The sequence below is a fragment of the Anthonomus grandis genome, chromosome 11 (assembly GCF_022605725.1).
Source record: "Anthonomus grandis grandis chromosome 11, icAntGran1.3, whole genome shotgun sequence".
Lineage (NCBI taxonomy): Eukaryota > Metazoa > Arthropoda > Insecta > Coleoptera > Curculionidae > Anthonomus > Anthonomus grandis.
The window spans coordinates 898,073-970,161 of record NC_065556.1 but is presented as its reverse complement, the minus strand read 5'-3'; the positions used below and the strand labels follow the sequence as shown (position 1 = coordinate 970,161).

Sequence of the window (72,089 nt, the reverse complement as noted above, 5' to 3'; positions counted from 1 at the left end):
TTTTAATTCGATTTACGCAGTGTTTCACAATTTTCGGAAATCCCGAAAAGATACTTTTTTTGTTTTAAGTTAGGAGAATTTCCAGCAAAAATTTTTTTAATTGTCGGTAAAAGCCAAATATTTTGTATTCACTTATTATAGTGAACGTCAAAATTATAAAAATTTGAAATTTCGTTTTTTTCGGTAGAGATATTATGCTCACTTTCTTCTACAGTTATAAAAAAAATAGAGAACAATCATCTATCAAAAAATAGTTTTGGAGAATGGTGTCCATGTTCTGGGATGTATTTTTATAGGTATTTGCCAGCAAACACAGTAGAAAATAAAGGTCTTATTTCACCAGAAATTCCTTTTATTATGATGACCGGTTTCGCGATTACAATATCATCGCATCATCAGATCGAGGACTAAAAGTAAAAGACACAATTTACATAAATCTAAATAATCTTGAATTTCAGACTCTTAATATTCAGAATAACATTCCTGAAACTAATTTAATTAATATTTTATTTGAATAACTCTTCCCTCCCTTTCCGGTTAATTTATTTTAATAAAAACCCCGTTGTTTTCTTAATATAAACTGGTAGAGACATCTGTTTAACAGTTTTAAAATATTTTAAAGTTACTGTGGGTACCGCTATCTACTACCCATTCGGTTATATGATATAAAATATAGATTTCTTTGTAACGTTCTTTCTTAATTATGAAAACTAGATATAGATGACTCTGTTGGTCAGCTTATTTTGAATGGCGGTTATCATAGTTTTTTTAGATCGTTTTGTCTATTGTGTTGTAACGGTGCTTTTTAGATGTTATTGTTTTAAACCTAAGTGTATTATTTGTTATCTTATGATAAGATTTACTCGTTTAATTTTAACTGTACCGTTCTATATTGTAAAATGACCAGCTGGGTGGAAAAAACCACCAGATGTAGGCCGCACTATCAGTCCCTAGAGAGCACCGATAAGGAATAAGGACGACAGTCTTTACCTGCTTGGTGAACCGAGAACACATCTACGGGTCGGGCAATATTTAAAACTAACTAGTCTGTTACAAATTTTATATTTAATAAATGACAGCTTATTCTCTATTCGGTGAGATTGGCCTATGTGCCTAGTACTTTTACGGATATTTGTGTTGTGTAAAAGTGCAAGGGTCGAGTTTTATGACTGTATATCAAAACAGGGGAATTCAAGTGTTTACCTACTGATTTAGTTTTGGCTGAAATATTTTTGTTATAATATTTTAACGTATTTTAATTTAAGGATATTTGTAGTTAAAAACATTTATTGATATACGCTAATAATAATTAAGTGTGAGTAAAATGGGTCGTCGTAGATCTAAGTCTTCAAGTTCCAGCTCTAGTTCAAGCTCAGATGACTACGACTATAAAAGAAACACTTGTAAAAAAGATAACAGACGAATAAAAACACAAACAAAATCAAAAAGATTGATACCACCACCACGTGAAAATTCGACTCAAATTATAAGAGTAGTGTCTTCTCCTAGTGAGGCGTCTACTTCAAATGCTGACTCCAGAATTGAAAGGCTTGAGGCTTTAGTTGAAAAATTAATTGAGAGCAACTCAAATAGAAATATGCCATCTTCTTCAAGGACTATGGCTAGAGCAGAATGTATTCCAGAATATTCTCCCGGAAATCCGAATTTAAGTTGTGCTGAATGGATTGAAAAAATAGAGCAACTTGCTTTGGCAAATCAGTGGGATGACCATGTAATTATTTTCAATATGCAAAGTCGATTGACCGGATTGGCTAGAAAATGCTATGATAATTTATCAAGTTATGCTTACACTTGGGATGAGTGGAAAACGCTGTTAAATAAAAGTTTTCCTGAACACCGAGATTTTGGGTCTCTTTTGGAACGACTTGTACTTCGAATTAAAATATCATTAGAAAGTTGGGAGCAGTATTATTTTGCAAAAATGCATCTCTTAAATGCATGTGAAATTCCCGGTAAAAAGGCCGTATCCTGTATCATTCATGGTATTTCGGATCCCACAATACAGGCAGGTGCACGTGCTGGACGATATAATAATCCTGAAGAATTGTACGCAGAATACCTGTCTAGTTTGGCTACAGAGGTAATAAAATCCAAAGACTTAGATAGCCAAAAATACGATTCGAGAGGTTCAAAACGCTTCCACAAAGGATCGGAATTTCCAGTAAAGAAATTTAAAGGGCCTCAAATACAGAGTCAGTTTAAACCAGTTGCAAAATGTTATAACTGTAAGGGCAAAGGACATTTTGCAAATTCATGCACAAAACCCAAAATAGAATGCGAAATTTGCAAGCGTTTAGGTCATTTAGCCGAGGATTACCGTAGGAAGCTGTAATGGACCGTTTGGAAATAATGCACTGGAGCACTTTTTATATATTTATTAAAGTTAAAACTATAAACAAGATTTAAACTGTTACGGAGTTCTCACTGTAAGTGTTTTGCTCTTCCTTCTGTCGTACAATATATTCTCGTTTTATCAATAGGTACTAATAATTATAACAATAATATCTTAATTGATCATCCAAAATCCAACTTCTATTATGAGAAAGTAAATAACTTTCTTAGAATGACAAAACAACTTAATTACCTCTCATCTTCTTACAAATTAATATTTAACTATTATACAAAGAATGGTTTTATTGAGTCGAAGATAACATTACGATGGGAAAAATACATAATAAAGTAATTAGCTAATCTATAAGAACGAAACAAATATATTAAGTTTTATCCTTAATACAAAACAAGATAAAGTATTTACTAATCTATGTGAATGGGAAAATAGGGAAATACAGGGATGTTCAAATAATATGTATGATATATAGGTCGGCACATTACACCTCCCTCCTTAAAATGAAAGTTGGAGTTTTAACGAGAACTTTCTACTTATCTTATAATGATTAACATTATATATTTCTAAGTTAAATAACTAATAAATAAAATTATACACAATAATCGAACTAAATTTAGGAATACAATAATTATAATATTAAGTTTTATCCTTAATACAAAACAAGATAAAGTATTTACTAATCTATGTGAATGGGAAAATAGGGAAATACAGGGATGTTCAAATAATATGTATGATATGTAGGTCGGCACATTACAAAGCCATTGAAGAGTCAAGTAGTAGAATCGGTAATTCCAGAGGCCGATTATAATAAAAACTATTATTTTGATGGTTACATTAACGGAAAATGTATTAAAACATTCATAGATTCAGGATATGGAGCTGTTTTAATAAGAAAAACAGATGCAGACAAACTAGATCTACGATATACCCCGAGTTCAATGATCGTATCAGGGTATGGTGGTGCAATTATCAATGTGATAGGTGAAACAAAAGTGTCGGTCAAAATCGATTTGGCCGAAGGAAATGTTGACGCCTTGATTGTGCCAGATACTTCCCAAGACGTACCCGTTATGATTGGCTAGACTTTCCTTAACCAACCTGGATTTCTTACGATAGTGTCTGGGAAAAAAGTTAGGATTGTGCCAGCTAATATGGACTTGCAAAAAGTTCTTGGTCTCCCTGCTAGGAAGATACCTTTATGGGCCAAGAACGAAACAGTGGTGCCGTGGTGCCATCTACGATGATGTGTATATTCGAGGTGGCTTAAGACCAGTACCAGGCCAAGAGCACTATGTAAATGAATGTGTAACAAAGGGGGAAGATGGTTACGTGACCGTGGAAAATCTGTCAGGAAAAGATCTCCTGGTAAGTACAAAAACCATTATTGCTCGATATGTTTATAGTTTTGAAGACAAAAGTATTCACAAAAATAATTCATTTGTCTTAAGTGTGAAGCCACATACTTCAAGAGTTTTTTCTGACAAAGATATAACTTTTAATCCAAATTTAACAAAAAGTGAAACAAAAAAATTGGTTGATTTGATTAATGAATTTAAAACTTGTTTTTACGAATGTAATAATCGTTTGGGGAAAACTGATGTCTTAAAAATGTCTATTCATTTGACCGATGAAAATCCTGTAGTGTATAGACCATACCGCTTATCTTACAATGAACGAAAAGTTGTAAGAGGTATTGTAGAAAATTTAATTACTGATGAAATAGTGCGGGAATCTGATTCCCCATATTCGAGCCCAATCCGTCTTGTGAAAAAGAAAAACGGTGAAATGCGCATGTGCGTCGATTACCGAGCATTAAATGCAAAAACTGTTAAGGATAAATCTCCATTGCCCCGTGTGGATGATTTTATGGAACATCTAAAGGACTGTAAGTTCTTTGCAAGTCTGGATCTTGCCAGTGGCTATCATCAAATACCAATGGAAGAATCATCGATTCCAAAAACTGCATTTACGACTCCAGATGGTCACTATGAGTTTATGAGGGTGCCGTTTGGGCTATGTAATGCACCGGCAATATTTCAAAGAACGGTCAATAAAGTTTTAGGGAATCTACGATATGGCAAGGCTCTAGCGTATATGGATGACGTATTATAGGTAGAAAAGTTTATAAAGAACCGGCTGCTCAATATGCGCACAAAACCATTTTTCAACACAAAATCGATAGAAAATCCGGTGGCAGCGAGAAAAGACGACCGCAATATATTTTCTCTCGCTTCTTATTAAAGAAACCGCAAGAACAAAGCAGCCGCCGTACTTCGTTTCTTTGTACCTGCCGGGGATCTAAAGCCTATGACGTAGCCTGAAGGCCTACTCAGTGTCGTCTCGTACGGGAAGTGAGTTAATCGTGTTATAAGGCATTTAAAACTTGTTGTGTGTGTGTTTTTTTTTAAAGTATAATAGTGAAAGAGACTATAGTTTTTTTAGTTAGACTATCCAATTTTTATTGTAAAAGGTAAGTAAAATTGGTTTCAATTATTCAATTGTCTAATAATTTTAAAAAATAAATGAAATTTAATTACTGTTAAAAATTATATTATTTAAAATATACTTTGATTTTAAGTGACAAAATAATAGGTATTTAACTTGTAGGTATATATGTACAGCCTAAAGTCTGCATGTGTATATAAATTTTTTTTAGTTTCTAATTTTTTTTTTAGATGTCACCTAAGAAAGTAGGCAAACAAGGACAAATAATTCACAGCCAAGGGAGAGAGATTATTTCTAACGTGGCAGCTTTTATGAAAAAAGAAGCAGAGCAAGGAATTACTATTCCTTTGAAAAATGTTAGGTAAGTGAACAATATAAATTCATATTTTATTGTAGGATGTTTTCAAATTTTAATTTTTATTGTATTGATAACTTACAATAATAGTATATAATTATTTTAGACAACGTACGTTAGCTGCCACTCGAGTATCCCAGTCAACTTACAGAAGAGTGGTCCAAGAGTAAGAAGAATTTCAAATTTTTTATGGGCACATCACAATGCTAAAAAATATAATTTTAATTTATCTACATTTTTTTAAACGAATCTCGGATTAAATTCAATTAAATTCAAATATATGCATTCTTAGTTGGTATTTCAACTAAATCAAACGCACTTATAATATCGCTAGCTATATACCTACTAAAAATCTAGGGCTATTTAAACTTTAGTACAAATAAATATTAATAATTTCAACAAGTGTGCCGCTTCCACTGTCTTCAGACCTCGACATAGTCATCTGACCCGATCGATAGAATAACGAAATGCGCGGATTTTGCCGCCTGTTGATGTCACCGGTTCTTTATAAACTTTTCTAACTATACTTGCTTCCAAAGATTTTCAAATAGGTATTAACAACTTAAGAGACGTTCTGACAAATTTGCAAGACGCTGGGCTCACTTTACGTCTACCCAAATGTTGTTTTTTTATGGAAAAAGTTGAATATCTTGGACATGAAATATGTCGAGATGGTGTTCAACCAGGAATTAAGAAAATTAAAGCTGTACGCTTCTTTCCAACTCCGACCGATCTTCATTCTGTAAGGCAGTTCTTAGGGTTATCAAGCTATTTCCGAAAATATATTAAGGACTTTGCTACGATCGCAAAACCTTTGACTTTACTCACAAAAAAGTAGAGCTTTCGATTCCCTTAAAGAAAAGCTAGTTTCTAGGCCCCTACTGTCTTTATACGATCCCTTACTAAAGACCGAGGTACACACGGACGCTTCAAAATGGCGCATAGCAGGAATTTTGATGCAGCAGCAACAAGATAATTCTATTAAGCCGGTCCTTTATTATTCTCGACAAACCAGTAAACAGGAACAAATCTACCACTCATATGAGTTAGAAACAATGGCCGTTGTCGACTCATTAAAACATTTTCGAATATATCTAATTGGAGTAGAGTTTAAAGTTGTGACAGATTGCAATGCCATCAGGTCAACGTTAAGTAAGAGGGATTTAATCCCAAGAATTGGCAGATGGTGGTTAAGTATCCAAGAATTTACATTTACCGTTGAATATAGACCCGGGACAAAAATGGGACATGCAGATGCTTTGAGTAGAAATCCAGTCGAATCTATGTGTTCAACTTCAGCAAATATTAATGTTTCAGCAGTAAACGTTAACGATAACGATTGGATATTACATGCACAGTTGACCGACGAACGGTGTAAATTTATATTTGACGTGCTTAATAGAACACCAAATGATAAGGAAGACCAGGATATTCATAAGAATTACTGTATTAAAAATAATCGAATTTACAAAATAACATTAAAAAGAGAAAAATTGTTTGTTCTTAAAGCTGCAAGAAGACAAATACTTCTACATTTTCATGACGGTAATGGACATTTAGCGGAAAACAAAACACTATTAGCTGTGGCCAAACTTTATTGGTTTCCTGGCATGAGACGATATGTAAAAAAGTTTATTTCTTGTTGCTTACCTTGTTTATATAACAAACAACCTGGAGGTAAACAAGCTGGATTTCTTCATCCAATAGAAAAAATCCAGGAAGCGTTCGATACCCTTCATATCGATCATTTGGGGCCATTTGTAAAATCAAAAAAGAAAAATATGTATTTAATTGTTCTAATTGAAGCATTTACCAAGTTTGTCTTCATGAAAGCAGTTCCTTCAACTAGAGTGCGCCCACTTATAAATTTTGTTGGTAGTGTTATAGAAAATTTTGGCGTGCCAAGAAGAATTATAACCGATCGAGGTTCTTGTTTCACGAGCAAAGAATTTAACGGTTTTTGTAAAGAGCTTAATATAAAGCATATTCTAAATGCAACAGCAAAACCAAGGGCGAATGGTCAAGTCGAACGGTATAATCGCACTATACTATCTTGTCTCGCAGCATCCACGACTGATGAAGAAAGATGGGATGAGATGGTATCTAAAGGTCGTTGGGGCTTGAATTCGACAACGAATTCAACCACAACAAAATCGCCATATGAATTGCTTTTTGGATATTCTTCGAGAGCCAATTCGTTTCTGGCTAATGAAGTATCCTTAGAGTCCACGCATGATAATGAGTTAACGAAAACTCGAGAAAAGGTAAAAATCGCTATTACCGACAAACAAAAGAAATGCAAAGAAAAATATAATGCACGACGCTGTGCAGGAAAGAAGTATAATGTTGATCAACAAGTATTAGTACGTACCAATATTGTGGCTAATGAAGGCAAAAGTCGTAAATTGCTTCCAAAATATAGCGGACCGTATAAAGTAGTAAAAATCTTAGACCACGATCGTTATGTGGTTGAAGATGTAAAATGTTCTTCTCGTTCGCAGAGGAGGTACAAGGGAATCGTATCCCTTGACAAAATTAAGGCCTATAACGTTGAAGTTAGTTCGGACTCGAATACCGAACTTGATGACAACAACGAATAGTTTGTCATCGTCAGGTAAAGGTATTGTTTTTATAAAAAAAAAAAAAAGATGCCTTAGTGTCAAAGTCATTATCCAAAAGTATAGTTGCAAATTGATTAATTTAAATGTTACATTCGGAAAATGACCTGATGTACTTATTGCAAGTTGTATAAGAATAATAAATATTTTGTTTGTCAAATATTTTTAAAAGATTCCAATAGGTTAGATCGAAGATACCAGTTCCTGGGAAGCTGATGTCAAATATTAATATTTATTTAAATTTATTGCCTAAACAAATTGTTTCTTTGTGACATCTAATTAAAAAAAAATGCCCTTGTAAAATTTATAATGTGAGAAATTTTTTGATTATAGGATATTCCGACTTCCACGAGGACGTGGAGCTAGGTAGCGCAGCCGACTGTAAAATGACCAGCTGGATGGAAAAAACCACCAGATGTAGGCTGCACTATCAGTCCCTAGAGAGAACCGATAAGGAATAAGGACGACAGTCTTTACCTGTTTGGTGAACCTAGAACACATCTACGGGTCGGGCAATATTTAAAACTAACTAGTCTGTTACAAATTTTATATTTAATAAATGACAGCTTATTCTCTATTCGGTAGTTTGGACATTTTAGCCTATCGTTTATGATATGTGCTTTTGTTTTGTTTTGACAAATCTCGTTTTTAACAATGTAAGTACGCTTTAAAATTCGTTTTTATTCAGCATTTTTCCAACTTTTGATAAGCGTAGTATCTATGTAAATTGTGTCTTTTACTTTTAGTCCTCGACCTGATGATGCGATGATATTGTAATCGCAAAACCGGTCGTCATAATAAAAGGAATTTCTGGTGAAATAAGACCTTTATTTTCTACTGTGTTTGCTGGCAAATACCTATATCAAAAAATCAATGGTCAATAATTCGTTCAGAGTTTAACAAGCTTTTAGAAGTTCAAAAGAAGGATGATTTTTTTTTCAAATATTAATAAATGAACTTTTTACTTTCTCCTCATCCAAAAGAACTATTTCTTCTTTTTTAAAAATCATACTTACTATATGTAATAAGTGTGGGGACCCAGAGTATCTGAAGCATTATTAGCACTGTGAAAATTAAAATTATTTAAGGTCATCTCCAGGGCATTGCTACAAAGCAAGACTCTACCACTGACTTTAATAATAAGTTTACGAAATTTCAGACAAATCTAAAAATTTAGGGAAAGGATGCACCATAAGGTTCTTTAAATGTTTCACTCTCTTTTTATGTTACAAAATGGTGGCATCCCTCATAAGCAAACTGTCTGTATCTCTCCCTCTATTGGCAGCAGAGGTAAATTATTGATATATAACAGAAAAAAAGACTCTAGGACCAGAGGAAACTAGTTTCTTATCAGAGCTACCCTTTCTGAATACCATCCGACAAGCAAGACTCTAATCAATCCAAGAAAGGTACTCTTGATTTCCATAGAAGTATTCTGTGATCCATAGATATAGTCAAAATCTTTAAAGATATCATAGATCACTACTACGATCAGGTCACCAGAGTCGAGTTGAAAGAATCTGCAAAAAAATAAAAAATGTCATCTCTTGTATTTTTGGATTTCTAGAAAACCAATTGCTTAAGACTAAAAAGTGTGAATAATTTTTTTATCCAACCTCTTCATGAGGTTTGATAAATTAGACAGAATAGTTATAGGATTGTTATATCACAGCATTATCTAATAGAATCAGCATTTAATTAAAATTCTATTGAGAGGGTAAAATTCTTTCCCATGAGTTCATTTACAAGCCGCCAAAACTCTCCTGACTTATCAGAAAAGCCCATTTTTAACATGACTTTTCAATTAACATATTGTAGGTTTTTTATTCGTGTCTAGGTCCATTCTTAGCAGTACAGATGAAATAAAACGACCCGATTAATATGTAAGCACTGATTTAATTAACAAATAAACTCGGCGGTAAATATTGTACAAAACCTTGAACTGGACAGTTCTGTTTACAACTTAATTTAGGTGCAAAACGGCGCGAACAAACTAATTTTAAGAGCAACCCCGTCTGGATTCACTTAAAATACTCTTTAAGAAAACAAACCCCGTCTGGATTCGCGTTTTCACGTCTTTTCCGGCTTTTCGTCGTTTTTTACGTCGTGTCGTCGTACTCGTTCCTTGAACGATTCTTTATCGACCGGCCCCAGATTCGAGACTAATGCCACTTCCTCTTTTCTCTTTTCTTTCGGCCGCGCCTGTCTAATCGCGCCCATGAGCCTTTTCGTCAGAAGTGTGGCGCTGTTGATTTAACAGTGTTGTCGCGTTGTAAAAGATTAAGTCAAATATACCAAACCAAATTATTATTGCACTTAAAACTAAAAGAAACATTTTAACTAAAAATAAATGATACCCACGTTCGGCCATATCTGACCACTAATCCGACTCGGATTCGCTCGCATAATCAACCCACGGTTTCATAAACTCAGCACATGTAGAAGTCTTCATAGGTGCCTCATGATATCCCACTTTGGCAACGTCAAACCTTTTGTTAGCTTTCACTTTCACAATTTCATAGGGGCCTAAGTACTTCCTATGCAGCTTTAGTCCAGGACCAAACTGTGTCCTCTTAATAGCGACTAAGTCTCCGTTTTTGTATTTCCTGGGTTGCTCTTCGCCTCAAATTGTAGCGTTTACGGTTTTCTTGTTGAACCTTTTGAATTTGAGCTTTGCTTTGTAGCCTCAGTTCGTCCCGTTGCTCATTAAAAGAATCGACAGCTTCCTTTTCCAAAAGCTCCTTAACACGTAGGTCCTCTTTATTTCTTATCTTAACTCCCGTCAAGACTTCGAATGGGGTAGCATTGATGCTCCTCTGGACTGTACAATTCAAAGTTCGTTGCACTACATCTAAATGTTTATACCACTTTTGCGGATCATCGAAACTTAGCTTAGTTAGTACAGGAATTATAATCCTGTTTATTCTTTCTACTTGTCCATTACTTCTGGGCACACCAGCCGTGATTTTAACATGCTGAATTTCCTCTTCTTTGCAATATTCTGCAAATTCTGTAGCAGTGAAGGTAGTTCCCCTATCAGTGATAATTCGTACTGGGTTCCCAAAAGTTTTTTGTTGTATTTTAAACTTTTCAATCGTCTCCCTGGACGTCGTTGATTTGGTGGCATATAGCCAAACAAATTTTGAAAAATCATCAATAATTACCAAGATGTGTTGGTAGCTCTTGTTCGTCGAAGGCAATGGACCCAAATGGTCTGCATGGTAAGTATGTAAGGGTAAGTCACTTTTATTTATAGAGTGTAGGAGACCCTCCTTTTTCCCTTCCTTTTTGTTCCCTAGAATACATGCAACACAGCTTATTATGCAGCTTTGGATCTTCTCCTTTAATTTTGGGATGTAAAACTCCCTTTTTACAATTTCTTCTGTTTTAGGGATCCCAAAATGTCCAACTTCGTGCGCCCTTCGTATAATCTCCGACTCCATTAATTTAGGAATAACAACCAACTCTAAACCATTGTAATATTTATACAAAATGTCATTTTTTAGAAAGTAATCCTTATACTCCTCCTTACTAACTATCTGCTTAATAGCTTCAATAAACTCATCCTTGTTCTGAGCTACCTTGAGACGCGGCACCAGTCCGTCTTCGTTACTAAAACTTGTGTGAATCACCATGGCAACTGGGTAGCGACTCAGCGCATCCACATGAGCCATCTGCGTCCCTTTTCGATGAACAATTTCGTATGAGTACTCTTCTAACAATAACGCCCATCTGGCCACCCGTGTGGTTAAATCCTTTTTGTCCATCGTCTTTTGGAAAGCAGAGCAGTCCGTCAAAATTTTAAATTTATTTCCAAGTAAATACACGCGGAACTTTTTTACGGCTTGAATAATAGCTAATACTTCTAACTCATAGCTACTATAATTCTGTTCAGCTGGGGACGTTTTTCGGCTCATATAATACACCGGATGAAATTTATTATCTTCATTTGATCTCTGCATCAGGCATGCCCCATACCCATGTTTCGATGCATCGGTGTGCAGTTCGGTCTCAGCACCTTGTTTGTATAAAGTTAACACTGGCTCACTAGTTAAGAGTTCTTTTAACTTATCGAACGCATGCTTCTCTTTTTCGCCAAATTGAAATTTCTGTTCCTTTCTTAGCAGGTAACTTAAGGGCTTAGCAATCAATGAGTAAGAGGGTATGAACTTTCGGAAAAATCCAGTTAACCCGAAAAAAGACTGAATCTGCTTATACGTGGTAGGCTGTGGAAACTTCCTTATTGCCAGAGTTTTTTCAATGGATGGTCGTACCTTTCCATTTTCTATAATGAATCCCAAGAAATTGACCTTCGTCCTAAGAATCTGGCATTTTTCTTTCTTGATATCCAGTCCATAGTCCCTGGCCAAGTCTAATACCTTCTCCAGCCTAGTAATGCCCTCTTCCTCCATCGAACTCAGCACAATCAAGTCATCCATATAGTATATTCCTATGTTTTCTTTAGTCAATTCTCTAAAAATGTGACTAATGAATCTTTGGCAGACAGCTGGACTAATACACAATCCAAAAGGACATCTCAAAAATTCAAATTGGCCACTCGGCGTCACGAATGAGGTGTACTTGACACTTTTTTCTTCTATAGGCACATGGAAAAATCCATTTCTTAGGTCAATGGTACTAAAATACTTTGCACCCTGAAGGCAATCTAATACGTCTTCAATAAGAGGGAGCGGAAACCTATCCTTAACAACAACCTTATTTAATTTTCGATAGTCACAACAAATTCTAGTCTTTCCATCTTTTTTGGTAACCAACACAATCGGGCTGGCATAGTCAGAAGAACTAGGCCTAATAATGCCCTCACATAGCCACTCTTGAATTTGTTTATCGACAATTTCTTTCTCAGGCGCAGACAGTCTTCTGGGTCTTTGATAAATAGGTTCTGCTTCTTTCACGATAATACTCATTTTTATGTCTTTGTTTCCTTACACTTAGCCGGCTGATAGTTTTCTAATAATTCTTCTACTTTTTCTCGTTGGCTTACATTCTCAATATGTTTCAGATCGATGGCTCTTTCTTCATCCAGAGTGATCTGCATTAAAAAATTCTCCTTATCTTTCTTGTAAATTATTAATTATCTCATTATTTACAAAACTTATGTTAACCAGAGACAAAATATTATTTCCTATAATTGCCCTGAAATTAGAGGCTTCTGTGGGAATAATGTGAAATTTTAATTCAACTTCTTCGTCATTAACCATAACGCTTTGACAAAAAGATCCCAGAGTCATCACTTCGTTCAAACCCAGTCCTTTAAGAGGGATAAATTCCTTGTCTAACTGGACATCTGAAAAGTAGTTTTGATAAAAGTCATATCGTAAGGCACTAATATCACTTCCTGTGTCTAATAACGCGATTAATTGTACATTGTTTATCACTAGTCGCACTCCATTACTAGGTACTGTCTCGATAATGTTCATCCTCCTCGTCGGTTCCTGATTTCTGTCCTCTCTATTACCAGTAGTTGGTTTCGAACAGTTAGTGGAGATATGTCCATAACCGTTACATTTGAAGCACTTCATACCTTTACTTTTCTCTGGACATGAAACAGACCTATGGCCTAGTTGGCCGCAATTGAAACAATTCATGTTATTCCCCTTCTTTATCGCTCCTTTACTTTCTTGCCTTTTGTTCTCTTGCTTAACTTCCCTAAAGTTTTCTTTTTTAATAAAACTTCCTTTTATGGGCCCTTTATTGTCTGACACTGGTGCAATTTTTTTCTGTCTTACTTGGTCATACAATTTTATTTTTTCTTTAAACTCGATAAAATTTTTGGCTCCATAAAGTACAATTTTATTAGCCGAGTCATCATTGATTCCGTCGATAATATATTGAATGACCACTTCCGCTTCAATATTGGCGCGGCTTCCAATTTTCCGCATAACCAGTACATACTCCTGCACAGATTGTGCGTAGTTCTTTTTCCTACTCATCAACATCTTGTGAACTTGAGCACTACTGACTCTTACTTCAAACTCCTCTTGTAATTTTCTTTTTAGTGTCATCCAAGACATTATTCCTTTTTCTGACTGAACATATAACTTAGCAAGTCCAGTAAGGGATTTTTTCGCAAATATGAGTTTTTGCAAATCATTCCACCCAGTAAGATGGGCGATTTCTTCGAAATCTTGTATCCATTTATTAACTGGATAATCATCTTTCCCATCAAAAGGGCGTATGCTGTCCTCAACGTCCCTGAAAGTTAAAACGAATGAATTTCGTTGCTTTGGCTGTTCCAACATTCGTTGTATCACTTGAGCTGGTGGTTCGTCGTCATCATCTATTTCTTCTTCATCTTCATCTTCACTATCTTGATTCTCACCTTCATCTTCATCTTCGTCATTTTTACTTACCACTGACAAGTCATTAAGAAACGAACATACCCGATTCACAACTTCGTCATGACTTCCTGTATATTCCAGATTTAATATATTACACACCGAAACAAGATCATTTAGCTCTACCCTATCTTTCACATCTCTCACTTTACTTACAAATTCATCAGACTGTTTACCGAAACCAAAACCCGTGAATTTTCGTAAATCTTTTCTAACTTGACGCGGTTGACCTTCATCGCCACAAATAACAGTATGTAATACTTTAACCATCTTTAACTATGCGTTGGTTATATTTTGCTCAACCTTCTCAATTTCCCCCAACGTCGACATTTTATACTCTTTTTATTTATAATAATTAAATATTAAACAAAACCTCACTGACAGTTTTGACGAAACAGGCTCTTTTTTTTTAGATAAAAATTATTTGAAATAATTGTCGTCGCGAATCCAAAAAGGTATACCAAAAATATACACTTAAGTTACACCTAAAATTGAAACTTTAAGTTCAACGTCGCATTCCATTGAAACTCCAAACCCTACTCCCCAGCTCCGTCAGGCAACCAAAATCCCATCAGCCTCTCACACTCAAAGAAAATTCGGGCACAACGGAATTTCTCTGGTCTTTAACATATCAACTTGGCAACAGCGAATAACCATCCAAGAATCGTGGAGTTCGGTGAATTACGGAAAATTGTTTATCGGCTTTTAACACAAGATAAGATTCGAATTTCTGAGTAACCTCGCACTATGATGATGTCTTTACCAAACAAGTGCTTATTGTCTATCAAATAAATCAATCAGTACTTACAGTTTTTAGCGAGCCACACACTAATAAACTGATTACTTAACTGCACATAGTAACCCATTGTTTATCGAACTTTAATCGTTTTATTGCCGATTCCCCTTCGATCGTTATCACAGACCGATATCACTAAGAGCGATCACTATCCGTTATCTTTTGTCCGTTATCCCGGACGAGCCCCCAAAAATGTAGGTTTTTATTCGTGTCTAGGTCCATTCTTAGCATTACAGATGAAATAAAACGACCCGATTAATATGTAAGCACTGATTTAATTAACAAATAAACTCGGCGGTAAATATTGTACAAAACCTTGAACTGGACAGTTCTGTTTACAACTTAATTTAGGTGCAAAACGGCGCGAACAAACTAATTTTAAGAGCAACCCCGTCTGGATTCACTTAAAATACTCTTTAAGAAAACAAACCCCGTCTGGATTCGCGTTTTTACGTCTTTTCCGGCTTTTCGTCGTTTTTTACGTCGTGTCGTCGTACTCGTTCCTTGAACGATTCTTTATCGACCGGCCGGAAAACAGGCAAATAACACAATGGACATTCGACACACTCCCGAAGCTTCCCCCGAAGCGACTCGGCGAGCGCCCGAACAGGGTGACCTCGACACATAACACACCGCTCGGAAATACGCGATTATGTTGAGACGAGAGAGACAACAAATCGGAAATCATTTACCAGAATACGTACCGAAAAAACCTTTCGAGACACTGAATTATCGGGGTTGCCAGCGCTATTATTTTACAGGTAATATACTATTTTTTTAGGTGATCGAATAGTCATACCATTCGATAAATCGTTAAAAAAAAATAATTAAAAAACAAAACTAATTTCAATAGCTGTCTTATTATTCTTTTTAGTATATGTTTCCTATTTAAATTGCAGTTTTCAATTGGCGCTAAGACCGATGCTTCTAAGTCTTCACAACCCTGAAAACCCGCTTTCTGTAATATCCATCGAGTGATTCCCTGAAACCAAAACTTCAGCTTTGCTTTTTTGCTTGGCTTGCGATATTATTGCGATTTTTGCAAATCACTATTGAATTGGTATTTCGAAAATAAACTACATTATTATTGTTTAGTGTTGTGTACCATTTGTTTTTTAAGCGTTTGTAGTGCCAAAATACTTTAGAAGTCTCCATTATATTCAAGATTCAAGAATACCTCGACCGCCTAGGTACTTTCAACTTGTTTATGTTTATTTTATTGGTAGATATAGGTGTAATTTCAGGGTAATAATGGACCATAGGAGATATCAGAGATCAGGAGGAATTTACCACGATGGGTTTTTGTACATAACAAGATCCACGAAGCACAACATCAGGTAGGTATCGATTATGAAATTGTGTGTTAGACAAATATTAATTTTAAACTAGGAGTAGAACTGTGTCTATAATAGCAACTACAAATAATAAATAAATTTGAAAAGGATTATTCAGTTCGCATTGGACTAGTCGTTAGTGTTCAGCTGTATGAATATATATGTATATGTATCTAATTTTTAGGTATTTAATCTGTAGCAAGTACCGACGATTGGGTTGTATTGCATCAGGGAAAATCCACTTAGAAGAGGGAAATGTCTTCATTCCTATAAAGGTTGAACATAATCATCCTAGAGACGACAACAGAGTTGAAGCAATGGATTTTAGAATTCAGCTACGGGAGGCCTGTGTTCGAGAAAGAGGAACCCTTAAAAATATTTATGAGCGCGTTGCCGCAAGGTAAAGTGGCTATTATATATACTACAGGACTATATAGGACTCCACAGGACAATACAGTATTATACAGGACTTCTACAGTACACTACAGTAATGTACACTAATAAATTTCTGTTTAAAAAGTGTTTTATAGAGACTTTTTTTGCTGCCATTAAAGAACTACTTTTTCGTAGCTAAATAAAACACTTTTTAAACAAATTTTTTGTTACAAAAAAAACTGTTACCCTTACAATTTGCTTTTTAAAAAAAGACATACAGCTAAACGCTTTTTTAATTTTAAAAAGTACATTTTAACTTTAAAAAAAGATTTTCTTATAACTAAAAACAAAAATATTAATAGTAGCATTTTTAACCATAAAAAAGTAATTTTTAAGATTTAAAAAAAAAACTTGTTAAGGTAAATAAATATTTTTTAAGGGCTAAAAATCATTTTATAGGAAAGAGTAAAATTTAAAACTCGTTTTTCTATCTATTAAAATCTATAGGTGCTTAATTTCAATTATTCTTCATTTAGAAACGTGGATGGTGCTGTTGAAGTTCCATTTAATGTGATTCGCCGTTCAATGTTGAGATGGAGCCACGCAACGAGGCCTAATGTCCCGGCAACTTTAACGGAACTGGCAGACATATTTCGAACAGGTAATTGGCCAAGATATACGGATTGTACCAGTGGACGTTTTTTTTCAGGTGTGGTCGTAGCCAATGGACTTACTGCGGTGGTTTTTGGCAATAGAGAATTTATAGGAAACTTCATTGACTCCCAACACACATTCATTGATGGAACCTTCAAGGCAGTACCGAGAAGACCTAACTTTTGTCAAATCTTGACCATATTTGCCACTTGCATGGATCATGTAAGTATAACAGCTATAGGATTTAAAAATTCATAGACAATTAATTTAATTGAATAATTAGGAAGTATTATATTTACTATTTATAAGCTATCCTTTTATAAAAATATTCACCCTCTTTGCTAAAATAAAAATAAGTTTATGCCATCCTCTAAACATTAATATTTAGAATATGATAGAAAAAATCACTATTATAAACTTTTATTGTTTATACAGTATTCAGTTAATTTTAAGTTATATACTTTTGCAGGCTTTTCCAGTTGCACATATTTTCATGGAGAGAAGAACGAAAATCTTGTATGATGCTGCTTTTGCCTACCTGCGTTAGAACTTCCCACAATTTGTGAATATTAACGTTGTGACGGACTATGAGGTGGCTTTGGTGGAATCACTGAGGAACAACTTTCCCAATGCCTCATTGCATGTTTGTTTTTTCCATTATTGTCAGGTGTGTATTTGTATGTATATTTACATGCACTTCAACAATAAAGGTGAAAATATGAAATAAGTTGTTAATATTTTCAAATTTTTATTTTCCTGTATATGTAGATATTTAAGGAAAGTTTAAGCACCATGCACTTAAATTATATGTTATAAAAGAGCAGTTTAAAATGGTGCTTACACGCATTTTAATCAAAATGCATAATATGAGATTTTATATGAAAAAAAACTTTTTTAGGCGGTATTACGAAAAGCCAGGACTTTAGGGATTACACGGCAGATCGAGGGACGACCTAATGGAAGAGTCTTATTGAAGAAATACTATTGTTTGGCGCTTCTACCTGCGGAGATGATTGAACCGACATTAGTTTCCTTGCAGGTTTTTTTTTGTTATCAATCGCATTTTTTATTCGTGACCATTTTTTCTATTATAAGCACGATTTGGACTTTGGCGCTGTATTTAGAGAACTCAATGAGTATATCAGGAGGCAATGGATAGAACGCGTTACAGCTCAGCATTTCAGTGTATTCAGGCAACGACATAGGACCAACAATGTGATGGAATCATACCACAGAAGACTGAACAGTAAATTGAGTAGACATCCTGGCGTGTGGGATTTGATAGGTAATCTACAAATTTAAAACTCTAAGCTAAAATTTTCACCAAGTTCATGAGAGTGTTGTACTACACCAATTTACATGATATATTTTTTTTATTGTTTTATTGCCCTTTTTTTTAAATAACTAAATGTTTTTCGTCAATAAAATTTTTTGGACCGTATGGTGAATGCGCTAATATTCTATTATCTAGTAAATTATATTTCAAGCAAATATTATAAAACTATATGCTTTAAGTGTAATTTAAATTCAATTGCTGCTGATAAAGGTCTTTTACGGGTCCAGCATATAAAAACGGTGCTTTTTCTTTATTAATTAACCAATATACTTTTTCTTTAACTTAAGAAAGCAACGTTACCTTCTATTCAATTATATTTCAGAGACGCTTATTGATATCCAGAACACTGCTTCCATCGAGCTGACTCAGCTGGAACAACACCCCAATGTTTACAGGATTGCAAGAAAGAATGTGGTATTTGATGCTCGACTGAATCAAGCTTGGGACAAGTTATCGGATGGTCGCTTCACCGTGGGAGATTTCCTAAGGCAAGCAGTCCATTTTGTGGATGGCATAGATGGACAACTACATCAGTGGAACCAGGAAGTACCGACCGAAGAAGAAGAAGAAGCTGTCGTCGTTCCACTAGACCATCTTCATCGTTTATTAATGCCAGCTCCTATTGCTCAACCACCAAGAAATGTTCCTATTTTACTCCATTAGCAACGTCCTCTTCTTCTGGAACCTCCTCCGCTCATTCCACTTCCTCGTGCACGCATGCCTTTACCTCCATTAGTTCCTATTTCCATTTTGCCACTTGTCCGTCCATTGTCACTTCCTCCCCTTGTCCCAATCCTTCAGAATTTGCCGCCGCCGCCCCAAATCTTAGAACTACAACCCCCGAGATCTCCTTCTCCTGATTCACCTTCTCCCGGTTTTTCTGATTCACCTCCTCCTCCTGGTTTGCCTGCTTCTCCTCCTCCTGGTTTTCCTGCTTCTCCTCCTCCTCCTGAACCCATGTTCAATGTCCCACCCATCCCTGAAGGAATCTTAGGATTGTTCGGCCAGCTAGAAAACGATGAAGAGTTACCAGTTAGAGCTCCAGTTAACCGTAAGTTCATTTCAAATGGTTTTTTTTTGGCTAATTTTTGTGCTATTTTTTTTTAAGGCTGGGAATCGAAAATTCAAATAGTGCCATTTAACGAGGACACCATGCCACCCATGCTGAACTGTAATGTCTGCCTTCTAAACGTGGTACAGTATGTAATGCCGGACTGTGGTCATCTGTTTTGTTCCACATGCTCATCCATTATATACAACACTGAGGCAGCTCGGTATGCAATATGTCGAGCGGAACTAAACCGATCACCTATTCCTTTTTTTTTTAATTGAAAGTAATTTGATATTTTTCAGGTTTTATAATATTTTTCTAGTATTAGTAGTATTTCTATTTTGCAGCATTTTCTATATTCCTTTTCTATACACCTTTATTTTAATTAATTTTTGATTTCCTAGTTTACCTTTCCTTTCCCCGGCAAAAATCCATATTTTTGTTTCACTTCTTCATCAATATTGCAGGGGTAAAACAAAGTATGGAAAGTTTACACCTTCTCGTTGGTTTTGCTGAACTATAAAATGTTTTGTATTTGTTACCAAACAACATATTTTATTGACTAAGTAGACTTCCTTTTATTTTTACAAATTACATTAGTAATTAACAGTTCCGAAATGCAAGTTTTAGTTTAAGTGGAATATATTCAAATACTTGTATACATAACAATAATGTTTAGTAGCAGAAGTCTGATAGGTACACTGCAATAGTTTCTTTCTTATGTTACTTCAAACAATTTTGAATAGCTACATAACTAGCTAAGATTGTAGTTTATATAAATTTAGTATAAGCAATTAACATTTTATATTAACAGTCCTTATTTAATAGCCGTTTTTATATCTTGTTTGTTTGCATAATAATTATTATGATACTGATGGTTTTTAGTTCAATTCAAAGCATACTTAAAAAAAAATTGGGTATGACTGAATTATTATATTATATCAAAATCTTAGTAGGGATATATATACTATACAGGGTGCGTCACCAGGAACTGCATCGACCGATTGTGGGCAAACTATAAGACTCGGAAAATTTGGTACTGCACCGAGGTTATTGGGGGCAACTATAGGCTAGAAAATATTCTCAAGATGGCGGCAGTTCTGGTCTGTGAGGGAATAATACTGTGTAAACTATTCAAATTTATATTTTCTTCACCTTACATTTGACATTATTATCATTTTTAATTATTTAAGACGATTAAAGATGAAAATATTATAAAAATTCCCCCAAAATGTTATTTTTATTTTTTTCCCACCATCTTTGAATTTTTCGCCATCCTGTCCAGAAAATGATGGAAATAATATTTTGTTTTTAGAGAAAAAAAAGCAATAAAACAATTTAAAAAAAATGTTTATTTACAAACTGCGGGTATTAGTTATTAAGTATCTTTCAGGATTTTCATAACCTATCAATTTGGGTAATTTTTTACTATCCTATAGATTGTCTATTATATAATAGTGTATTTCATAAATATATTCATCATAAATTCATTGTCGGAGACCAAAAATTTCAATTTATTTGGGCTGGGTTGGGTGGGATTGGGTTAGGTATGGTTGGGTTGAGTTGCATTGGGCTGGGTTAAGTTGGTTGGGGCTGAGCTGGTTGGTAGTGATTTTCTTTTATATAAAAAGGCGCTGGGTGCAAAAAGGACCTGTTGGGTGAATAATCATTTTTCATAAGAAAAACTGATTGCGCAAAAAAAAAACGAACAGGAGTAAAATTTTAATATTTTTTATTTTCTTTTTTTCAAATGATTGAGTCTTCCGACATCGAATTTATGATGAATACGACATTCACTATCCTATGTACCTGTCTTTTTTTTTTAATCTTGAAAATGGGTAGTCGATAAGATAGCAAACCGTTACCGTAATTTGTATACATTCCAGCCCTGACAAAACTCAACAATATAAATGAAAACTTGGCTCAATCTGAATAAGGCTGTAATATATGATATTCTCTAAGAACCTGTTTCTTTTCCTACTTATAAATATTATTAACTAATAGCTCATTGCACTTTTTTATGACACCAATTCAGAAATAATATTAGTTACAAATTACTTCATAGCAATAAGTGTGTGTATAAGTAAATTAAAAACTGTATAGTCTATTACAGTCCTTTTGGTTATTCAGTATGTTATATTTAAGGTGACACACTATAGTTTATAATCCAAATATCCTCGGAGGCATATGACTTCATCAAAATCATCCAGTTTCTCCAGCATATTATCCTAAATTGCACTTTTTCAAGTTTATTAGTCAAAAGTAGTAAATATAAACACTATCACCACACCTATGCAAGTCCAATGGAACATTGTTTGCCACAATTTTTAATGAAAAACATGCTTCCACAAGATCAAAAACTTGCACTTTCCCAAGTGATGGTCCGTTTTTTTGGCGTCAAATTCCTCTTCACTTCGCAATAAGTATAATGAAGGTATTTAATGTTCTAAGAAGACGAATCACAGGATAGGAGGCCAAGTAAGTACTAAATTACACAAAGTTAGTTATAGTGTTTCTTAATCAGTATCAGGAAGTATCATCCCAGGTTCTTTGTAGTTATATCTTAAAGCTTCAAATATACTGAAGAACTCACAAATTAATAACTTTTGGCAAACTATCGATAAATATGAACTAATTATTGTAAGCACGACTTGAATGTAAACAAAATAATATACCTATACCTAACCCTATTTTGTGTTAGATGACAATACTACAGCTATTATATAAAATTGGCTGACGTGTAAAAGACCCAACCGATCATACTCGAACGTTTAAAATATTTCGCGGGTATTGTGTCGAATGTCCATTATGTCAAATGACGATTGTGTTGAATGCACCCGTCTCGACCGGCCCCAGATTCGAGACTAATTCAACTTCCTCTTTTCTCTTTTCTTTCGGCCGCGCCCGTCTAATCGCGCACATGAGCCTTTTCGTCAGAACTGTGCCGCTGTTGATTTAACAGTGTTGTCGCGTTGTAAAAGATTAAGTCAAATATACGAAACCAAATTAATATTGCACTTAAAACTAAAAGAAACATTTAAACTAAAAATAAATGATACCCACAATATAGTGTGGTGTTTTTGGGGATTATATTATGGCACTGTTTGATTTCCAAGGCAATAATAATAATAATAATATTAATAATAATAATAATAATAATAATAATAATAATAATAATAATAATAATAATAATAATAATAATAATAATAATAATAATAATAATAATAATAATAATAATAATAATAATAATAATAATAATAATAATAATAATAATATTAATAATAATAATAATAATAATAATAATAATAATAATAATAAGGGTCTTTTTGTTTAGGAAAAAAAATACAATTACAAAGTTAATAGTTTAAAGGCGAGGTTCAGCGCACAAGGATTCAGATATATAAATGCCTGTTCTTCCATCTAACCTAATTATCTATACTATACTAAGTTTTAAAATAGGAATAATAAAAACGCTACAAATTATAAAGAGTATATCAACCAGCAACAAAAAAGAGAATATCTGACAGCATATACGCCTACACAAGGAAAAAGAAACAAATTCAACCCCACAAACAAAACACATCACAAAGCAAAAGATACCGTCTGTTATATGTATATCATAATATATTGTCTATTCCTATTGCATTAATTGTTCTTGTTATCATCATCGGAATAGAGAAAAGAAAGTTTAAAAAAAACGAAACACCCACTAAATTATGCTTTATTATTCCTGCAGTAATGTCTTAAAAATGTATTTTTTTAAAGAATATAAGCTAAAAATGTTTTCGTTATTAGTTTGGCAGCTATTTATAATTTTTGAAATTTGATAAGAAAATTATCTTTTATAAGTTTCGGTTGAGTGAAGTGGAGGTATTAGCCTTCCCTTATACCGGGTATTAATATTGTGAACATCTGTGCGAAATTTTATTTTATTATCTAAGTAAGGTGGAGATCTTAAATTAATTATTTTAAAAAACATTGAAAATGCGTGAAAAATCCTTCTGTTGTGCATAGTCAACCACCTGGTTTTCTTAAGCTTGTGTTTTATGGGGTTGCGCCATTTCTTATGCCATATATTAATCTAAGGCACGCATTTTGGAGTTTCTGAATTTCACTCTCTTCAGCAGTTCTCAAGCATGGACCATACACTGCATCGCAATGATTAAGCTGTGATAGAACCAGCGAATCCAGTAGAGTTTTTGTTTTTCTATTTAAAACGTAACGATGTGGATAAATATTTTTAAGGTTTAAAAATCCTTTTTGAATACATGAATTTACGTGCTGCGTGAATCGCAGGTCACTATCCAGAATCAAACCTAAGCTCTTGCAGTGCTCGACGTATTTTATAGGCTCGTTATTGATATGAATTAAGTCCCTATAATACTGTAAAAAATTCTTACGGCTATCTTTGCCCCCAAACAGCATAAATGCTGATTTCATAGAAATTAATTGTAAGCAATGATTTTTAGAAAACTCGTAAACGTTAGCAAGGTCATAATTAATGGTAGCCACTGCTTGGGAACTTTCACCTGGTTCAAATGAGAGATATATTTGAGTATCATCAGCATAATAGTGCTGCTTAGATGATATAAATTTTTTGCCATGTTTGATATATAAATTGAGAAAAGGATTGACCCAAGGATGGAGCCCTGGGGCACGCCAGAAGAAATCTGTAAAAAACCAGAATCTACCCCATTATAAGAAACAGCTTGATACCTATCTCTAAGATAATAAGCAATCAACGTGCATGCCCCTCTCCTAAACCAACAAATGACAAAATATTTATTAAAAGATCATGGCTGAGAGTATCAAAGGCCTTGTTATAGTCAAGCATTACCAGTAATGTTAGTTTATTGGAATCAAATGCTGATAAAATCTCATCAGCTATAGAGGCCAATGCCGTACAACAGCTGTAGTTTGATCTAAACTCTTGTGTCACTGATAAAATTGAGTTGTCTTTAACATATTTCTGAAGCTGTATTTCCATTATTTTTTCTAATTTTTTTGATAACGTTGGAAGAATGCTTAGGGTAGAGTTGGGACAGATGTCGCACCTTTTTTGTTGCGTGATAAAGTTTATAGTTCTAACATTGGGAGACAGTAAATAAAAACCACATTTAAATGTTTAAGTTTATATGTGAAAAATGTATTATTTGGATTCAATAAATCAAGTTTTCCTGTCAATAACATTTTTTATCCTTATTATGTATTTGTCAATCTCACCCATCCTATATGGGTGTTTGATGCCGACCGGGTGGATGTTATTGTTTAAAAAAAGTGAAAAATGTGTAAGAAAAATGTAAGTATTAAACTCACATTAAATATAGGTAGCTTAAATAAAATTAAAAAAGTAACAGAAAAAATTCTAGATAATATGAATTAAATATTAACATGGCTATTTGTTAAAAACTAGTTTAGAGCATAACATGCAATGTTGTTCATATGAGGTGCAAGAAAAAGCATGAACCCATCTCTCACATTTAACACATTTTATCCAGTCTACAGTGGTTGTTTAGTCGTACTTTTCTAAGCAACCAACACATTCATTCATCATCATTATCTGATGATGACGACTGACTTTCAACTAATTTGCGTTTGGCAGAATTAAGAGCACTCACGCGAGAAAGTGAGAGTGCTTTTTCTTTTTGTTGGTTTTGCTTCTGTTTTTCTAATTTTTTGGCTTCAAGCTCTAGTTTTTTGAGTCTCTTCTCTTTTTTTTCCAAAATGTTGATAGGGCTAGTTAGGTCTTGGACAAACTGTTTTCTTCTTTTTGGATTCTTTGAAGCTACGATCTTGGGAACAGGAGAAAGATCTTCTAAAATCTTTGAAGGCGTCTAATCTGATGTACAGGCGACAGGCACTGCAAAATGATTATCCAATATCTTAAGAGGGGAAGAGTTTGAACTTGTCAATGCTACATTGGGTGTTAATGTGGATTGAGGAGGACCAGGTTCTGAGCATTCACTTGATAAATGTTGAGAAGGTAGTTCATTTTCCTCGGCAGAAAGAAAAGCATGATCTGGGATAGCAGTTGGTTTCAAGGGGTAAGTTCCTGTAGCACGAAATCCTGATATTCCAATCTCATTTTTTTTTTTTTTTTTTTTTTATGGTAAAAACAAGCACAAGAGGAAAGTCCTATATCACTCTTGGAGTGGTGCTTGCGCGAAGATATTTGTGGGCATTTATCTTGAATCGCTGCAGGTTGTATGCGTCGGGAAATATGTGAGGTGGAAGCCCGTTCCACAAAGAAGATGTTCTCCAGATGAATGAGTCCCGATACAGCGACGTCCTTGGGGTAGGCAGGTGGACTCGATGTTGATGAGCCGCAACTGCTAGATGCGTCCTTCTTGCCGGAACAGCCCTGGGTGGGATCAGGCCTGCCAGAATAAACAGAGATCAGCCACCTTTCCTCTGTGCTCCAGATTATCCAGACTCTTTGTCAGTTCTGGTTTGTCGATAAGATATAGAATAGAATATAGAATCCTCTTCTGTATAGAATCCAGCAGGTTTAAACTATGCTTGGGTGCAGAGCTCCAGACATGCGAGCAATACTCGAGGGAAGGGCGTATTTGAGCCTTATAAAGAGTCAGCAGCTGTTCTGGTGTATACAGTTTTTTCGTTTTGAAAAGCACTCCGAGTTTTTTGGAAGCCGCCCTGGCGACCTCGGCAACGTGGTCATGCCAAGACACACTGTTGGTAACCTCGACTCCTAGAAGATGTAAAGATGATTTCATTAGCAATGTTTTCCCTGCCACAACCAGCTCCGGGCCACCAATTTTAGTCTTTATCGTAAATACTGCAGCCTGCGTTTTTTTAGCGTTAAAATTGACCAAATTGTTATCGCCCCACTACAAGATTGCTCTAATATCGTTGTTGGTTAAAGCTACTTGTTGCTGCCTAAGATTCTGAGAACTTGCGGCTGTCGTTGGTTCGGCGGACTTAAATGTGGAAATAAGTGTGCTATCGTCCGCAAAGCTGTAGATTGGATTGACAGTGGTTCCTAGCAAATCGTTGATATATACCAAGAAAAGGGTGGGGGATAGAATGCATCCTTGAGGGACTCCAGCGTTAATGTTAAATTTGTCGGAGAGGTATCCATCGACGGCTACTTGGATTGTTCGTTGTTCAAGAAAACTTTTGATCTAATTTAATAATGAGTTTTGTATGCCGATTGAGGAGAGCTTGGTTAGTAGTCCCTCATGCCACACTCTGTCAAATGCCTTGGAAATATCAAGAGCGACTGAGCGGGACTCGCCGTGCTTCTCCATGGCCTCCGTCCACAAGTGTGTGACGTAGGCCAGAAGATCGCCGGTGGATCGGAAGTTTCGGAAGACGTATTGATGATCGCTGATTAGTCGAGATGATTCCAGATATCTTAACAGTTGTTGGTTGACTGCTTTCTCCATAATCTTCGATATTACTGGAACTATTGCAATCGGACGGTAATTGGAGGGCATCGTGTTCTTACCCTTTTTGAGTACAGCTTGCACTCGAGCAGCTTTCCAGCATGTTGGAAATTGGCCCTGTTTATACGATGCCGTGAACAGTCTACATAAGGGAGGAGTCAATTCGTCTGCACAACGTTTTAGTATTAGGGCTGGAATTCCATCGGGTCCAGAAGCTTTATTGGTGTCTACGCTTTTAAGAATTTTTTTTTAGGTAGGGGTCCATTGGTGAAAATTGAAGATGTTATGGATCGCTTTGTATACCAAAACATATTGGAAAGTCATATACTACCATGGATAGAAGACAACATGTGCTTAAGATAGGTTTTTCAACATGACAATGACCCAAAACACACATCAAAATTAGGTAAAAATTGTGTTAATAAACTTGATGTTATGCCTTTTCCAGCCCAAAGCCCCCATTGAGAATTTGTAGGATGAAATTGATAGGAGAATTCATTAAAAAAAATTATCAAATGTGAACAAATTGAATCAGGACATTCAAAATATCTGGAAAGCAATTTCTCAGGACTATATTGATGGACTATTAAAATTAATGAAAAAAAGGTGTGAAGCAGTTATTTAAAAGAAATAATTTAAATTTAAGTTGCTCTACTTTTGACCCATACAATTTAGATTTTTTTTAGTTTTTATATATACAGGGTATTGAAAATAAAAATTGTGATATAAATAAAGTTGTTTTACTATTACATAAAAAGTAAGCAAACCTATTTTTAAAAAGGAGATAAAAAAAGAAAAAAACTCGATTTTTTAAAAAGTTGGTCTATACAGGTTGTCCGAAAAGTCAACGATAATACTGAAAGGGCTGACGGAGCAACTCATAAGCACCCAGAAAAGCATAAAATGACCTTAGTAAAAAATCGATGGTTTTCGAGATATTGGCACTTTAGTGGAAGTCACCAGAATCCTACTCTTGGATCAGATTTTTGATTGTCACGCCTTAAAAATAGATATTTTTTAGAATCTCTTTTTAGCTATGCATCACTGAATAGCCATTTTACTGATCAAAGACAAATATTAAACTAAATGGCCAAAAAATTTAATAAGAAATCTATTCTAAAATAAAGTATTACTTATTTTTATTTTTTTAACTTTGAATTTGACCGCTCATACTGGACCAAAAAAATTGTACGACAACCCGGCTAATACCTTAATACCTGCTCATTTAATCTACTTTTTTAAATTACCTAAATGTTTTTTTAACAGTTTACTATTATTGTGTTATAGTAAAAAATAACGTAAAAAAAATTAAACAAATTTTTAAGTTATGTTTAAAATGTTTTTATTTAACTTAAAAATTTAAAAAATCAAGAGCGAAGGTAATTCTTATCACCATAGCAATAAACAACAAACATTTTTGGAATTTAGTTTGTTTACAGTATTCCGTGAACTAACTACTTTTTTGCTTGTATCCTAACGTTTCTGTTACCTTTTGCTTTAGATTTGTTTTTGAGTTCATTTTCCTGTGGACTGTGTTCTTTGAGCTGTTTGTTTTATTGGTTAATCATTTATTATGCCCTTTCCGTATACCGCCCAAGAATATGCAAACATGCATTTCATTTATGGTGAATGTAGAGGAAATGCTCTAGCAGCATCTAATCTTTATCAAGAAAGATATCCGAATTTGGCCCAAAATCCTGACTATCGTGTATTTATTAATGTTCACCGCTCATATTCCGAAGGCAGAATGCCTCATGTTCCTGTTCGAGAGGGAAGACCTCGTACTGATTATGTTGATCAAGTTTTAGAAGAAATTGAAATGATCCGTCTACTTCGGCACGAGCAATCGAAAGAAGAACAGGGATACCGAAATCGGTAGTAAACGACATCACTAGGCGATTTCAATATCACCCTTATCATGTTCAACGAGCGCAAAGCCTACTGCCTCGAGACTACGAACCACGCCTACAATTTTGCCGTAGAATGTTGCAAAAAAATCAAGAGGTTTTCAATTTTTTGAAATAATATACTGTGATCGGATGAGAGTACATTCAAAAAGGATGGCTTTATGAACATGCACAATTTGCACACTTATGCGTTGGAAAATCCCCAGTCTATTCGAGAAGAAAGGTCACAGTACCGATTTAAAGTAAACTTTTGGACCGGTATCTTGAACGGACGTGTAATTGGCCCATTCGAATTACCAGAAAATTTGAACTGGTAGGCTTATTTAGATTTTTGTTGAAACAATCTACCAATTCTTTTAGAAGATGTTTCTTTGGCCAGTCGCCGAATAATGTGGTTCCAAAATGATGGTTGCCCGGCACATTATGCCCATGAAGTTCGTCGGTATTTAAACCAAACATACCCCAACAGATGGATCGGCCGGCTTGGTCCAATTTTATGGCCTCCCAGGTCTCCAGACCTAAACCCTCTTGATTTTTTTTACTGGGGTTGCATAAAAGAAAAGGTTTATGCAAGACCAATAAATAATATTGCTGAATTACGGCAGCGAATAAATGATGCAGCCGAAGATCTTAACGCTGCCAGGAATGCAAGATGGATCAATAGGTCATTTATTAAAAGATGCCACGCCTGCATTCGCGTTGGTGGTAGACAGTTCGAACATATTATTTGATTTTTAAATTTTTTTTTAAGTTAAATAAAAATATTTTTTGAACATAACATAATTATAAATTTGTTTTATTTTTTTCATAAGGTATACTAGGAGACGGAAATAATAGTCAGTGACGTATTTTCAGCTTTAGGGCGAGCCGAGTGAAGCAAGGGAAGAGGAAAATAAATTCAGTGGCGGCAACAATTTCTCTTTAGTTATTATTTATAATGCCTATTATAATGTGATAGTAATAAAGAGGTAAATATGTACTTCCTATCTTCAGCTTATTTCATACAAAGAATTTCTAGTTTTAAAAGATAAAATTATTTGAATTTCACATATGGGCTTAGTACCTTTACTATATTTATAAATTCCTATTATATATATAATTCCTATTATTCTGTTTTTGAAGGTGGTAGACATTGGTAGAGTAGTAATAAATAGATTTAGTTTACATAAATTAATAGATACAGTTTACACTTGATAACGATTGGGGATACTACCAACCGAAACGTCGTGTTAAAAGTTAAAATAAAGGCATTGCAAGTTCGAGAACCTATTTATTAGTTTCCTATTATTTTAATTACGGGTAGAAGTTTTAGTAAATAATCAGCGTCGCAAACCCTAAAACTCTTTTAGGTAGGTCAGGTACCTATAGTCTGCAGTACTAGCTAAAAGGGTTGTATCCCTAAAATATCCGTTACGCAGGTATACACACTTTAATTCTCAGGTAGGTTATAAGTTGCAGCATAGAGAACTATAATAAAAGGTTTGTTTATTATATTTCTCTAAAATAAAGGCCTTTTATTATATTTCTCTATAAGTTGCAGTACTAGGTACAAGGGTTGTATCCCTAAATTATCCCTTATGAAGGTATACCCACTTTAATTTTCAGGTAGGTTATAGGTTATTATATTAAAACACTTACTTAAACATTAATTTGGATTATTATTAATTCAAAAACTCAAAAACTGCGCGAGCACGCCTATGTACCAGATCTCGGCACGACGACGATAATGAACGAAATGAATCAATCGTTCAGTGTTGTGACCTCTACTCCGCCGTCGATCAATATCAGTACAAAAAATTGCGCCGTCTAGGTACTTTCTTTAAACTAGGGGCTGCTTCAAATATTCCGTAAGCTGCAAGGCACGGCCCGAAATAAATTTACCACCAGTGCGCGTTTTCTTACAAAATTCTCTGGCTTTATTTAACCGAGCGGCAATTTGTATGTATATATGCAATTAAACATTTAAAAACATAAGTTTAAGCCGCTCCTGTTTTCTCGTTTCCGAACTGACTGACGTCACTGACTATTATTTTCGACTTCTAGTATAGATTAGGTTTATCTTTCACTATATCACAATAACAGTAAGGCTTTTTTTAAAACATATTGGATAATTTTAAAATTAAATTAAATGAGCAAACTTTTTAAGGTATTAGCCGTGTTGCCGTACAATTTTTCGGTCCAGTATGAGCGGTCAAATTCAAAGTTAAGAAAATAAAAATAAGTAACACTTTATTTTAGAATAAATTTTTTTTATTTTTTATTAAAGATTTCTTATTAAATTTTTTGGCCGTTTAGTTTAATGTTTGTCTTTGATTAGTAAAATGGCTATTCAGTATTGCATAGCTAAAGAGAGATTCTAAAAAATATTTATTTTTAAGGCGTGACAATCGAAAATCTGATCCAAGAGTAGGATTTTGGTGACTTCCACTAAAGTGCCAATATCTCGAAAACCATCGATTTTTTACTAAGGTCATTTTATGTTTTTCTGGGTGCTTATGAGTTGCTCGATCAGCCCCTTTAGTATTATCGTTGACTTTCCGGACACCCTGTATATGAGCAATAGTGTATGTAGCCTCAAAATATCTTAATGAATAAAAATAGAATAAAATATCTTATGATCATCGATAAAACATGACATGTTTCGATTTGAAACAATAAAAAACATTTATTGGTACAAGCAGTGTATCCAATATAAAAAAGATACCGCCAACAAAAAATCGACTTTTCTTACTATATAATTTTGATCGTCGGTGCTGGTAACATTGATAATTATGCGGCCAAAATATGGCAAATATTAAATAATAATTATTCTACCCCAATTAACTATAATTAAATAATTTTTTGATCTACGCTTCAAAAGTGTAAATATATTTTTAACGGCCAGTTTATTCTTGATAATCAATAGTAATAGTCGATAGGTACGGTGGTAGCGGCTTGTTAAAAGAAATTATATTTTCAAGGTGAGTAGCTCATTTTTTCACTTTAAAACCTTCAGTTTATTTTGCATATTTTAATATTTTTTAATTAAGTGTATTCGTTATAATGATGGTTAAGAAACCGAGAATCAACATTCAGCATAAAGTGAAATTTTTGCAGATCCTTGACTACTATTAACTCTTTGTTAGCACGTTTCCTATTATTCAAATTAACAGTTAGTTTAAATTTAAAGAATAAAAACAATAGACTGCTTTACTGATTAAAACCTATTTAATTAATTGCTATTGTTTTTCTTTAAAAGAATACCTAATTATAAAGATGCCGTCCTACTGGGAAGTAAACGAGGAGAATTTTTATAATCAAGTTTATAAGGAAATGGGCAAAACTAAATCGGAAATCTTTGAGTATGTGGAAATACTTAAGAAGTGGGCGAGCGAACAGCCGCATTTTCCAGAGGTGCCGCGTGAGTACCACTAGTTTTAGGACATTTTTTACCTTCAAAAAGGACCTTTTGAATATTCCCAAGCAACACATCATATATCATTATCGTTAAATATACAGGGTATCCATTTAATATCGAGGTGCTCGATTGCGGCTAAATCTTGAAACGGAAAAAACTTTTAATAAAGAACTAACAATAATAAATTTTAATTGAGTTAGAGGGGCTACTTTTTAAAATTAGTTTGGTTAATACAGGATGTCCCAAAAACGGTAGTATATAATTTGAACTTTTTCTTAAATGGAACCACCTATATTTTTTTTTTCTGAAATAGGAGTCTTATTTGACGCTCTCTTTAACCCTAAAAGTGTTTTGCCCTAATATGCGATGTTGCCTATTTATTAACAATTTAAGGAAATTTTCACGAAAATCAATGTATTATTTATATATTAATACACCGTCCGGCAAAATGATCTCCCACATTTTGATTTTTAATAAAAATGCCAATGTAAATGCTATTTATATTTTATTTTTATTAACTAAAATTATATGGTATGTCATTTTGTTTTTATTAAGTTTTGAAAATTACAGAGTCCAAGTGGCGACCATTTCTTTCGACACACATTCGAAGCTGATTTCTGAAAGTTTCCATTACTCGAGCAGTAATTTGAGGCGATATTCCTGTAATTTCTTGGCGTATTGCTGCTTTCAATTCATCAATGGCTCGGGGATGATGTTGAAAAACCTTCTCTTTCAGGTAGCCCCAAAGAAAAAAGTCGCATGGGGCAAGATCGGGTGAACGCGCAGGCCACCCAACGTCTACACGTAACAAGATTACACAGCCTGGAAACATTTCCCTTAACAGGTCCATTGTCCTTCTTGCCGTATGAGCTGTAGCCCCATCCTGTTGAAACCACACATCCGGATGTTCAAGTTCCCTAAGTTTTGGTTCCAAAAAATTACGTAGCATGTCGACATATCGATCGGCAGTTACGGTAACCGTTACCCCTCCTTCTTCAAAAAAATAGGGATCCCAAACACCAAAAGAACCAAGAGCACACCAAAAGAACCAAACGTTTTACCGTTTGTAAAACGTTGGCTGTGAAGTGGCCTTTCATGGAGCTGCCGCGGATTTTCTTTTCGCTACTTTCCCAGTAGCGAAAATTCTGCTTGTTCACACAGCCAGACAAATGGAAATGAGCCTTGTCACTCGTTATTAAAAGGGCATTTTGTGGGATGTTTTGAAGAATATCATTGGCACATTCTCGGCGATTTTCCCAGTCCCGTTCACTAAGTTCTTGCACGATCATCATTTTGTATGGGTGGAACTTCAGATCGGTGTGCAAAATTCTTCTCACAGAACGATCTGACAAACGCAAAGCAGAGGCATGTTTAATAGCTGAACGTCTAGGAGATCGTTCAACTGCTTCTCTTACAGCTGCAATATTTTCAGGTGCCCGACACTTCTGGGTCTACCAGTTGATTTTCTTTTTAAGGCTGAACCTGTAGCTCTAAAATTTGAAACTCACAACAGTATTGTTTTGCGATCTGAAACTGGATCATGTCTACCAAGCGCGAAGTGAGTACGAAAATTTCTTTGTGTCGTAATCACAGATTCGTTACTTTTGAAAAATGTTTCGATAACGAAGGCACGATGCTCGCCCGTCCAGTTCATGGCGACAACTGAAATGGCAAGCCACGCGCAGCCAACCGACTACGCTAAGCTGGCTCCCTCTTTACTGATTCGGGCTCAGTGGCGGCGCAAAATGTGGGAGATCATTTTGCCGGATCCTGTATTTACCAAGGAGGTTTTTTATCTTTTTGAAAAATCTATGTAGAGTCCTTGGCTTAGTTGATTTTATCTTTCGAAATTCCAAAATTTATTTTTTTTTATATGGGGTGATCAAAATCATTATTTAAATAATGATATTATTATGAAAATGTAAATACGTTAATTATTCTCCTAGTTTTTGTACAATTTTATTAGTATTCTGTAGTTAAAGTTGATTCGTAGGGTTTCTTTAGGGTTCTACTTACGTTTGGTTTATTATTTTTATCTATAGTGTTTAGTTTTTAAGTAGTTCATCTTGTTCGAGAGCCCCATTTTGGCCCCAATTTAGGTTATTTAGGTTATATTATTGTAAATCCCTGTAGCTCTAATTTTCTAGAATTTGTATACTTGCTTGCTTTGATTGTCAGTATTCTCCTAAAATTATTGGTCTCTTTGGGCAAAAACAATGAAGATAATTTTAAATATTTCGAAATTGTTCCATCGGGTTTTAAAAAGGACGCGCTTCGTGACAATTCATTCAGTTTTAATTGTTTAGTCAGTTTTTACCGTGGAAACAATTAAACGACAGTCAAGGCGAGTTAGGTTAGTGTTTTTGACGTTGACAATAAAAGCGTGTTCCCGAATTTCGTAACAATTGGTGTCAGAAGTGAAGGATATTTGGAAGCTCATTTTAGTGGATGCCTATAACAAGAAGTCAGGCCAAGATGGAGACCGAGAAATTGATGGAGCTGCTATTAAGGAAGTTTGACGAGCAAAAAGTAGAACAAGAAGAACGAGACCGTAAACAGAAGGAAGAACAAGAAGAACGAGACCGCAAACAGAAGGAAGAACAAGAAAAGCGAGACAAGAAACAGGAAGATTTACTAAAGACAATTAAATCTGACCTGAAGAAGGAAAATGAAGACCTGATTCGAACCATGAAAGATGACTTACTTAATTTAAAAGATAATCTTAAAAAGGAGCAGGAGGAACGAGTTTTACAACTTAAAGAAGATCTGGAGAAGAGTCAGAAACAATTAATGACTAACTTTGAAGCAACGGTAGAAGAAGAATTGGGGCAAGTACAAAAAAAGATCCAAGAACTAGAGATGAAAGTAAAACGGACTCCTCTTCATCCCGATCCTGGAATGCAAATAATGATGAAAGTAAAGCCACCAAAATTCGATGGCAAAGAAGCATGGAGTACCTATTTGAATCAATTTGAGGCCGCTGCAAGGGGAAATCGCTGGGATAACGAAGAAAAGGCAATCAATCTTAAGCTAAGCCTTAGAGGAGAAGCTACAGAAATATTTGTATGGTCAACGATTTATCCTTAGAACTGACCATACTTCGTTGAAATGGCTGTTTCAGTTTAAAAACCCCGAAGGACAAATAGCAAGGTGGCTTCAACGATTACAAGAGTATGACTTTACGATAGAACATAAGAAAGGAATATCACCAAAATGCCGATGCTTTATCGAGAAGACCCTGTATTGAAACATGTCAACATTGTTTTAAAAAGGAATCAAAACAGCATTCAGAGATATTTACTTGTAATCGTATTGGCCTTCACAGTTCTAAAGAGTGGGATGTAGCTAGTTTAATCCAAGATCAGTGTGATGACCCAGTATTTGGTGTTATTTACGAACTGAAATCTCGAGAAATTTCAAAACCAGAATGGAAATATATTTCTGGCAAATGTCCAGAACTAAAAGCTTATTGGTCTTAATGGAATTCATTGGTTATAAAAGATGGATTGTTAAAAAGAGTCTGGGAGAGCGTAGATGGAAAAGAAAAGACATATCTGACAGTCCTTTCACGAAAACGGATTCCGGAGTTCTTGAAGCTGTTTATGGCGGTGTCGGCGGAGGACATTTTGGAGTTAGTAAGACTTTGGCAAAAGTTAGAGAACGGTTTTACTGGCTGAACAGTCATCAAGATGTTGAACGCTGGTGCCGACAGTGTGAGCAGTGTTCGTCAAGCAAGGGCCTAAGAACCCGGACAAGAGGAAAGATGATGCAGTATCTTGTTGGTGCATCCTTTGAACGAATTGCCATAGACGTAGCAGGACCCTTCCCTACTAGTAGCTCCGGAAACCGATATGCTCTTGTTGCTATGGATTACTTTAGTAAGTGGCCCGAGGTTTATCCGATTACAAACCAAGAAGCAACGACAGTAGCTGAAGTGCTGTTCCAGAACTGGATTTGTCGATTTGGTGTACCCAGAGAGATACATTCAGACCAAGGAAAAAATTTTGAGTCACAAATATTCTAACAAGTATGCCAGTTCCTGGGAATCAATAAGACCCGTACAACCCCACTACACCCTCAGTCTGATGGAATGGTTGAAAGATTTAACCGCACATTTGAAACCTATTTGAGGATGGTGGTAAACTCTAAGCAAAGCGACTGAGATACCTGTATACAACCATTTCTATTGGCATATCGTTCTTCTATCCACAAGTCAACTGGAAAAAGCCCGGCAAAAGTTGTCTACGGTGATGAACTTCGTTTACCTTTGGACATTATTACTGGAAGACCCCATAAGTCTGAAACCCTTGAGGAGTACGTCGACCATTTGCAAGAGCATTTACAAATTGTTCACGAACAAGCACGGGAAAAACTTCATCTAGAAAGTAACAAAATGAAATCGCGTTATGACATAAAGGCAAATTCTACCGGTTTTAATCCTGGGGATAAAGTCTGGTTATACAATCCACGGAGGATGAAGGGCAAGTCACCAAAGCTCCAGAAGGATAAGGAAGGTCCATTCAATGTGGTCACCAGAATCAACGACGTGGTGTACCGTATCCAGCGACATCCGACAACGAAGATGAAAATTGTAAACATCGTCCGGCTAACGCCCTATCATGACTCAGGTGGTCCCATGTTTGATCAAGATCGAGTGACAAATAGCTTGTCACTCTGATTCTATAAAATATTTATTAATTGTTTTCCCTCGTGGGTGTCGTAATGTCTATGAAAAAATGTATTATTCTTCCTTTAGGAACAAAGTTTAAGAAAACGGTTAGAGATAAAGGCAAACTTGTTGGTATCAAATTGAAGATAAAAGAATGCTCTATCAAAATGCGCTACTAGATATAGGGTGTTCCATTTAAAAAAATAGCGCAAAATTTAATTGAAAATATCATTATTTGAGTAACGATTTTGATATCACTGCGTATAAAAGAAAATAAATTTTAGACTTTCGAAGGATAAAATTAACTAAGCTAAGGACTCTACATAGGTTTTTCAAAAAGATAAAAAACGTCCTTGGTAAATATTAAGATTTAAGTGATACATTGATTTTCGTGAAAATTTCTTTAAACTGTTAATAAATAGGCAAACTTTGCATTTTAGAGCAAAACAGTTTTAGCGTTAAAGAGAGCGTCAAACGACACTTCCATTTCAGAAAAAAAATATAGGTGGTTCCATTTAAAAAAAAAGTTCAAATAATGTATCATGCTTTTTTGGGACACCCTGTATCAACCAAACTAATTTAAAAAATTAGCCTCTTTACATCAATTAACATTTCCCCTAATAAATGTTTTTTCCGTTTCAAAATTTAGCCGCAATCCAGCACCGCGATATTAAATGGACTATATGTTTCAGAACTATGGGATCAAACTTCAAAGGGGTTGTTCAGTGCAACAGTAGAATCCATTTGAGTATAGGAACCAATGTCCGGAAATGTGTCACTACGCCACTACGGCCCTAAGACGCGCTTATATTTAGAAAAAATATTAATTACCTAAATAGGATCTGATGCATTTATTTTTACCTTTTCTATATGATACCATCACAACAATTGTTCAAAATGTCTTTCTCCAACCTCAATACACCGATTTAAACGCCGCACATGATTTCGGCGGACTACACTAAAAATTTGATCCTCGTTTTGAATGATTTCAAATGCTGCTGTTTCGTAAACTAAAGACTTTAAATGTCCCCACAAGAAAAAATCGAGCGACGTTAAATCGGGTGACCTAGGAGGCCAAGAAACTGCTCCACCTCTGGCAATCCAATGGTGCCCAAACCGCTAAGCCAAATACTCGCGTACTTGTACAGCAAAGTGAGCCGGCGCTCCATCATGCTGATACCACATTTGCTGTCTAACGTTTAGTGGAACATTTTCAAGGAGTTCTGGGAGAACTAAATAGGTTCTGTTAACCGTGCCGGTAGAAGGTATGGCCCAATTAAATAATCATCAACAATGCCTGTCCATACGTTGACAGACCAACGATTCTGATGTTTTCTTGGAAAAATTGCATAAGGATTTACTTCGTCCCAAACATGGCTATTCCTACTATTAAAAATACCATAGGTCCATAAAACATATCGTAAAAAATTTGGTTGTGCAACGATGTGATCCAGAAGCCATCGACAAAATTGAACTCTAGGATGATAGTCAGCTGCAGTCATACCTTGAACTTTCTGGAAGTGGTAAGGATGGAGTTGTTGCTCGTGTAGTACTCGCCAGACAGAAGCGTTACTTGTATTCATATTCTTAGCGACGTCACGTGTGCTAGTTAATGGTTCATTGGCAACTCGCTGAAGTACCTCTTTTTCAAATTCGACCGTTCTTATGGTTCGAGCAACACCAGTATCATGCATCCTGGTCTTAAACATGCCTGTCTCAGCGAGCCGCCGATGAACCGCAATAAACTTTTTGTATCCAGGATGCTGTCGTTCAGGATAACGTTCATGATACAACCGCGATGCTGCTCGTGCATTGCAGTTTGTTGCTCCGTATGCCAAATGCATATCCGCCAATTCTTGATTGGTAAAGTTCTCCATTAGCAATAAATGTTTAAAAATTGTAAGCTTTAAAATTTTTAAACATGAAATTAAAAATTGACATTGATAAGCGGTGATTTTAAACAATTGTTGTTATGGTATCATGTACAAAAGGGAAAAATAAATGCAGCAGATCCTATTTAGGTAATTCATGTTTTTTATAAATTTTAACGCATCTTAGGGCCGTAGTGGCGTAGTGACGCATATGGACATATACTCAAACTGGGTTCCTATACTCAAATGAATTTTTCTGTTGCACTGAATAACCCCCAGAAGTTTGATCCCATAGTTCTGAAACACCCTGTATACATTATATACAGTGCTTTTCTTTAATGTCCCCACCCCCCTCTCTTTATTGTTTGAACGAATCAATTCAAAATATTGAAACTTGAGGTAATGCAATTGATGAATAAATACTACGTTTTAAAGCAAAATTGACAGATGAAAATTTCAAGATGGCTGCTGGGTGCCATCTTGGAAAAAAAATTAAATGGAAAGGGTGGTCTTGTGGCACATTATTTTAAAGCTCCTGACGAGTAGAGAATATAAATTCAATATCTTTACCTACTATAAAATGGTGGTACATTTAATAATTACCTGAATATAAAAACACTGACATGTATATCTCTACAAATAATTGTTATTCTCTGCCGTATCCACAGCGACAGCGATAATTTAGATAAAACTTTGTTTTGTTGACAGTGACAAAAATATCAGTACGAAAATAAATATCATTGTGCAGTTAAAATATTCTCATTTAGTTTTCGATAGTTTAAAATGGTGAATTCTTGTCCATTGTAAGAAAAAATCGAAGCGATTTTTATTTACGGTGCAACGCGTAACTTCCACGAAACCGAAAGCGTTTTCAACGCTCGTTTCCCAAATCATCTTATTTGTAGAAAACATTAAAATTTACGGAAACTCATATCTAAATTTACAACTACTGGTAGTGTAAATAACAAAAAGCCCCCAGGACGTCCGTCCATTTCGAAGAAAATCAAGTTGAAATAATTAGTGAGATGATATAAATGGACATTTTCTCTCAACGGTAATGTTCATAGACAAAATTGTCGTTATTGGAGTGACACTAATTCTTCGTCTTCCGGTAAACTCATACTCATTATCCGGAAAAAATCCAGAAAGAAACATTTGGGCAGGAATATTGAACTATTTAAATAACAATTTCCTCGGTCGTTGGATTGGCCTTCGAGGACCTGTGGAATGGCCAGTTCGCTCGCCAAATTTGACACCTCTAGACTTTTTTTTATGGGACTATTTGAAGCAAAAAGTATACGAAACTGAACCGGCTTCAGTATTGGATTTACGACAGACAATAACGAATATTTGTAGAAATATCGATGTTAGTGTATTTGAAAATGTTTGGTATGAGATTTCGGACCGACTGTTCTTGTGTTAAGAAGTTCAAGGCAACCATTTCCAGCATCTTCTCAATCAAACTTAATGTATTTATTCGATATATCAAGTTAAATTTCACCCTTTCCATTTAATTTTTTTTCCAAGATGGCGCCCAGCAGCCATCTTGAAATTTTCATCTGTCAATTTTTTTTTAAAACCTAGTATATCAATTGTATTACCTCAAGTTTTAATATTTTGAATTGTTCCGTTCAAAAAATAAAGAGGGGGGGGGTACATTAAAGAAAGGCACTGTATATTCGAGCATTTTTCAGTAAATCTTGTATTTTGGTATATTTATCAGTTGTATGTGGTCATGGTATATTTATTAAATGGTAATATATACGTATATCATGTACTATTCTGTTGACAAAAGGGAAAAAATTTCGGCATTTAAAAAATTGACACGTGATTTACATATCTAGTTTTTAAACTCGATTACTACACCGCAGATATTTGATTAATTTTTTCTGAAATATCACTATTTTTCCTCCATATTATGCAGAGTCCTGCAACAGTGCGTCGGTTTTCCATAAAGCCTAAAAAAATTAGGTTAAATTTTCTAACCTCTTAAAAAAATTTTGGGACCTGATAGCGCATATCTGGAAAATATTTTGAAGTATACAGGGTGCTTCAAAAAAGTAGGGCCATATAAGCAGCATTTTTTTTAAATGGAATGCCATTTTTTGTATTTTATTTTTAAGACCGCCTTAGGCTACCTAGTATATACGCTAAATATGGCTGCTTTGTCATGCGCAGTTAGACTGCAATAATTTTTTTTATAAAAAAAAATCTAAAAATCATTACATCATTTAATTTAATCTTGATACTAGAAATGTCAATTCAATGTCAATATTGGACATATTTGGGATTCTAGAAGAACGGAGAACTACTTTGACTTAAATTGTTTCCTTCTGTCATATACAGGGTGTTCGTAGTTAGCAATTATATTTTACGAATTTCAAAGCTCCACTTCTCGCTTTTTTTAAATGGAACACCCTGTATATTTTTTATCCATTTAATAAAGATTTTATACATGAACATATTTTATTATGTAAACATATTAGCTATCTTTAGTCGTTTTCAAAATATTCACGATAATTATCCGTAGATAATAAAATGTTTAAATAAGAACCAGGAAATCTGCATTCTTAACAAAATAGGTATTTTAATATCTTTTTTGTTGCCAAGCAAAATATTTCACCTGTTTCTCTAAATAAATTTTTGACATTTTGGTGAGAATATCATTTTTGTATGTGTATTATCAGCTTAAGTATTCAGTTATTTGAATTATCGTAACTTTGTTTGTAAAAGAAATTTGGAGTTTTGTTTCAGAAATCTAATCTGAACGAAAATTGCATACTTATAAAATGCATTTTAGCAAAGACGAACTTGTTGACATAATACTTGTGTTGGGGGAATCTAAAAAGAATTGCCTCCTAGCCTCTCGAATGTATGGGGCGCGCTATCCTGATAGAAGATGTCTAGAAGAAAAATCTTTTAGAAGGTTACTAGCAAAATTTGTGGAGACAGGGAGCGTTTGTTACCCCAAGCAAGATAGAATGAGGCCTATTACTAATCAGGAGCAAGAGTTAGATGTGTTATTAACGGTAATCGAAGATCTTCACCTAAGTCAGTCAAATATCGGAGCAGCAGTTGGAATAAATGAAAGATCAAAAGAACATCAGGCATTTTTTGATAGGGATATGCAAAATCGACTTGAATTTTGTACTTGGAGCAGAAATAAATTACAAAATGACCCCACGTTTTTTAATATTGTCCTATTTACGGATGAGGCAACATTTTATAAAAACGGATCAGTAAATAGACATAATTTTCATTATTATTCATCCGAAAACCCCCATTTTATGCGGCAGATCGACTACCAGCATAGGTGGTCATTAAATGTGTGGGGTGGAATTATTGGAAGCACCATTATCGGTCCCTATTTTTTTAATGGTTATCTCAATGGAGAAATGTACCTTCAATTTCTACAAAATGAACTGCCTAGATTACTTGCAAATGTTCCATTAATTACTAGAAACCGAATGTGGTTTCAACAGGACGGAACTCCTCCACATTTTTCTCGAAATGTCACTGAATATTTAAATGTAACATTTGAAGAAAAATGGATTGGAAGGAATGGACCTATTAATTGGCCAGCCAGATCACCTGACCTAACAAATTTAGATTTTTTTTATGGGGTTTTGTAAAAGAAATTGTTTATAAAAATCCACCTACGACGGAAGTAGATATGGAGCAGAGAATACGGAATGTGTTTGCTCAAGTAACTCCACAAATGCTACATGAAGTAGAAAGAAGTTTTCAGGAACGTATTAATTTATGTTTTGAACAAAACGGAGGACATATTGAATACTTAATATAATAATAATAATAAAATGATAAATATTTTTAATATGCTTGTTTAATTATTATCGTGAATATTTTAAAAACGACTAAAGATAGCTAATATGTTTATATAATAAAAAATGTTCATGTATTAAATCTTCATTAAATGGATAAAAAATATACAGGGTGTTCCATTAAAAAAAAGCGAGAAATGGAGCTTTGAAATTCGTAAAATATGATTGCTAACTACGAACACCCTGTATATGACAGAAGGAAACAATTTAAGTCAAAGTAATTCTCTGTTATTCTAGAGTCCCAATTAAGTCCAATATTGACATTAAATTGACATTTCTAGTATCAAGATGAAATTAAATGATGTAATGATTTTTAGATTTTTTTAATAAAAAAAATTATTGCAGTCAAACTGCGCATCACAAAGCAGCCATATTTAGCTCATATACTAAATAGCCTAAGGCGGTCTTAAAAATAAAATAAAAAAAATGGCATTCCATTTTAAAAAAATTCTTCTTATATCGCCCTACTTTTTTGAAGCACTCTGTATACTTCAAAATATTTTTCAGATATGCGCTATCCCAGTCCCAGGTCCCAACATTTTTTTAAGAGGTTAGAAATTTTTAACCTTATTTTTCTTAGGCTTTATGGAAGACCGACGCACTGTTGCAGGACCCTGTATAATCTAATAATGCTATTTTTATACGAAATTTTTATATAGAAAATTATATTACTTTTAAAGAGATAGTGTTATTAAAATAAATATAGCATATATATTTTCTGCAAAAACATTGTTTTTCATCAACACAACCCTTACCCCCCCTCTTTCCCCCTCAACCCACCCAAAATATTTGCCAGTAAGAAATCCTTTTAAAAATGATTGTTTTTCGTCCATAATATCCAATATAATGGCAATGTTTTTGTATTAATTATTTATAAATATACAGATATATAATAATATCAAATTTAAATAAACAAACTGTATTATTATATTAAATATTAACGAGAAAACCTGCTGTTATTCATACGTATTATTTTAAAAAACAATGATTTTTAAAAACCTTTTCTTACTGGTACGTTGTGTAGAGTGGGTGGGGTAACGAAAAAAGTTTTTTCTTCATATAATAATTGCCTGAGAGAAAAATGCTTTTTAAAAAAATTATAGGTAACCAAAAATCTATAGTTTTTGTATCTCTACTTTTCTCGCATAATGTGAAAAAAATCCTATTTTATTTATTGAAAGCAAGGCGTATTGCTATGAAAATTACAGTAGTTGTATCATTTTTTCTGTTAAAATTTAGTGGAAATTTAGTTTTTTAAGATAAGTCAATAAGTGTTGAAGAATTGAAGATTTACATACCTATTTTTTAAACTCGATTAGTACACCTCAAATATGTGATAAAATGACTGCGATATCATATATATATGCCATTGTGTAACATACGATATACTTAATTTTCATATACGTATATATCTTATAGTGTAATAATAGAATATCATACACAGGGAAATCTAGAGAAACATAGGAAATGTAATAGTATGTACTTATATGAAAGACCATAATTATACTAAATAAGATATACAAATAAAAAAAAATCAAAAATACAAAGCTGCTCAAAACTGAACAAGAATTTAAAAAATTAAATATATTTTAGAAAGATGCGTACTTTTTTTAAATTAAATAATATTATACAATAAATCCCTTATGGACACCATTCGTAATTTTTTTTTTCAAAGTAAAATGTTAAGAAATCATAATTTTTTTTTCTTACTTTTTGTTAAAGAATCGCCCTGGATATTATTCATATATGTAATATTCAACGTTTTGTTGGTAGTAAGTATATTTGCTTAGAAGCTCATTTCATTAAACGCATTTTGTAAACATCTTTGAATAGTATACAATATACCATACTACACATTTATAGTTGAAGTTCATCCAAAAATTTACACCTGGTGTAAATAAAAAATTAACGCTTATTTCACTACCGTGTGTTGTTGCTTGGGTTTTATACAGGGTAATTGACGACTGATGGCACGTTAGGAATACACGTATATAGAAAACGGAACCTAGTATCTTTCTGAAAATTTGGTAGCCATAGTAACAGACAATGTTCTATTGATCTAAAAGATTTTTAGTACTGCAGCGTTGCCGCTTATATAGAAAAATAGCAACACCTTTGATATTTTAAATGGAATACCATATATATTTTTAGATATTTTCATTCCCTGTTTCGACTTAAGTATTTTTTATTAATACATCCCTATACCTATCTTTAGCGGTTTTCGAGAAAAAAAAATTTGCGTCTTTTTTGTTAAAAACCAGGGGATTGCTAGTTTTGATAACTAATTGATATTGATAACTAACTCAACCATTTAATTTCTTAAAAGGCTCAAATTTTAAACATCACTAAGAGACCATCATGATTTACTTTTCATAGACCAATTTACTCAGCATTATACAGGGTCCTCAAAAATTAACTTAATATCTTTCATTTACTAGAATGGCGAAATTAACGACCTTAACAAAAAAAAATCCACAAATAACAATACATTACACCTGAACAGGTGTAGTAAAAAAAATTAAAATAAATAAAAATGCGAAAAATAAGATTTTGAAAGACTGCCATTTTGCTATGGGTAAAAGTAATAACTGAATATTTTTTTTCAAAATGGCGTGCAGCCTCCGTTTTGAAGTTTTGCAAAATGAGCTAGGTACCAAAAAATAGTATTTAGGTGGCTAATGATGTGTACCTAATTTTAAATTTTTATATAAATGCATTTAAAAGATAATAGTGAGGGGTACAATTAAAAGCCGCACTTTGTAATAACCTATTTATTAAATTTTAATTAATTAGAAAAAAATAGATTATTAGTAGAATTCTAGTTAATAACCGGTTGGAACTCATGCGCAATGTAACTAAATTTTTTTTTTCAAAAAAATTGGATAATTTTAATAATTAATTCCGATGAATATCGCTTGACGTATTGACAAAATAATAAAAAATATACTAAATACCCTTTTTTCATTAGAGTTATAATATTCTTTTTTAGCTGAGAATGGTCTATTATTTTCGATAGTAGCTTGTAAATTCAGTATTGAAAAAGCGAAAAGAAAAATAGACATGTACTATACCATAAGAAATCTTATGCCCGATATTTATCAAGAACATCCATTTTCTCCCAAAATGCAAAAAGCCCAACAAGTTTGGTAAGAAAACTTGAATTTTATTATAAGAATAACATTATGACCCTAATATGATATTTCAGCTATTTTTTTCCCCTTCCAAAACCTTCAAAGGAAGCCCACAGGGTGGTTTATTGCAAATTTGACCCAAGGTATAAACCAGAAGATTTTCACCATGAAGATTTCGTGATTCAGTTGATTCAAATAATCGAAATTTATCTTCAAGAAGACAAATCTTTTTATTTTTCGTTGATTATTGACTGCGAACCTGTTAAACTGGGGCACATTTCCAGATTCAATCCCATGATTATAAAAAAACTGGGAACCTGTGTGGAGGTAAAATTTAAATTATGTTTCTATGTTGATTATAATTATTTTTTGTAGAAAGTTTACGCCAACAGAGTGGCAGCAGTCTATTTAATCAATTTTTATGCCAGTTTAGAAACTTTAGTTAATACAGTTTTTAAGCCATTTTTGCCAAAGTTAGTAGCAGATAGGGTAAGAAATATTTATTTCAAATTAATCTTATAATTATTTCTTGTTTTTTATTTAGATGCATATTATGAACGGTACTGAAGGACTTTTTAAAATTTATGATAAATCCATACTTCCAAAAGACATTGGGGGAGAAGAAAAGTCTCTTGATGAGTTACGAGGTAAGTAGTCTATTGTACTTAGACTTATCTCACTAGTGTCTGGTAGCAGTGCATTCCATAATTTAGAATACAAGAATTATCATTATTTCTTCTACAATTTTTTACGGATCTGACCTACTGTCTGGCTATTCTTTCTGCGGCTACGGCGCATCGGTAAGGGGAACGCCGCCGTAAATAAAACATGGTATAAATAATATAAAAATAAAGTATTGAAAGTTAAAAAAATAATTTCGTAAAATTTTATTATTTTTTTTTGTATTTGATGTATGTATTTTAAAATACATATAGGTATTTTGAGATCATGATATACAGGGTGATCCAATGCGAAATAGCCACCTTCGTTTTTTTCGCTAATGCTGTCTAGGGAGCAAATTAATTTGATATTATCAACCCCTCAACTTTTTTTCTTAGTTTTTTTTTCGTTTCAATGAGTTGAAACAAAAAAAACTAAGAAAAAATACACTGTTTATGATTCAATTTTATTTATTCTCAAAATCATCTTCCTCTTCACTTATATCATCGTCACCATCGTCACTGTCGTCGGTATCGTCATCACTAGCGGACAAAGTAATTATAATGAGTTCAATTTCCTCCATAATCTCATCTGTTTCCCAAAATTTATCTTCAACACCTCTAACATGTTGGGAAAATGTTTGTCAATCTTCCCTGGAAATTAATAAAATTGCTTCCTCAATAATTTGTTTTAAGGTTGTTAAGGAAAAATTTCCCGTGATATTTCTACTTCTTATGATATATTTAACCTTTGCCTATGCCAATTCTATAGGATTTAGTTCACACATATAAGGTGGTGTCCTAAGTGGGGTATGTCCATGTGACTTGATAATCCTATCAATCACATAATTTTTTTGATCAGTGGGGGCTCTATGGAGGACAACAAGATCAAAGAGATCGACTTTCCAGGCTTTTGGGTTATGATATATGCCTGTAAGAAATATTTATATCGTAAAGTTGTTACATAAAATGTCTAAAATATAGTATTTTTTCTCAGGACCCATACCTCAATATTTAAATTAAAGTTAGACTTATTTGACTACAAATTAAGACTTATTTTATTATATTTTGTACAAAACATGCTGCATATACCAAAATATCAATTTAATTAATAACCTTTCTTTGTAAGCCAATTCACTATATCTTGTTATAGAGCTAATTTGGTTGGAGTCTTATCTTCCTAAACAGAATGATAGGGAGCATTATCCAAGACAATAACCGAGTTGGCAGGAATGTTAGGAAGAAGTTTTTCAGCAAGCCATCGAGTAAAATTTTCCCTATTCATCTGTCCATGATAATCACCCGTAGCAAGTCCAGCTTTGAATATTAAACAGGCATTTTTAATAAAGCCATGTTCAGAACCTGCATGTACAACTATGAGTCGACCTAAAATTTTGTTTCAAATTCAGTAATATAAAACATCATTATAAATATTACAAATTATATTCCACGACCACATAATATAGCAAAATATTTACTTTAATTAATTAGATTATTCCTTACCTGGAGATGATATAGTTCAGTTCAGAGATCTATTAGAATCTTTGATGTACCGCAAATAGTCCGTGTGCCGGTGTTGCTTGTATTGTCACACGACATGCATGTTTAAATTGCAAAATTTTATGTGGAAAGAGTCATAAAGTAATATTCTAAGCGATATTTAATCATTTCATTAAATAAATAAATGTTTTAAGCATTTTTTAAAGAATTTATACATTTGATTCGTAAAATTTGACTACATGCGCCCACGTACTATTTTGTTAAATGCCTGACCCTAGTCACAGCAACTCAAGCGTGAAAAGTTGCACAGGTCCGGCCTTAAAATTTATTTGTATTTAAAACTTTATTAGTCGGGATTTTTGGGTCTAGTTTTATTAACTTAGAAATTCAGGATAGTTGATAGCAAGATAATAATTAATTTAAATATAAGATTTAAGTACGTTAAATGAGTTTAACCAAAAATTCTAATTTCATGAGTATAGTTTTTAGCGCCATCAGTCCCTTATAACAAGTCAAGTCTCTTTGCTTTGCAATATGTCAAGTTGGAATAATGTATTGACTACTGACTACTGTTAACCCACTGCATAGCTTTCATCAAATAGTATTACACAATTTTAACACTGCTTTTCCTGTTGTCAATATTAAGAAACGAAATAGAAAACCTTGGTATACTAAGGGTTTACGAGTATCTGGGAAAAAAATGCGCTCCCTTTTTTACATTAGGAAATACGCTATGAACAATGCAACATTTTTAAATTATTATAACAGATCCTGCAAGATTTACAGAAACTCAATCAGAATGGCTAAGTGGACCTACTTTCAAAGGAGGATAAATAATTCCTCCAACAGAGCAAAAGAGTCTTGGAAGATTTTAAATGAGCTAAGGGGCAAAAATAATGTCTTGGTTATTCCAAGTACCTTAGATTCCAATGTCCTCAATTCCTTCTACTGTGATATTGCTAGTAACCTTGCAGTCAATCTCTCACAAAAAATAGATCCCAGGAGCTATCTCAGCAATGTGGTAGTAGCCGAATCTTTCTTTTTTGCCCCCACAAGTGTAGAAGAGCTTAAACAGTTAATGGTTAATATTAAGAATAAGAGTTCATCAGGTTGGGATGGGCTTTCTCTTAAAATATTTTCTGTTTTACCTTTTGTTGCTTTGCAAGTCTTGGTCGAGTCAATTAACTTTTCATTTATGTCTGGAGTTTTCCCAGAGTGCTTAAAAAGAGCAATGATTGTTCCTCTTTACAAGGGTGGCGATCGCGACTGTCCTTCTAACTTTAGACCTATAGCGTTATTGCCTACTTTAGCCAAGATAGTGGAACGGCTCGTTAAGGTGAGGATGGTTTCATTTTTAAATAGGTTTGGCCTATTGAGTCTTCAGCAGTTTGGCTTTCGTGAGTCTGTGAGCACAAATGACACTATCTTTAGCTTTCTAGAGCACCTGTACATTAAATAGTTACTTTTTGACACAAAAGTGTAAAATTTTTTGGTTTGTCTTCAAATTTTATATATTTCCTTTTTTTGGGAATTGAGATTTAATTTTACAAGGTGGTGATTATTATTGGGGATTGTGGCTGCCATATTCAATGTCCTTTATTATAGTTTTTTTTTTAATTAATACATATTATGATATATTATTATAATAATATATTCATGAAAACCCCCAACTCTATATTTAGTACCAACTTCTTTTGATAAAAAGTAATTATGTAGTCAGAAAATTGGAAATATATTTTTTAAAATAAACTTTCACATTAAAAATCATCTAGCTGTCTATATCTTATGCGTGTAAAAGACAAAAGTTTTACTTATAAACAAAAACACACTTTACATCCTGAATGTAATATTTAATAATTATTGTTTGCCTCGTATTTAGCTATTATGCATATTAGGAGATACTAGATAAAAATTAACAAAAATAAATGCTTATACTAAAAACTAAAAATCTTATACAAAACACTACATTTTAAGTATACTGGATCCTAAAACTACAGTGAGGATACTAAATACTTTTATAAATTTACCCACTCTTTTGAATCTGGCCCAAAAAGTTAATACAATTTTTTAAATTCTGTTTTTTTGCCATTGTTCTTTAGCAGTTTCTTCCATTAAGGAAGGAAACAGTTTCTCTGTTGCCGCCATGGATTCCAACTTCATCTCGCACATCAGCATATGGATACTAAAGCATTACATTATATATACTTTATTGTGTCGCTGAAGGACAAACAGGGGCAGTAAGCTGAAAAAAACAAAACTTTAAACTTGTTTAATTAATAAAAATAGGATTTTCTTACTATGGCAAAAAAGAGACTTTTTTTCCAGAGAATGGAGGAAGAAGCAGTCTTCATTGTGTCGCTGAAGGACAGCAGGGGTAGTAAGCTGTAAAAAACAAAATTTTAGACTTGTTTTCTTATTAAAAACAGTGTTTTTCTTACCATAGCAAAAAAGGGTTTTTACCAGAGAATGGAGGAAGAAGCAGTCTTTATTGTGTCACTGAAGGACAACAGGGGCAGTAAGCTGTAAAAACACAAAATTTTAGGCTTGTTTTCTTATTAAAAATAGTGTTTTTCTTACCATATCAAAAAAGAGATTTTCCAGAGAATGGTGGAAGAAGCAGTCTTTATTGTGTCACTGAAGGACAAACAGGGGCAGTAAGCTGTAAAAAACAAAATTTTAAACTTGTTTTATTAATAAAAATATGGTTTTCTTACTATGGCAAAAAAGGGACTTTTTTCCCAGAGAATGGAAATCATACATCAATCATAAATGTATCATATCATGTTTCGGTTAAATAATATATGGATCTTTCTTCCTCCCAAATTTTTTTTAATTTTCCTCAAATATTCTTTACACCACCTGACAATTCCATTATAGCAGCTCTTTTGTTAACCATCTTAAGCTTAAATCCAAGTTTTATCAGGTATCTCCGCAAGGTTGAGACTGAGAAATGTTTGTCCCTTGCCGATAAGATGTCTCTATGGTCAGAACCTCATTGTTTTTGTATTTAGAATACACAGCTTTCCTTAGCAATTTGGCAATATCCGTGTCAAGTCCCTTTGATTGTCCTGCATCTTCCTTTTTTATTCTGTCTTTAATCCTTTTTTTTACAGGCATATTGTACTATAGGGAACCCCTGTTAAAAACGCTGTTTTTTGTAAAGCACTACAATCATTTGTGAACTGAGAATCATTCCTTAGATTGTTATAGATATTTAGATAAATTTGGCGTATGTACTTAAACAATTACGTTTTAAAACTGCTTGATTTCCTCTGTAGCTTCTACTTCCCTTGCTTCTTTTTGCTTCCTCAATACTAGAAAACGAACTATCAGAACTATGTCAGTCTAAATCACTGTCCAGATCACTCTTATTGTTTTTATCACAAATGTTATTGTCTTTCTTGTACACCCACGGTCTCCATAAGCCCGCACAAACACTTTCCTCTTCATTTGCCACATTTTCCTGCCTATTTTCCCAGGGTCGAAACAGTTTAAGGTCTTTAGGTATAATACCAAAACAAATCCACAAACACAAATAAAGAAACACACTTCCTCACAGTAAAAACTGCAAAAAATTTAGACGAATACAGGCCAAATTCTAAATTCTTTACTTTCATAAACGTGTAAAAAGCATAACCGGCAAAACACATCAAATAATAACCTCACATGGCCCCCTCCCAACTATTAAAGGTGATAGACCCATCCAACAACTATTTTAAAGGCGATAGACCCATCCTTAAAGATCTCTTTAAAAACACGTCGAAAGTAATACAAAAACTGCCCAAAAATTTATTTGGGTACGGCCTCGTAATTCTTAAAATCTGTGGGATAGAGAGAGATACACAATCACTTGCACAGCATAAAGTAGGAATCGCCAGAACGCAGGTGTTTTATCTTTGTTTAATAGACTGGCTAAAAAGAGGTGACAAGTCTGTGAGTGCTGGAAGTGTTTAAAGTATTTTGTAAGATGCTTGGATTTTAGTCCGCGGTCAATTTTCTATATTATTTTCTTGTGATATTATTTTCTTTCTAAAAATTGACATTTTCAAAAGAAAAATAAAAAATAGTATAAAACATGGGGTTATACTTATATTTAAAATGATTTTATAGATAGGCAATATAAAATTTTGCCATTTAAACATATATATCATGCAACAATAAATATGACATAGGCGCACGGACTAGTTAGTGCGGCATCTGCGACACATCAAAGATTCTAATAGATCTCTGAACTGGACTTTATATTACTAATGACTCCGGAAACGGTATTACTCTGCCAACTTCTTAAAAGTCAGGTCATTGTCTATCTATGTTTCATCCAAATAAATATTATTTCGTCCCTCTTGCCGATGTTTTCGAATTTCCCGAAGGTACTTATATCTTAGAGTTAAGATATTACGCTCCATCAACATTTTTCTTTTATTTTGGCATTCACGCCAATAAAATCCATTGGATTTTAGTAATCTCCTTAGTGTCTCTCGGCAATAAGGAAAGTTGCCATCTTCCCGCAATTTTTAAAGTTATTTTCTTGTGCTTGGCACAACCTTAAACTCTAAATAAAACCTGTTACAGGCCAACCAAATAAACGTGGCCTCTGAGATGCGCAAACGAATGAGTGAAAAAGCCAGTGTGTGCAACAGAGACGAAGAATAGAAAATTAATACTTTAGGCAGGATGTGCTGTGTTTACACCCTGCATATTTTGTTCATGTTGGTTACATAAATATTTGATATACTTTGTGAAATAATACTTATTACTAATTACATATTACTATTTAGTTATTATAAAATAATGGTATATTTATATGTACAGCATACGAACAGTTAAATATTTACAATTGTATATTTTTTTACAAATGTTGCATGGCACGCAAAGAAAGTATATCGAATAAGTTTTAGATAGAATAGTAGTAGTGATCAGACTTATAATGTGATTTTTTTTAAAACCTGGTTAAGTATTTACAATAACATTCGTTTTATATAAATATTTCAGATGGCGTCCAATACTACGCCATCGCAGGTTAAAAAAAACTTTTTTATATTAAATATTAATTTGTAGGTGTTTTTTTAAACATCCGTTTACTATATTGGTTTATATATTTTAAAAAAATGTTTTTTTTTTTTTAAATATGTAAACCAATCACGTTTTTTATTACATTATTATTCTCCAGTTACAAAAATATTTAAAACTATATACAGGGTGGTTGATGATAAATAAAATGCAAATTCACGAAATAAAATATTATTTATGAACACACAACAAACATTTATAAATTAAAATAGGTTCTATCCTCTTCAACAGTTAAGCTTTGTGATCCATCATCTTCGTCAAGTTCCTCTATTCCAGACAATTCGCTATCTTCATCATCTTCAGTGTCACTTTCTGTATCACTATTCGTTGAATCCAAGTTATACTCTATTTCAGAAGTGTATAGAGCAATAAACTGGGGAATTCCGTTCTGTTTGGCTACATTTCGTGGCAGTTCATAGGCGCAGGTACTTATAATATTTATGAATTTAATTTTCACAGATTAAATGCCTTTATTTTGAAAGAGATTAAATACTAAATAAATACTTTTAATCCTTTTGTATAGGTAGGTACCTATCTTTTAACGCTTTGTAACATGCAAAAATGGGGTCAGGTAATATATACAGACTATAAATACTTTTAAATCATATTTTAAACGTTAGTAGTCACTGCTACGCTGTAGTGAAATCACAATATTATTATCCCAATATTTAAAAAATGGAGGTATTCAGTCTAACGAAAAGATGTACTAAAAATTCTTCACTATCGCTGAGTGAAAAAGTTATTATTTTTAATGTACATGATTGCATAAAACACGATTAGTTTTACTGTGCAAGAAATTGTTGAAAAATGTTCTCGAATGAGTGGAATTGGAAAGTCCACCAATTTCAAATTGTTGCGGGAAAGAAAAGTAGCAGGTCAAGTGGAATCTCCCAAGCAAAAGCCAGGACGACCTACAAAAGTCCTTGATGAAAATGCTAAATGTATAATTCGAAGAAAAGTTCACTCTTTTTATTTTAAAAAGGAAATACCCACCCTAGACAAAATTTTAATGGAGCTTGGCCGAGATGACAGTATTCCGTTGATAAGTAGAAAACTTTTATGGAAAACTTTAAAAAATATGGATTTTGCCTGGGAAAAGCATAACCGCAAAGCACTTTTACTGGAGAGCGACGAAATTGTTTGTTGGAGACGACAATACTTGAGAAGTATCAAGCAGTACCGCAGGGAGCAAAAGAAAGTTTTTTATCTTGATGAGACGTGGATTAACGAAGGTTATATAGTCCAAAAAATGTGGCAAGACAAAAATTTAACCAGTGCTCGCCAAGCTTTCATAGAAGGCCTGTTTACGGGTATTAAAGTACCTTCGGGAAAAGGAAAAAGACTTATAATCACACATATTGGAAGCGAAGAGGGATTTTTAAAAGAAGGTCTGCTAACCTTTGAGTCGACTCGCACAGGAGATTACCATGAAGACATGAACTCAGACGTTTTCGAGGACTATTTTGGTAAAATGATAAAATTTCTTCCGGCTAATTCGGTGGTGGTTATGGATAACGCAAGCTATCATTCACGGCGAATAGAGAAGACGCCAACTTCAAGTTGGAGAAAGCAAGAAATTATCGATTGGCTGACTGCAAAAGGTATTACGTTTGAAGCAAATTTGATAAAAAAAGAACTGCTGGCAATAGCAAACTTACACAAAACTCGTTTCATGAAATACGCCGTGGAAGATATAGCCGAAAAATATAATATAACTGTACTGCGCTTACCGCCATATCATTGCGAACTAAATCCTATAGAACTGATATGGGCGCAGGTAAAAGGATTTGTAGCAAGACAAAACACGACTTTTAAAATGAAAGATGTTAAGCTACTGTTTGATCAAGCCATTACGGAAGCGACACCAGAGAATTGGCGAAAAGCAGTCCAGCATGTAATTAAGCAAGAGGACAAAATGTGGGATCTTGACAACCTCATCGATCAGACAGTCGATCCTTTAATTATAATGTCAAGAGGTGATGACAGTTCGTCAGATGACGAAGAAGACTACAATCTATTATAATTTAAAATTGTTATACACTGTTCAAAAAGTGCCAGATCCAAAAGTGACATTTTCAACTGTTTTACTCTACATATTATGTTCAATAAATTTGTGAAAAAAATATATTATTCCATTTAAACAAAAGTAACTTTCTAAAATAAAATAGCATTTAAGTACATTAATAATAAGGTAAAAAACAAGTCCCAGTTGCACGCCTTTGGCGAACCGTTTTCAATGTTTATCAGTGGGTAACAATGAGCAAAACTCATAAATTGACCCAAAACCGGGTGGCACTACCTGCAATCAACGAAAAGAAAGAATAATTTTACATTGAAACTAATACCCAACTAAGGTAGTGGCATAAAATATTGGTGGATCACCAGGTACCACTTTTGCATACCTAATGAGGTTTTATTACTCTACACACTTCTGAAATAGAGTATAATTATCAGCTGCTCGACAACTAGGTTTATGGTTGGTTCTTTTTCTAAATATTCCTGTTCAAAACATTTGGCCCGTTCACACCTAGATTTCCATTTTTCGGCAGAGAATTCTTCAAAAAAGGCATCACAATATTTTATAACCTCATTGAAGTTAAAACTTATGTTTTTTTTGGCCACGTATGTTTTGAGTTCAGCCCAAACCAACTCGATCGGATTTAAATCGGGATGATATGGAGAGAGCCGTAATACCTCGATCTTTTGCGTTAAAGAGTTCATCTATTTCATATTTTTTATATTTCGGCTTATGCTGCTTTATTAAATTGTATAGTTGTGGCTTTAACATATTATCATCGTAAGGTATTCCCCTTAATTGTAACCAGTCATGCACTTCCACTTTCTTCGTTAAAGATGTGCGTATTTTTTCTGCTTGTTTATTGTGATTCGGAGCATTGTCAATTACTACTACAGTTTTTGGTTTTAGATTAGGAATAAGATTTTCAGTTACCCATTTTTTATAATTATTAAAATTCATCTCGTGATGGTAGTCGCCACTTGTGCTGTTTGATTTCCACCTTATGTATGCGTTAGGGATAAATCCGTTCTCTCCACCTGCGTGTACTATGATAAGGCGTGGTCCTTTTCCAATAGGTTTTTTGATCCCCTCTGAACTTTCATCACTCCATCCTTTTAAGTGCATATGGGAGGCATGAATATACGTTTCGTCCATGTAAATTATGTCGCGATTTTCCTCTCTATACCTCGCATCCTTCTCAGAAATTCTATTCTAAGCAATCTTATAGCCTGACGTTCCATTAATATTTTCCGGTTATTACTAAATTTTCTCCAGCGAAAACCAATTTTGTGGATACTTTTACGCAAAGTCTCTCTACATCCATGATAGCCAGTGTCTTCTTCAAATTTGCTGTGGATTGTTTTTAACGTGATGGTTTATTACGGTTCTACGCAAAACTCCTAAATCAGCGCCGTCAAAAAAAGGGTGTTTGTTTTTCTCTTTTGACGTCTTTTTTTGGGTGTTGAAAACATTGTTGCTTCACCTGTTTCCTCCTATTTGGGTTACCTCCTGCTTAATTCTGCGAATACTCCTTAGGGAAACGCCCGTTGCCGCTGCAACACGGTCTTGAACCTTCAAAAGAAATTATTATTTAAAAATCTGTCTGCCATATTTTAATTTTCCATTAAAGCCCTTTTAATTTTCTTTTTAAAGATGTATCACACTTGCAGAACATAGAAGTAATATACAGGGTGCAAGCTAATAAAAAATAAATTTCGGCTGTAATAGTGTTAAAGTTTCCATATTTTTAAAAAATTTACCACTATCATTCCTTTATGAAATAAATTAGTTTTTTTTTTATTTTAGGTGACGATAGAATATTTACATATCTTATATCATTTTATAGAAACATTTTTTTTAATTACAATGATAAAAGATCAGATAATAAGAATCAGTTTTTCACACAGAAACAACGTTTAAAACAGCGCCAGGCAACTTAATACAGCACTTTAAATTTAATGCAAAAAAGAGCAATATCCTATAGAAATTTGTTTATGCACAAGAGTTATATAATACAAATTTTGCAAAAATATTAATATAAATTAAACGACAGCTTTATTTAGAAATGTCAAATTCTTAAAGTTTACCAAAAAATAATAAAAGCTTATCATTATTTGAAATCAAAAGAAAATTTATGAAAAAAAAATTAAAAACATACCTTTTGTAGAGGAATACTAACTTCACCAGCAACTGCTTCTGCTTGCATGAACTTCAATACATTACTAATTATCTCACGACTTTGACCGTTCAACACTACGAAAAAGTAACTTTACTTGTAAAAGGCATTTTAAAATAAAAAAACGAACGAAAGGTCACTATTTTAAATTTTTAACAACTAACTTTAATACGCCGATGTAAACTCTCTAAACACTCCGAACGCACAAGTAAAAATGAGCTCTCCAGCTGGACTGGGGGTCTTGCTACCGCGCACCCGATTCTCAGAGGCCACGACTATTTGGTTGACCTGTAACTCGCTATAGAACTGACGTACATTCTTTGAATCTCCGGCATAGAGGTCTAATTTATCCGCCTTTGCATACTACTATGTTTTATCAGCGGTCATTTTCTTATAATATTTATTTACAGATTTACCTCAGATTCCTGAGGACTTTAAAAATGTATCAACAAGCGTATTTAAACATAAATACAAAAAATATTTATTGCAATAGAATGGGTATATCTGGAGATCGTCGCGTTTATTAAATATGTTTTGAGTATATTAAAGCTTATTGGATATTTCGCACTTGTTGGAGGATACCTAGTAATTTATTTTGGATGCAACAAAAAATAAATTATAATTTATTTCATGAGGGAGATTAAACACGAATCTTTCTTAAATTGCCTTTAGCCCCCTTTTTGTGTCTCCTCCATATTATGGTTAAGATTTTTGTTTTTTTTAATCTTAAAGCATATGATATTAATTATCTTTGTATCTAGTTAAGATATAATACTTTATTGTAAATTGGGCAAATAAACGATTTATTATTATTATTTTTAGTATTATATGATGACGTAACACTTAAGATATCCGAAGGCAACCGAGTAAGGCGCTTACTCGCTAAAATATGGCTTAAATTTATTTTTTTTATTGACATTGTTTTTAAACCATCATTGGGATTCCAAAATGAGGCATAAAAATCTCAACACGAAAACTCGATATGACTGATTCCAAATACCATTATCAATTGTGAGTATAGCGGATTGCCTAGTTTTTGGCGATTTGTAAGCGACACTCTTGGGTGTATGAGCTATATTCGAGTGAACGCTGGTTCTGGTTTCGGTTAACCAAAGTGATAACAACCGTATTCGTTTTATATTTAATGACGTCATTGTTAACTTTTGGTCTGTCATATCTCGAACCAGACCGGCGAGGTGATTATCTGATTTGGTTTGGATTTGTTTGTAAACACGAGATTTTTAATTAACGATAAGTCCATATATATAGAGGCTGATATTTCTACTTGCCATTTACTTCTTACTGGTAGCTTTTTTGGTATTTCTTTTTATTAAAGTAAATAAAAACATCATACATACATCATATTAATCTCGGATACTACACTGCAGAATTAAATTCAGGGCCTTTATTACTCAATAATTTATTTGGGTCCGTTAAAGTTAAAGGGACGTCTAAAAAAAAGATTTTTTCACATGGGACTGTGTGGTTGGCGTACATGTGGAGTTGGGATTGCAAAAAGGGATTGGAACGTGTTTGTGCTTATAATTCCTAATGCCTATAATGAATTTAAAGATATTTATTGTTTTGACTATAAGTTAATGTACATTAAACCTCATCGTTATTATTTACCTATTAATAATTAAATATCTTAAATTATGTTTTTTTTTCAAAATGTATATTTATTATATAAAATTACATAAAATATCAAATAATTTAAATAAATAATACCAATTTTTTAACACCTGATAAATGTGTTTTGTTCATGTAATGTAAAATCTAGTTCTATATTATGCCTTTATTATCTAAAATTGAGTCCACAGCCAACCCATTCAACTAAAAAGTGTTCCAGACAAAACCAAAAAATACTACTGAGGACATAGTGAAGCCACTACCATTTTTGTCAATAAGGTTGTTTTATTTTTCTTCTGTGTACATTACAAAATATGTAATTAAAAGGGGTACAAAGCGATAAAAAATTATATAAATTTACAATAATAACCCCCAAAAAGTTCCAAAATTGCCCCAATATATATATTTTTTAACTATAGCAAAATCAAGAGCTAAAAAACCTTGTGCAAGTTGGCAATAATTACGTATTTAACGTATGTAGAAAAACCTTCATAATTTCCAAAATTTTGTATATTTTCCAATCGACCTCACTTTTTTATCAATAAAATGTTCAAACTCAACATTCTATGTAAAAAATTTTCAAAAAAAAATTGGTTTTTAGACGTCCCATAACTTTACCGGACCCTTATGAAATTTAATAGCCCTTTAAATTAGTAGGTATTTTGCTTTTAATTTTTAGATGATGATTATACACTTGACTATTTAAGACAGGTGGCAATGACGGGCCACTTTGCTCAGATTGGTATAAATTCTCAAAATGTTGATGTTGCAACAATAAAAAGAGTTAAGAATCAGCCACATTGTCCGGAAGCATTAAAGTTAAAAGTAAAGTTTTAATATTACCCCATGCCAATATGTATATTTAAAATATAACACAAATATAGCAAGAACCATAACCAATAAAACAAAACAGCAGAACCATTGCATTCGGGTGGTTTGGTATTGGTTATGCGTTGACGTCATTATTTGTAACCAAAAACGTTAAATAATATTCTGTTAATAGCGTCAAATAGCTGTCAACCAGAACCAAAACCGGCGTTGAATCGAATACAGCTATGGTCTGCATCAAGAGATATAGCTTCCTCCTTATTTAATACATAGATAATCTATCAGTATCCTTATTTAAACGTATTTGGTTCACTGTTTCTTAAAATCGAATTATTGTGAATTGACTGTCAGTGTTGTTTGTTATAGAATAATATATAGAATTTATTTTTACTTGTATGAACCTTTACTAATTACAAACAATTATAAAATCATCTATATTTTGATTTTTATAGATGGTTGTACCTATTAATGTAGAAACTCTGTTTATAGAAGGAAAGTAGAAGTAGTAAAGTAAAAATAGAAAGAAAATAAAAGCGTTCTTTTATTTTCTTTCTAAACTAAATTTGTTAAGTAAACACAAGCAGAAATTTAAATGAAGACCATCATTTTCATGGTATTAGGATTTATAAGATTCAAATTTATCTCAGAATAATAAAACAAATATTTTTAAGTGCATGCATTTATATCAAGTTAATTAAAACTCTGTCTGATTTTACGTGAGGATTACTTTCTTTCATAAATTTTAACGAAATTCGTAAAGTACAAGAAAAATACTCAGACTATCTTGTTGCATCTAATCTTAACTAAATGTAACTTTTTATTTCGTTTTTTTAAACATAACCTTCAAAAAACTTTAAATGTTTCATTTCCCTACAATTGGCACACCTGAAATTTATCAGAGTGACCAACATCGAAAGGACACAATCACGAAAAATGGCGGCCCCCTAGTAGTGGTCATTTACTTTTCATTGAATTGGCAGTCCAGACATATTTATTGAGTTGGTGGATGAGATGCACTTTGAGAGTAAATGGCATTTTTTTTAACATAAACTCCTATTTTTAACACTAAATTCAGAAAGCCGATAAATTTTACGAATAAAATTATTTATAAATTTTTATGATGGTTTAAAGATATTCGAATCCGTTAACAAAAATAGAATAACATTTATAAGAATTTTGTCTATTTTCAAAAATAGCCTTAACCTTCAAAATAGACGTCATTGGCACTAAAATATCGTGAATTACGCTTAAATCTGAAGTATATAGATTAGAACAGGTCACTCTATATTATTTTCTGGAATATTTTTTTATAATTGGTTAATCTTTTTAGCAAACTTGTCACTTTAATTTTTTTTCTTTCTTTTCCAGAGGGTTGGATTGAAAAATTACGTGAATGGAAGCCAAGGTTTGACAAAATCCAGTACATGAAAGTAGACGAATCCAAAAGGCCTTCGAAATTAGAAAACGATGACGTGTTGGGGTACTATGGAAGTTTTAGACAAATCGGAGTAGATTAAAATCTAATTGATAATAAATATTGTAGTTATAAGAGGTTCTAATAAAGGCCTTTTTTTATCCAAACGGTGAATTTTGTAATAGCCATTTACTTTTTAACATCTTAATTGACACCATGGAGATAATAACAGATAATACTCAGCCCATGCTAGGATTTAGCATGATTCTATTTTAACATTTTCTTTTTTAGCTAAACTTACATAAAACAAATACAGGTGAAAGAGAAATATTTAATATTAGTAAAAAGAGTACAAAGACCAGGAAGTGGCACATGTCTTATTTTCGTCATTCTGAATCCAACGAGATTATCCGCAAGATCGTAGCTTTTACGATAGCCGAGATATGGCATTCGGATGGAAATCAGTTTTTGGTGAAAAAATTCGATACGGGGGGGTATACCCGAAAAATTAAAAATTCCAAATTTTGAAGGTGGATATCTCGGCTTTTATAGAAGCAATCGGGGAAATTCCAACGGTTTTATCTTAGTTTTGTCATTCTGAATCCAATGAAACCATCCGCAACATCGTAGCTTTTACGGTAGCCGAGATATGGCATTTTTGATGCCCATTTTTGGCCTCAAAAACGGACGTCGAAAACGACTTTTTCAGGATTTTCAAAGTGCTCTAATTCCCTTAGTTCTGCTCGGATCCTGTTATAATCTGGTGTTTTCGTAATCTAGATGATCAGAAAAAGACGCTGGTATACTTAGTTTGATTTTGAAAAAAATCAGTTTTTGGTGAAAAAATTCGATACGGGGAAAATGAAGTATACCCGAAAAATGAAAAAACCCAAATTTTGAAGGTCGATATTTCGGCCTCTATAAGAGCTATCGGGAAAATTCCAACGTTTTTGTCCTAGTTTCGTCATTCTGAATCCAATGAGACCATCCGCAAGATCGTAGCTTTTACAATAGCCGAGATATGGCATTTTTGATGCCCATTTTGGGCCTCAAAAACGGACGTCGAAAACGACTTTTTCAGGATATACAAAGTGCTCTCATTCCCGTAGTTCTGCTCGGATCCTGGTTATAACCCAGTGTTTTTGTAATCTAGATGTTCAGAATAAGACGCTGGTATACTTAGTTTGATTTCGAAAAAAATCAGTTTTTGGTGAAAAAATTCGATACTGGGGGTATATCCGAAAAATAAAAAATCCAAAATTTTGAAGGTCGATATCTCGGCCTCTATGGGAGCTAACGGGAAAATTCCAACGGTTTTGTCTTATTTTTGTCATTTGGAATCCAACGAGACCATCCGCAAGATCGTAGCTTTTACGATAGCCGAGATATGGCATTTTTGATGCCCATTTTTGGCCTCAAAAACGGACGTTCAAAACGACTTTTTCAGGATTTTCAAAGTGCTCTCATTCCCTTAGTTCTGCTCGGATCCTATTATAACCCGGTGTTTTCGTAATCTCGATGATCAGAATAAGACGCTATTATATTTAGTTTGATTTCTAAAAAAATCAGTTTTTGGTGAAAAAATTCGATACGGGGGGTATACCCGAAAAATGAAAAAACCCAAATTTTGAAGGTCGATATCTCGGCCTCTATAGGAGCTATCGGGAAAATTCTACCGGTTTTGTCTTAGTTTCGTCATTCGGAATCCAACGAGACCATCCGCAAGATCGTAGCTTTTACGATAGCCGAGATATGGCATTTTTGATGCCCATTTTGGGCCTCAAAAACGGACGTCGAAAACGACTTTTTCAGGATTTTCAAAGTGCTTTCATTCCCGTAGTTCTGCTCGGTTCCTGTTATAACCCGGTGTTTTCGTAATCTAGATGATCAGAATAAGACGCTGATATACTTAGTTTAGTTTCTAAAAAAATCAGTTTTTGGTGAAAAAATTCGATACGGGGGGGTATACCCGAAAAATGAAAAAACCCAAATTTTGAAGGTCGATATTTCGGCCTCTATAAGAGCTATCGGGAAAATTCCAACGTTTTTGTCTTAGTTTCGTCATTCTGAATCCAATGAGACCATCCGCAAGATCGTAGCTTTTACAATAGCCGAGATATGGCATTTTTGATGCCCATTTTGGGCCCCAAAAACCGACATCGAAAACGACTTTTTCAGGATTTACAAAGTGCTCTCATTCCCGTAGTTCTGCTCGGATCCTGTTATAACCCGGTGTTTTCGTAATCTAGATGATCAGAATAAGACGCTGGTATACTTAGTTTAGTTTCTAAAAAAATCAGTTTTTGGTGAAAAAATTCGATACGGGGGGGTATACCCGAAAAATGAAAAAACCCAAATTTTGAAGGTCGATATTTCGGCCTCTATAAGAGCTATCGGGAAAATTCCAACGTTTTTGTCTTAGTTTCGTCATTCTGAATCCAATGAGACCATCCGCAAGATCGTAGCTTTTACAATAGCCGAGATATGGCATTTTTGATGCCCATTTTGGGCCTCAAAAACCGACATCGAAAACGACTTTTTCAGGATTTACAAAGTGCTCTCATTCCCGTAGTTCTGCTCGGTTCCTGTTATAACCCGGTGTTTTCGTAATCTAGATGATCAGAATAAGACGCTGATATACTTAGTTTGAGTTCGAAAAAAATCGGTTTTTGGTAAAAAAATTCGATACGGGGGGTATACCCGAAAAATGAAAAAACCCAAATTTTGAAGGTCGATATTTCGGCCTCTATAAGAGCTATCGGGAAAATTCCAACGTTTTTGTCTTAGTTTCGTCATTCTGAATCCAATGAGACCATCCGCAAGATCGTAGCTTTTACAATAGCCGAGATATGGCATTTTTGATGCCCATTTTGGGCCTCAAAAACCGACATCGAAAACGACTTTTTCAGGATTTACAAAGTGCTCTCATTCCCGTAGTTCTGCTCGGTTCCTGTTATAACCCGGTGTTTTCGTAATCTAGATGATCAGAATAAGACGCTGATATACTTAGTTTGAGTTCGAAAAAAATCGGTTTTTGGTAAAAAAATTCGATACGGGGGGTATACCCGAAAAATGAAAAAACCCAAATTTTGAAGGTCGATATTTCGGCCTCTATAAGAACTATCGGGAAAATTCCAACGTTTTTGTCTTAGTTTCGTCATTCTGAATCCAATGAGACCATCCGCAAGATCGTAGCTTTTACAATAGCCGAGATATGGCATTTTTGATGCCCATTTTGGGCCTCAAAAACCGACATCGAAAACGACTTTTTCAGGATTTACAAAGTGCTCTTATTCCCGTAGTTCTGCTCGGTTTCTGTTATAACCCGGTGTTTTCGTAATCTAGATGATCAGAATAAGACGCTGATATACTTAGTTTGAGTTCGAAAAAAATCGGTTTTTGGTGAAAAAATTCGATACGGGGGGGTATACCCGAAAAATGAAAAAACCCAAATTTTGAAGGTCGATATTTCGGCCTCTATGGGAGCTATCGGGAAAATTCTAACGGTTTTGTCTTAGATGCGTCATTCGAAATCCAACGAGACCGTCCGCAAGATCGTAGCTTTTACGATAGCCGAGATATGGCATTTTTGATGCCCATTTTTGGCCTCAAAAACGGGCGTCGAAAACGACTTTTTCAGGATTTTCAAAGTGCTCTCATTCCCTTAGTTCTGCTCGGATCCTGTTATAACCCGGTGTTTTCGTAATCTAGATGATTAGAATAAGACGCTGATATACTTAGTTTGAGTTCGAAAAAAATCAGTTTTTGGTAAAAAAATTCGAAACGGGGGGGTATACCCGAAAAATGAAAAAACCCAAATTTTGAAGGTCGATATTTCGGCCTCTATGGGAGCTATCGGGAAAATTCTAACGGTTTTGTCTTAGTTGCGTTATTCGGAATCCAACGAGACCATCCGCAAAATCGTAGCTTTTACGATAGCCGAGATATAGCATTTTTCATGCCCATTTTGGGCCTCAAAAACGGACGTCGAAAACGACTTTTTCAGGATTTTCAAAGTGTTCTCATTCCGTTATTTCTGCTCGGGTCCTGTAATAACCCGATGTTTTCGTAATCTAGGTGATCAGAATAAGACGCTGGTATACTTAATTTGATTTCGAAAAAAATCAGTTTTTGGTGAAATAAATTCGATAATGGGGGTATATCCGAAAAATGAAAAAACCCAAATTTTGAAGGTCGATATCTCGGCTTCTATGGAAGCTATCGGGAAAATTCCAACGGTCTTGTCTTAGTTTCGTCATTCTGAATCCAGCGAAATTATCCGCAAGATTGTAGCTTTTACGATAGCCGAGATATGGCATTTTGAATGTCCATTTTTGGCCTTAAAAACGGACGTCGAAAATGACTATTTCAGGATTTACAAAGTGCTCTCATTCCCTTAGTTCTGCTCGGATCCTGTAATAACCCGATGTTTTCGTAATCTAGGTGATCAGAATAAGACGCTGGTATACTTAGAAAGTATACTTGAAAGCGATGTTACGCGTGTATTAGAAATGATGTCCATCAATTTGAGTAAGACTTATAAATAAACGATTTAAAGTAAAAAATATGTTTTTTTTTAATAAACCTGAAAAGGAATGGGTCATGGAAACGAAAGGGCACAATAGGTTTAGCTGTTTTAGAACCGTGAAAGAGATTTAGCAATTGGCGCAGATTTAGCAACAGATTTAGCAATGTTAGAAAGAGACATAAGCTTATACCTGCTCAATTAGGTTGCTTTCATGAAATTGGTTCGCGTCCTTGAAGACAAACTTATTTGTTTTTCGTAAGTTACCTAATTATTTTTGTTACATGTGGTACATCATTAGAAAGACTATTAACTAGAGAAGTTTTTTACCACATTTTAAAACCACACAACTTTTTTTATTATTATTTTTTCCATTGTAAAGTTGACGTGACATTTTTTTTCTATTGATTTGAGGAAGTTTGTTACTCCACTATTAGTTTCTCTTTAAATATTTCTCTCAGTTATTACCTAAATCTGAATGAGACAACATTAATCTTTAAAATAAAGTTAATCGTGCGCTATTTTGGCCAAAAATTGAAAAAAAAAATGAAGGGTAGAGTAAAAAAACGGGGAAAATCTAATAAAAAAAAGGAAAAAATATATTACCCCTTAAATTTGAGGAAAAACAAAAAAATACTATGCGTTTTAAATAGACAGTAACCTCACCTATTCACCATTTCCCTGTTACAGGATTAATTAAGCTTTAGACGGGATCTGGAGAATCCTAACTTTTATTCATTTGGTTAAAATATTTAAAAATGACCTTGTTATAAATATTTCTCTCCAAACTTTATAAGTACGAGACTGCTGACTGTGAGACAGCCACCATAATTACAATTGCCTTCGATTTTTAATGGGATTCGCCAATATTTTTCATTGAACCACTATCAATATTATCACCATTTTAATTCTTTGTTATTGTTTACAATATGCTGTGCATGGAGAAGATTTCACGGCAATTGAATTGGTCAACCGGTTTACTAAAGTGGACGCCAGTGGTGCCGCGTGTCGAATTATTACAATTTGGCCCGTATTTGTACTTTCTACCAGGCACTCCTATGGTTTGCTTATTAGTGATCTACGTATGGGTTTTGGTTGGGCCCATAGCGGCTAAACCCATAAAGTAACGAGCGAAGTTCCTCAATCTCCGGTCTTGCGCCCAGACGTCTTTTAGACTACTACTTAAGCAGTACCGCGACGCATCTGGGGAGTCTCCAATTCATTGTTCTCCAGAACTCCAATTCCAATCCAGGAACTCCAATTCATTGTTCCCTAAAAAAGATGAACTAAAAGACTTCCTAAATGAAAATAACGTGGATGTAGCTCCCATTCAAGAAACTTTTATGAGACCACACACCACCTTAAAAATTCCAAACTATCAGATTTATCGAAACGATCGTCCAGAAAGAATTGGAGGAGGAATAGCCATTTTAATAAAAAATAACATATTACACTGCCCCTTAAATTCTCTAAACACTTACCCAATAATTGAATCTATAGGCATTAAAATAAAATTCGAAAACATGCAACTAATTATCATATCCGTCTACAAACCACCAGACTAAAAATTAAACGAAAATATTTTAAAAGAACTCTTTAAATCAAATTCCCCAACTATAGTTGCAGGAGACTTAAAGTGCAAAAATAAAAATTGGGGCTGCAAAGTCAATAACACAGAAGGCGGAAAACTCTACAGATTTACCACTAAAAACTTAATATCAGTCCACGCCCCCCCAGGATACACCCACATCTGCAAAAATCCAGATATCCTGGATATCGCACTGACGAAAAACCTAGACCTTAACCTTTCAATAGAAAATATTTACAACCTATTATCATCAGACCACACTCCAATAATAATAGAAGTCTCTGAAATTAGTCTAAAACCAAAAACTTTCCTCAAGAAAAAAACAACTTCGAAAACTTTCAATGAACTACTACTAAACTCTCGGCCCCTAACAAGAAATGAATCCCCCGATATACTAGAAAAAAATGTAGATTCCCTCGAGAATCTAATTATAAACGCCTTTAACGAGGCCACAGTAAATATCCCCTGTGTAAATAAATTTCCATACGCTTTTCCCTTAGACATTAAAAAAAATATAAAAAAAGAAACAAACTAAGGAAACAATATGTATTTACTCTAGACCCAAATTTCAAAAGACTAGCCAACGAACTAACAAAACAAATAAAAGAAGAAATTAAAAACTTCAACAACGATAGATGGTCCCTCTTCCTTGAAGAACTAAATGAGGAAAAAAGCCCCCACTAAAAATACTGGAACCTAACAAAGACATTGAGAGGAAAATCAAAAATCTTCTACCCCGCACTATTAGACAACAATAACACTTTGCAAAATGAAGATAATATAAAAGCCCAAATTTTTGCAACATCTTTAGAAACCCAATTCTCTGAAAATCCCCATCCAAATAATTCCCCAATCCTTGAAAAAAAACTAGAAAACTAGAATTTTCTAAAAGTTTTAAAAAACTCGCCCCTGGATCAAAACACACAAAGACCAGTCACATTTACTGAACTTACCGAAACAATCAAATCACTCAAAAATAAAAAAGCCCGGCTTAGACAATATCACAAATACAATGCTAAAAAAAGTTCCAGATAACATAATAGTAGAATTTCTACACATAATAAACTCGGTATTAATACTGGCACACTTCCCACAAAAATGAAAAGAAGCAAAAGTGATCTTAATACCAAAACCCAACAAAGACCTAAAAAACCCAGTAAACTGGAGACCAATCTCTCTATTATCCACCTTGAGCAAAATTACAGAAAGATTTATAAAAGATAGGCTACTCGACATTGTCGAGGAAAGAAATTTAATCCCTCCCACGCAATGTGGTTGTATGAATAACTTGTCTACTGAACACCAACTGGCATTTATCATGCAAAATGTCATTGACAACTTAAACAAAAAAAATCCACAGGCTTCATCATGCTAGATATTGAAAAAGCTTTTGACAAAGTTTGGCATGGTGGCCTGTTGGCAAAGGCGCATCAATTTAAAATTCCCCTAAACATGACAAAACTATTACAATCTTTCTTAAATAACAGATATTTCCACGTATCAATAAATGACACAAAATCGGCCCCACGTAAAATAATGGCAGGAGTGCAACAGGGATCTCCTCTGTCGCCACTCCTTTTTAATCTTTATTAAGCCGACATTCCTCACTACTATCCCCGATCTCAGTTAGCACTATACGCAGACGATACTTGCATTTTCGCAACACACAAATCCCAAAACTCAATAACCAAAAACTTACAAAAACACCTAGACCAAATAAAAAACTGGACAGAGAAATGGCGAATAAAAATAAATGAAGCTAAAACTCCAACTGTGTAAAACTCACCTGTGGACCAAATCAGTGAAATACCTAGGAATCCATTTGGACTCCTTAGGCAATTTCGACCACCATATCAAAAAAACAGTAGGGACTTGCATTGGCTACGCTTAAAAGCTCCACCCCCTCATAAGTAAAAAAGGTAAAAAACAAACTCCTAATATACAAACAAATCCTGAGGCCCAAACTTTTGTATGAATCTGTAATTCTCATAAATGTGGCAAAATCATATAAAAAGAAACTTCAAACCTTCCAAAACAAAATACTTCGCAAAATAATCAATGCTCCTTGGTTTTTTAGAAATCAAGACATCCATAGAGACCTAGAAATCGAAACCATCGACGAATTCATTAAAAAAAAAACATGCTAAATTGAAACTAAAACTAGAAGACTGTCCTAATACGAAAATTAAAACATTCCTTCTCCAAAATAGAAGAGAAAAAACATATAAAAATTTATTTTAAGTGAGTAAACAATCAAAAACCATATAAAAACAACATTTAAAAACATAAATCAGTGCGGCCCCTAACCTGGGCCATCAAATGCAACGGCATTTTCTCCTCACCCCCCCTCGACCCACTCCTACAGATAATCCTTCCCCCCTCACAGCTCCATACGGAGACTTTCAACTTAAAAAAAATAGAAAGTACAAATCACACTAGCTAAAGACCTTTTAGCACTTAAAAAATAGGCAAGAGCCAGAGAGGCTAGCCAAATTAAAAGACAGTACTATAAAGAAGACATCTGGGGGGTCTTTCCAGCTCCTGCGTCGGTCAAAGGTGAACCGTGCTGTCCGTTGTGACGGAGAGAGATAAATGGTGTAGTGAAATAAATCCTAGTATCATCTCTCTCCGCCAACACATTTTTATATAAATTAATACTAAAAACTAAAATTCATTAGTGTTTCTTCATTTTCAACCAAATATTTTTTGAAGCAGGATGGTTTTTAGTGGTTTAATGCTTGTCGAAACTTGGTGACATTTTATTAGGTGTTCCGTGTTTCCATTGAGAAATCTCTCTTAGGGCTCCTTAAAAATTAAGTTTTAAACCGCCAGCCATGACCCAGCAGTGATGAGGATATCGATCTTAACCATATTCTTTTGATTTCTTTGTATGATTTAACATGAATTTATTATCTTATCACCTTCTCATTTTAATCTTTAAAACTTAAGTAACTATATTTATCTTATAATTATGTAAATTAAAACACTTCAATGTTACGCCTTATTATGTAATGCTTCCGAAGTGATCACTGACGAATTCAGGTACCTTTGGTATAAACTTATTTTTTGAAACAATTTATTTAAGCACAATAATGTATAACGAGTTTTAACAATTTCTCCAATCAGTGTTTGAAAACACTGGCCCCGAGAATAACAAAACAGTAATTAATTATCTATAGTAAACAAATGTTGCAATGTTGCTTATAATTTTTTATACATAAATTAATTAACATTTTTTAAATCTTTTAATTTTTTAACAAAAAATCTATAGTTATTTATATCTTTTATACAATGAGGTAAACTATTAAATGTTTTAATTGCATCTGTAATTGGATTTCTTAAACCTATGTTAGTTCTTGTAGAAACTTGATAAACATTATTTAGTGATCTTGTTTGATGATTATGTACATTATGGTAAAACATAATATTTATGTTACTTTTTTGTCTGTTGTTTATAATTTTATATACAAGTTTACATTGTTCTATCTCCAATATCACTTTTAATTTGTTTAAACTTAAATTTGAATAAATTGTATTAGAACTTGTAAGCCAATCAAAATTAAACAAAATTTTCAAAATTTTATTTTGCAAAATTTGAGCCTTATTAAAATTAACTTCACCGCACATACCCCATACTGGCAAGAGGTACCTAAAATGTGTGAGAAAGAAGGCATTATAAATTTGAAATTTACTTTTTTCAGACAAATAATCTCTGCTCCTATATAAGGCAGATAGCATTGGAACTGTTTTATCAAAAATTTTGTTTAAGTGTAGTGACCAATTTAAATTTTCATCTATTTGCAAACCTAAATATTTAATATTCGACACTTTTTCTAATATTACAGTATTAATATTAATATTTAGATTATTGCTGACTGACTTATTTTTTTGTTTGAATATCATGTATTTGGTTTTCTCAATGTTAATTTTTAATTTATTTGAAAACAGCCATTTAAGATAACATTTTAGGTCATTATTAATAATAAGTTGTGGTAAAGAAGTTTCATCTGTTCCAGCATATACCAGTACAGTGTCATCTGCAAAGGTAAAATATCTTGCTTTTAGCTTGGCTAACTTGAGATTCAGTACATAAAGAATATATAAGAGAGGTCCAAGAACGGATCCCTGTGGTACCCCGTAGGTGTTAGATAACCATTCACTAATAATATTGTCAAGCTTTACGTACTGTTTTCTGTCATACAAATATGTTTTAATTACGCTGTACAATACATTTTTAAATCCCATTTTAAATAATTTGTCTAAAAGAATGTCTATGCTTACTACATCAAAGGCTTTTTTTAGGTCTATGAAGACAGCTATAACTATTTGTTGTTTATCTAATGCCATTGAAATACAGTCTACAAAATCCACAACCGCACCAAGTGTACTACTGTTCTTTATAAAGCCATATTGATATTTATCATTCAATAGATTGCAAGAGTTAATGAAAGATAACATTCTATTTTTTATTATTTTTTCAAGAATCTTGGAGAATACACTAACGACTGAAATGGGCCTGTAATTATTCATATATCTTTTATTACCTGACTTAAAAAGAGGTGTAATTTTACTTATTTTTAACTCTGATAGGAAAATCCCTTTTTGTATAGTTTTATTAATTAACCGTACCAAAACAAGTATCATGTATTCTCCAAGATTATGTATGTCCCTAACCGTAATATCGTCATATCCAGGTGCTGAGTTTATTTTTAGTTCTTTTAAAATTTCTGATATTTCGTCTTTATTAGTTAATGTTATAGAAATAGAAC

General features: G+C 33.7%; 4 protein-coding genes across 4 annotated transcripts; all 4 read left to right on the top strand.

Moving 5' to 3' along the window:
• Window positions 1-947: 947 nt before the first annotated feature.
• On the top strand, window positions 948-8,752 carry LOC126742420 (uncharacterized). Its single transcript, XM_050449073.1, has 2 exons — window positions 948-3,733; window positions 8,120-8,752. The coding sequence occupies exon 1, from the start codon at window positions 1,325-1,327 to the stop codon at window positions 2,351-2,353; it is 1,029 nt and encodes a 342-aa protein (XP_050305030.1). The 5' UTR covers window positions 948-1,324; the 3' UTR covers window positions 2,354-3,733; window positions 8,120-8,752.
• Window positions 8,753-15,381: 6,629 nt separating this feature from the next.
• On the top strand, window positions 15,382-17,851 carry LOC126742435 (uncharacterized). Its single transcript, XM_050449085.1, has 5 exons — window positions 15,382-15,702; window positions 16,186-16,278; window positions 16,460-16,675; window positions 17,187-17,526; window positions 17,774-17,851. The coding sequence occupies exons 2-5, from the start codon at window positions 16,193-16,195 to the stop codon at window positions 17,849-17,851; spliced, it is 720 nt and encodes a 239-aa protein (XP_050305042.1). The 5' UTR covers window positions 15,382-15,702; window positions 16,186-16,192.
• A 355-nt stretch (window positions 17,852-18,206) lies between these two features.
• LOC126742259 (uncharacterized) lies at window positions 18,207-20,199 on the top strand. Its single transcript, XM_050448889.1, has 4 exons — window positions 18,207-18,343; window positions 18,400-18,589; window positions 18,963-19,691; window positions 19,749-20,199. The coding sequence occupies exons 1-3, from the start codon at window positions 18,314-18,316 to the stop codon at window positions 19,301-19,303; spliced, it is 561 nt and encodes a 186-aa protein (XP_050304846.1). The 5' UTR covers window positions 18,207-18,313; the 3' UTR covers window positions 19,304-19,691; window positions 19,749-20,199.
• An 11,604-nt stretch (window positions 20,200-31,803) lies between these two features.
• LOC126742388 (retinol-binding protein pinta-like) lies at window positions 31,804-61,374 on the top strand. The gene is made up of 7 exons (XM_050449037.1): window positions 31,804-31,964; window positions 32,243-32,404; window positions 45,773-45,929; window positions 45,989-46,241; window positions 46,290-46,403; window positions 46,459-46,561; window positions 61,162-61,374. The coding sequence occupies exons 2-7, from the start codon at window positions 32,260-32,262 to the stop codon at window positions 61,308-61,310; spliced, it is 921 nt and encodes a 306-aa protein (XP_050304994.1). The 5' UTR covers window positions 31,804-31,964; window positions 32,243-32,259; the 3' UTR covers window positions 61,311-61,374.
• The last annotated feature ends 10,715 nt before the right edge of the window (window positions 61,375-72,089 follow it).

Bases quoted from the DNA above. Each gene is read 5' to 3' on its own strand.
- LOC126742388 (XM_050449037.1), top strand. From the start codon at position 32,260: ATGCCGTCCTACTGGGAAGTAAACGAGGAGAATTTTTATAATCAAGTT. The intron at 45,930-45,988 runs GTAAGAAAACTT...ATGATATTTCAG, and splicing joins CAAAAAGCCCAACAAGTTTG to CTATTTTTTTCCCCTTCCAA. The intron at 46,404-46,458 runs GTAAGAAATATT...TTTTTTATTTAG, and splicing joins CAAAGTTAGTAGCAGATAGG to ATGCATATTATGAACGGTAC.
- LOC126742435 (XM_050449085.1), top strand. From the start codon at position 16,193: ATGGACCATAGGAGATATCAGAGATCAGGAGGAATTTACCACGATGGG. The intron at 16,279-16,459 runs GTAGGTATCGAT...TCTAATTTTTAG, and splicing joins TCCACGAAGCACAACATCAG to GTATTTAATCTGTAGCAAGT. The intron at 17,527-17,773 runs GTAAGTATAACA...ATACTTTTGCAG, and splicing joins TTGCCACTTGCATGGATCAT to GCTTTTCCAGTTGCACATAT.
- LOC126742259 (XM_050448889.1), top strand. From the start codon at position 18,314: ATGATTGAACCGACATTAGTTTCCTTGCAG. The intron at 18,344-18,399 runs GTTTTTTTTTGT...TTCTATTATAAG, and splicing joins CGACATTAGTTTCCTTGCAG to CACGATTTGGACTTTGGCGC. The intron at 18,590-18,962 runs GTAATCTACAAA...ATTATATTTCAG, and splicing joins TGGCGTGTGGGATTTGATAG to AGACGCTTATTGATATCCAG.
- LOC126742420 (XM_050449073.1), top strand. From the start codon at position 1,325: ATGGGTCGTCGTAGATCTAAGTCTTCAAGTTCCAGCTCTAGTTCAAGC.